The sequence below is a fragment of the Aquarana catesbeiana genome, linkage group LG02, assembly GCF_042186555.1.
Source record: "Aquarana catesbeiana isolate 2022-GZ linkage group LG02, ASM4218655v1, whole genome shotgun sequence".
NCBI classification, from domain to species: Eukaryota; Metazoa; Chordata; class Amphibia; order Anura; family Ranidae; genus Aquarana; species Aquarana catesbeiana.
Window position 1 is genome coordinate 403,348,978 of NC_133325.1, and position 72,089 is coordinate 403,421,066.

Consider the following 72,089-nt stretch of genomic DNA (forward strand, 5'->3'; position numbering starts at 1 on the left):
CGAAGATACCCCTGATACATACACTGACCCAGCACACAGTCAGAGGAGGAAGCGAGCAGCTCTCTCCGGAAGCTTTGACCCTCATGTATACATAGATGTCATAGGGGTTCCAAGGGGGGTCCCTGATGAGTTTAAAGCCAGGGACCAGGTAAAAGCTGGTTTTGAGTCTTTGATCCCCATAACAACTGTCAGCAAGAATGTAGATTGGATTAACTACATGTCATGGTTATGCAATAGAGTTTGTCGATCAGCATACCTGTCTCCATGTGTTCATCTCTAGAGACCAGTTGACCCTCACCCGACTGCTTTTGTAACCTCTCCTCTAAGCATGGCCCCACCCCAGGCCCTATCAGGGAACCCTATATTAACCTGTGCACTGCAAGCCAGCAGTGCTGATCAACCACTGTGTGTTAGCCTCTGTGTGTACTTGCTGTGTTTCCTACATCTGATTCCTGTTACCGACCTTGGCTTGTCCCTTACTTTCCTTGTTGTTCCAGCCTGCTGCCTCCTTCCTCTTCTCCTGTAGTCTACCGTGAGCAGTGAGACCCTGGGGGCCGCGGCCGCAGTGCAGTCCATCCTTACCATTAAAGGCTCTGGTGAACACCTGCTGGCTCTTAGACTCCGCGCCCTGGGGAATCTATGCTCTAGCTCCCTCTGGGATCTGAAAGGAGATGTTTTGTAAAATCATAGGAAAAAACGGGAGCCTGTTGTACATACATTCCTGATAATACTGGCCCAAATGGTAAGGTTACTTTAGCTATAAAGAAATTAGAAGATCTGTCATTGGAGTTGAAGAAGAACTCAGGTATCACAGACCCATGGGATCAATACTTTAGCTGGATGAGTGGGTGGCAGAAGGTGCTCGCCCAGATAGGGGTAACGGTATTAATAATCCTGGTTCTTTTAGCCCTGATTGTATGCTGTATTCTACCTTTCGTAAAAAGTTAATGAGCAAAGCTGTAGACAATAGCACACCTACATTTCTCCACCAAGAAGAAGAGGACCCCCTTATGATGGAAGATGACAAACCCTTCACTCCTCTACAGTCACTCCCTGTCCATAACCTCACAATCCTATAGGGTTTTAGGGATAGATAGCACCTGACTGCACCTCTCCAGCTGTATCGAGGAGGGAAGTGAACAGTTGCTGCCCAATTCTATATACAGCCTAAAAGAGTTGCTGAGGAGAAGGGCCAGGCCAAAGTAGGACCTTTAGTATTAGGGACAGAAAAGAGAAAATAGTCATTTTAGGGGGGATTGTGAAGGAATGTGATGTAAATAATAATAATAATCTGAAAATGTCTATTTTCTTATGTGCATACATATTTTTCTCCTTACTCATTATATAAGTATACAGGTTTACTCTGTTCCTATATTTTCTCAAGATGGCGGGTACCCCCTACATCCCACACATCAGAAGAATGTGGAAATGAAGATAAAACCAAGGACAGCCAAACCTCGTTATGAAGATTCTCCATCTTCTTTTCTATCTTAACCAATGAGATGTACCTATTAGACTAACATAGCAATGACGTATTTTTGTGTATAAAACATTAGCACCGCCTTGAATAAATTAGAAGTGTAAAAAGTAACGGTGCTGAGCGTGTCTCAGAGTGTTTACTTTTATATGCATGCATAGCCACACTTTCCAATTAGAGACAGCAGCAGATAACCTTGGGCTCGATTGGAGCTCTTAATCATTTCCATAACAATATTAATTGGTCTAGTGCCTGAAACAGAGATTGTCTTTTCTCTGGATCTTTGGGAACGCTTGACCTCAGGAAACGAGACGGTGGAAAGTTCCGAAGTTCCAGCTTGTACCCCAGCGTTACAGTGGAGATGACCCAACTGTCCTGAATTTCCTCTTGCCAGACTTATGAAAACTGCAGAAGTCTTCCCCCCACCTTGGTGAGGGGGGTTGCCTCTTCATGATGAGGCTGTAGGATTCTGCTTTGCAGGTTTCCGGCCCCAGGACTTCTTTTGAGTCTGGGTCTGACCCTGAGGTTTTTCCCTAGAGTCTGACGGCAGAGACCGTCGCCACTGCGTGGAGGCGGAAGCCCCTGGCACAGGGGAAAGAGCCCGTTAAAATGAAGAGCGTTTATACTTTCTTTTGACTGGCAAAAGAGTATTTTTCCCACTAGAAAAATTGTTTGGCTATATTTGTCCAAATCTTCCCCAAATAGCCGCTCCCCATGAAAAGGGAACCCTGTTAGGAGGTTTTTACATGGTGTTTTTCAGCTGACCAATTTTTTAACCACAGGATTCTACGCATATGTACTAGCATAAGCGTAAGGCGGGAAGCCTGGTGAACTGAATCTTTAATGGCATCTATGGCAAAGCATAATGCTTTTGGTAGTTCAGCCAATTCATGGGCTTGTTGTGCAGGAACCTCTTTAAGGACCTGTTTAAATTGGTCCTTTAGGGATTGACAGATGCCTATTGCAGCGACTGCAGGCTGAGTAATGGGCACCTGCAAAGGAAAAAGTAGATTTTAACAGGAATTCCAATTCTTTTATCTGTTGGATCCTTAAAGCGGGGGTCCACCTATCTATCGTTTTTTTTTTTTTGAGTTAATTCACAAACTTTTCTTCTCAGCATTACATACTCACATATTGTGTGTAATATGTCCGCCTGTGTCAGATTTCGTCGGAAAGAATAACTTATATTATTCACTGCAGGCGGTTTCCATCTTCATTGTGGGCATTTGAAGCCCACAAGCATCTATTTCCTGGATGTGGTGAATGCTGTGCTCCCAGCATTCACTGCTCATTCCCGCACATGCTCAGTGGCATCCTGGGAAGCCTGAGACTAGCTCCCAGGAGTCTGGGAGAGGCTAGAAACACGCCTACTCCCACGGGAGGAGAACCAGGAAGTGCAAAGAAGAATAGAAAAATAAAAGGTAATTACGGCGATTTAAATTTTTTTAAACGGCATGTCAGCATCTAGGCAAGGAAGAGAATACATACAGATATTGTTCAAAATGTGGGTGGAACCCCGCTTTAAGCATTTGTGCATTGTCTACTGGACAGGGCTTTTATTCACTCTGGAAATCGCATCAATTGCTGGTACTTTCCATTTCTTGGTGAATTTCTCCTCAATGGGATAGAGAACTGAAAATCTCTTTGAAGGGAGAAAATGCTTATCTGGGTGATCCCATTCAGAAAAAATAAGCTGTTCTAGTAATGAATGCAAAGGCTGTGAGGGTTTTAAGGAACCCAAGGAAGAAACTGAGCTTTCAGGAGACTCCATTAGGGGTAGCATGAAAGTAGAACAAACCATCTCCGTAAGAGATTGTATCAGCAATTTCTCAGATTGAGAGGCTGAAAAAGATTCATCTACCGTTGTTTCCTCCGCAGAGTTTGTCTTTCCTCCTGATTGCCTGGAGGGCAACACCTCATCCTGTGTCCACTGTTCCCCTTGCAAAGGGTCTGAAGTGGGGAAGGGGGATCTGCACACTTCCTATCCATTTGAATGGAGGATGCGATTAAAGCCGCTAATTTTCCTTCCAGACCCTGCAGGGTGGAGGAAAGGAAATCTTCAGTCAAGTATACAGGGGCTGAGATGTGATAAGCAGTTGCACCATCAACTTTTTCCAATGGCTCTCCCTGGCTTGCCATAATTGATAATTCAGGCAAGGATGACAGTGTGGAAATGCGACTCGAGATCCTAGCCCCGGGGGGTGAAACCTTTGGTACCTTTTTGGTGTCTTTTTTTTTGGTAGGCATAGCCCTAAGCACAAAAACAGAGGCACTACAACTGCAGAGGCAAAATACAACTGCACTTATTCGCTGAACATAGTCATGACAGTAAAGCCTCTTTAGGTTCAGCCTAGTGCTCTTCCTGTTTTAGGAAAGCTAGTTGCAACCCTCACGTGCCCCACAGCTCCTGTGTCCCTGTGTGCAGACTGCTTGTTTCCTCCTCGTCAGCCGAGGAGAGACTGTCCCAGCTGTGTTTTTTATTATCATTGCCTGCCGTGCGTCCTCGTGGACGTTGCGCAGCGCTGCGCGTAGGCTCTGCCCCCTCCGAAAACCTACCCACCTGTTTCATTTGTTTTTTTAAATGTTTCCGTGCTCGTGCGCGGGCTCGGTCGGGTCTACAGACCCAATACGAGGGGGGGGGGGGTGGGGGGAGGGAGAACCCTGTTAACAGGAAAAAGAAAAAAACAACAGTAACCACGGGACCTCTGGGGGGTGGGTAATGTAAGGGGGGTACACCGCTGATGTTCCCCTAACCCTCCAGTCCCTTCGGGGGGGGGGGAGATTTCGGCAGATTTTTTTTACCTGAAAAAAATCCCCCTGCACAAGCTGCTGCGGCCACACAGAGACTGACTGAGCTTTACAGTGAAGATTAACAGATTAAGGTATATTCTTCCCTTACCTTATCCCCGCCGCAGGAGTTGCAGAATTAACAGACAATCCAACCTTCACCCATCACAGCGGGCTGCATTTAGCAAACCCTCAAAGGACCAGGTCCCTTAATAACGGGGTTCCACTCCCTTGGACCCGTAAAAGCACCCCACCAGGAAAGCGTTAGGTAATGTAGCATGACCTAAGCCCTGGGTCCAGCCCTACAAAGAGAGGCGTTACAGGCAAAATCTTATGCTTCGTATACTAAGCCCAGGTACCATCCACTTTGGCCTCGGTGGCGCTTTGGATGGATCTGGTTTATGGAGGCTATTTAAATCCAGCATGGATCCCTCCTGGAGCACATCTTCACTCGTGACCAACACCTTAGACACTGGCGAAAAAACTGATGTGCTCCTGGAAGAAGGAGGGGTTATATAGGGAGTGAACTTCCTGGATTGGGTATACCAGTGTCCATCACCTGAAGGTGGCTTATAACCCATTAAGTTATGACTTAAGGCTCTGTGTCCCATGATGTACGATAAAGACCTGCAACACTTCTGCTGATATTCGGACCCATTTTGTTTTCAAGATCATTCATTTTATTAATAAAAAACATTTGACTTTTGTTTTAAGGGAATGCACACCTTGTTTTTAACGGATTTACCACATACACCATATCACGTATTCTTCCTTCCAAGACCAAAATTCAAGTCATATCTAATAAAACGACATTTCTCCCTTAGTTATGCTGATCTGTTTTTAGTAATGTAATAGAGGAGCTACATTTTTAACTACAGTTAAAACAGCTTTCCATGCAGGGTTACTAATCATCTTGAAATTGTTCAGACGCACATACACTGCTCAAACAAATTGTAGGAACACTTTTTAATCAGAGTATAGCATCGAGTCAATTAAACTCCTGGGATATTGATCTGGTCAATTAAGTAGCAGAGGGGGTTTTGTTAATTTAATTAACACCAAAGTAGCTGAAACTGATTAACAACAGGTGCACTAGATGGCCAACAATGAGGAATGTCTTTACAGGTGGAGGCCACTGACATTTTTTTCCCCTACTCATCATTTCTGACTGTTTTTCCACTAGTTTTTGCTAGGGTCAGTGTCACTACTGGTAGCATGTGGCGATACCTGGACCCTATAGCGTTTGCACAGGCAGTCTAACTCCTCCAGGATGGCCCATCAATACACGCCATTGCCAGAAGGTTCGCAGTGTCTCCCAGCATAGTCTGAAGAGCATGGAGGAGATTCCAGGAGACATGCAGTTACTCTAGGAGGGCTGGACAGGGCCGTAGAAGGTCTTTAACTCATCAGCAGGACTGCAAGGAGGAAACAGGATGAAGATTGCCAGAGCCCTACAAAATTACCTCCATTAGGCCACTGGTGTGAATGTCTCTGACCAAACAATCAGAAACAGACTTCATGGGAGGTTGGCCTGAGGGCCCAACCTCTTCTAGTGGACCCAGTGGACCCTGTGCTCGTTTCCCAGCCCTGTGGCATTTGCTATTGAACACCAGAATTGGCAGGTCTGCCATTGGTGCCCTGTGCTTTTCACAGATAAGAGCAGGTTCACCCTGAGCACATGTGACAGACATTAAAAGGTCTGGCGAAGCCGTGAACGTTATGCTACCTGTAACATCGTTCAGCATGACTGGTTTGGTGGTGGGGCAGTGATGGTCTGGGGAGGCATATCTATGCAGGGACGCACAGACCTCTACAGGCACAAATAACACCCTGACTGCCATTAGGTATCGGGATGAAATCCTTGGACCCATTGTCAGATCCTACACTGGTGCAGTGGGTCCTGGGTTCCTCCTGGTGCATGTCAATGCCTTCAAGTGGCGAGAGTATGCAGTCAGTTCCTGAAGGATGAAGAAATTGATACCATTGAATGGCCCCCACGCTCAGCTGACCTAAATCCAATAGAACACCTCTGAGACATTATGTTTTGGTCCATCTGAAGCCACCAGGTTGCACCTCTGTCTGTTCAGGAGCTTTGTGATGCTCTGGTTCAGATCTGGGAGGAAATACCCCAGGACACCATCCATCGTCTCATTAGGAGCATGCATGCATACAAGCACATGGGAGCCATACAAACTATGGAGTACCATTTTGAGTTGCTGCAATTAAATTTCAGCAAAATGGACTAGCCTGCTGCATCATTTTTTCGCTTTGATTTTTGGGGTGTCTTTGAATTCAGGCCCCTGTAGGTTTGATAATTTTAAATTTCCATCAAATCAATGTGGCATCATTTCGTTCCTAACACATTACTCAGTCCATATCAGTATAGATATCCAGCATGCTATTTTTCCCCATTGAGATCACATGTGTTTTTAAAGTGTTCCTTTAATATTTTTGAGCAGTGTATATTTACTACGTTTTGATAGTCATTCATCTCCCCCCCCCAGAAGTCAGCTTTGAATGACTGAGTCTAAATCACGCATTTCCTCCTTTCCACATCCAAAGGCAAATTAATCCATCCTAGTCACACCATCCCTCTCCTCTGGTTTTCCAATATCTGGCATTCCCACACAATGGTGATGATTTCACTACTGCATGCATCGCTTTTTGTTCAGTTTTCTTGCCTTTTCTCCAGCAACGAATTATTCGCTTTCAAATAAAATTAACAGAAAAAAAAAAAAAAGCGCAAGGTAATAAGCAACAGACATTTGCAATCCATCAGTAGCTCCCGCTACCACCAATGAATACTCCATAAACCTCAAAGTAAGTGATCCAAAGCCATCACAAAGTACCAAACTCGGCATATAAAAAAGGGAGATGGGACATAAAGCACACACGCCTTGGGTAGTAATTAACCACTTCAGTGCAGGGAACTTTCACCCCCTTCCTGCCCAGGCCAAATTTTCAGCTTTCACCTCTGTCGCATTTTGAATGACAACTGCGTGGTCATGCAATGCTGTACCCACACAAAATTTTCACCATTTTTTGAGACAGATAGTGGTTATTTAAATGCCACCAAAATAAAGCACAGTTTTTTTTTTCCCCCCCAAAATTTCAGTCTTTTTTCTTCATTTTTTTTTTTTTGCTAAACAAAAGTTTTTTTTTGTTTCTGTTATAAAATGTTGTAAATAAGTAAGTTTTCCCCTTCACTGACAATTACTGCCCTGGTTATCATGGCAAATCCCCCCCCCCCCCCTCGTCAGGAGAGCCGCTTATCAGTTCTCCTCTACTCACGCCCCGTCAGCGTGAATACAGGAATGCCAATATGGCCACTTCCTAGTTACGCTGTGATTGAACACAGCTGATCACATGTTAAAGAGCCTACGTCATAGAGATCAGAGATGCGGTGCGTCGGAGTGATACATCATGCTGCGCACCCCTGGGGGCCTGCCCGAGTAGCTTGTTCTGAAGGACGTGTATATATATATATATATATATATATATATATATATATATATATATATATATATATATATATATATATATATATATATATATATATATATATATATATATATATATATATATATATATATATATATATATATATATATATATATATATATATATATATATATATATTCGCCAGCACAACAAGGATCTACAATCACCATCCAAAAGGTTTTTATTGCAGCAAGATCACATCGTAAAGACAAGTGCAGCGTTTTGGAATCACGCAAGACCCCTTCGTCAGGCATGTGATGAAGGGGTCCTGTGCGACTCTGAAACGTTGCACTTGTCTTTGCGATGTGATCTCTCTGCAATAGAAACCTTTGACGGTGGCTGTAGATCCTTGGTGTGCTGGCAAATATATACACTTTCTTGCTGTCTCTAGGATCCAGTTGCTTATTGCTACAGCACTCACCATTGGTGAGCCTGTTTTCCAGGAATGTGTGCAATAGGAAAATGTGGGATATAATATACATCATTATGGCAACCATTTGTTACAATTATAAGAAATGTAGAAGGTATGGAAATTGTATCTAGGTTCAAGGAAATACTGGAATTTATCATCCATTCTTGGTAGGACTAGAAAACAGGAGTTTATTTTTGCCTGTATAACCCAGTTAGCCTAAAAGCAAATCTTAAACTGCTTTCTGACAACACACTTTACAAATTTTGTGAAATGATCATTTAATAGCTAAAAAAAAAAACAAAGAAAAATCTAATTGTTTATAAATATTTTTTTCTACTGTCATGCAGCAAGCATCAGAAATATCATAACCATTCCTCAGGATACAATGTATTAGATTACATTTTACAAGAATCTGACAGCAGATGTTGATTTTAAAGGTTCATCATAACAATATGTGGTCTTTTTTTTTTTTTTTTTTTTTTAGATTTAATAGCAATTCTTCCTTAATTACAAAAATGTTCATCAATCACAAAATGTCCAGACTATTGTTCCTTTACAACCGTTGTGAAATTACATGCAGGAGGTAGAAGTGATGTTAATGAGCAATGGCCCTTGTACTGCATGAGGTCCTGAGATTTGGCTTGAAAGTCTAGAAGTAGTACTATATGAAACTCTTGTCCAGATTATAAATAAGTATTAGGAAAGTAGGTAAAAATAGTAAGGGAGAAATCTGTAAACATTGCCTCTCATGATTCAGTGCTAAACCCAGTTGGATTGAAGGACTGCCACCGCCACAAATCTTCACCTGTTAAAAAAAAAAAAAAAAAAAAAAAAAAAATGATTAGCTCTTGGAAGATTAACATTCAGTTCCAAATTTGATTAGTCACAATTATGTTCTCTACAGTTGAATATGACCAACTACTACTGAATAAACCATATCTTGGATAGATAAGAACCTCCACAGACATTCATTTACAAAAGCAGTACCAAACAGTGAGTGCTAGTTAAAAAGATGCAGCTGGCACTTAAAAGGTGAACATACAACCCTCAAACAAGCAATTTAGACAAAAAAGTGCAGCGCTGAAAACAAAAAATACATATCAAAAGTCCATATATGCACAGTCCCAGGTTAATCAAACTAACGAAGAGGACTCTGTAGGGTTTCCAAACTTCCGTGAAGACAATAGTGTGCCAATACACTCACCAGAAAGCGAAAATATATGTGCCTTGTATTCCAATATAATATACACAGTGTTCCTTAGTGATTGATACCCTGCACCATTAGTCACACTCGCCAAACCAAGCCCTATGAAAGCCTTGTAACAATCAGTGTCCTGACTGTTGGCAAGATTTCATCCGGAGTAGAGAAAGGAAAAAAGGAGGGCATCAAGGGGAACCAGTGTTAGGGAAAAATAGCTCAAACACAGGAGCCCAAAGGAGCTGACACCTTTACACCTTTTGCTGCAGCCAATTTATAATAAATACTACACTATATAAGCTCCTTTGGGCTCCCGTGCGTGAACTATTTTTACCCAACACTAGTTCCCCTTGATGCCCTCCCTATCCTTTCTCCACTCCGGATGAAATCTTGCCAACTGTCAGGACACTGATACAAGGCTTTCATAGGGCTTATTTCTGGTGAGCATGACTAATGTTGAAGGGTATCGATCACTAGGGAACACTGTGGATTATATTGGAATACAAGGCAACTTGACAGGGCAGTAATCCAATAAGTCATAGGGACAGTCTAGTCAATGTACCAAGTAAATTGTTGTCACGTCGCAACTTTCACCTGTAGCCTGCTTGAGATGAAATCTGAAGTTGGGCAGAGAAATACACCAGATGGTTTTGGCCATCGGTAAATATTTAGTAATCATTTGCCCAATTCCATAACACCATATCAACTAGAGGCAAGTATAGTCACTGCTAAATCAGAGATCAGTTTCCTCTAAATGAGGAGCAACTGACATACTATAGGGACAAATTTTCTCAGTCGGGGTGCTGCATCATCCTGGGATTCGTTCTGGGTTCCTTGGCAAAATGCCTAAAAATTGCCCCAAAATTGTCAAGCTGGAAGGTGGATCAACCTTGCCTTTGTTACACAAACCTAAAGTTTTTTTTTTTTTTTTATAGAGATATAGATAAGCATTACAACCGTGGGCACTATGTGGGCCAGCTGCTGATGCCCAACAACCAGTTGAAATGGAGCCTATCGGGTGCTTGGGGTCACTATAGCTGCATGAGGAAGATAAACTGTGGGAGAAGAGAAAACACCTGAACACCAGTCTCTAAAGTTTGGGGGTCCTACATGTGTGGATGCTGCATTATGTAAAGACATTTGTTTAGTTTTACATAAAAATTTCTGAATTGGGTGCCTAGAGATTGTGCATAATTTAAAGGGTGCCTTGATAAAAAAAAAAAAAAAAAAAAAGGGTTGAGACACATTGCTATAAGACAGTTGCCTTTCCCATGGTCTATGGAGTTTCTCTAAAAAGTACCAGCCATTAAATACTAATGCTGGTTCAATACCTTGGTATATCAAAAAAAGAAAGAGAGCCAAGTTCATATTGCAAAATGTTTAAGCCTAAAGGAAATGTCTCCCCCCCCCCCCCCCCCCCCAATTATCACTGCAGAAAATTTTGTACCAATAAACAGCATTTTATATTCATTTGCAGATTTTTTTTGTATTACTTTTCACTTACACATTCTGTCCAAGCCAAATTCTGCCTTCCAGCCAAGGTCATCTTTAGCCAGGGTTGGATCTGCATAGCATGTTGCAACGTCTCCGTCCCTTCTTGGTGCAATTTTATATGGAATCTTAGACACAAGAACACATTGCATCACTTCTCTTATAAATGTTGTTTATGTAATACAATTTCTGCCCCCCCCCCCCCCCCACTTTATATAAATAGTTGGCCAAAAATTATAAAAAAAATAAAAGTGCAGCTTGTGCTGCAATACTCCGTTGGGGTATATATATTATATATATAACCCCCCAATAAAACCACAGTGCCCTCTCGCTCTCTGCTTCATTGAGGTGCGCCACTGCCAAGAAGACAGAGGACCATGCATCTTACACAATTTGCTCAATTTGTGTATGGATACAATTATATATTTCTATACAGTGTCAAGGTTTATCAGTCAACTTGAACAGATCAAGGTTTAAAGTGGGAGTCCGGCGACCATTTTTTTTTCTTTTTTAGGTCATTGAGACACTTTGCTAATCCCAAGATAATACTCAGTTTGGGTGTAATATTCTGCCTCTGTCTGTTTTCGTACTGAAGAATAACTTAAAAAAATGTGATGCTGGCTGTTTCCATCTTGCTTGTGGGCATGTGAAGCCCACAAGCATTGATTTCCTGGATGCGGTGAATGCTGTTCATTCACAGCTTGTTCACATGCATGATCATTGTTTCCAGACTGAATCTTGGGAAGCCTGACACTAAGCTCCCAGGAGACAGTGCGGCGCCGGGCAATAAAGGCAATAAACACGGCTACTCCCATGGGGAGGAGAGACAGGAAGTGCCATAATAAAAGTACAATATAAAAGGTAATTACAGCGATAAAAAAAAAAAATTTCGTGTGGCATTTGAACATCTATGCAATTAACTGAAGGAGGCAAGATCAAGTTAAAAATTTGAGTGGAACTCCGCTTTAAACTGTCTGAGTTATGATAATAAAGTTGTAAAAAAAAAAAAAAAAAAAAAAAAAAAAAAAAAAAAACACCACACCAAAAAAATTAAATATAGCATGTTAGGCTACATAGAGACCAACCTTTTTGCCCGATGCACTTTCCATGGCCACCACCATCTGCAGTACAGAGTATCCTACTCCAGTTCCCAGATTATATATCTGCAAAGCATAAACCGTATTTATAAAATAATCATATGCAGTCTTCCAATTTAAAGGATGCTTTGCTGTGGTTTCAAAATGAACAACTGTTTTAAGGCAGTGGAATAGGCACATTTTGGTTTATTTCGGGGAGCAATTCTATATAGGTCTATAGCCCTCCCTTTCACTGTTGGACCAATTTTTACATATACACACACACTTTTTTTTTTTTTAAAACACACACCCCATGTGCCAAAATGGCCTAATGACTTAAACCCTTTAAAATAACAAATGGTGGCTGAAACCTTTGCACAGTATTAGCTCAACTGTATAGCTACAAGTGCATTAAAAAAGTAATTTGGAAAAATAGAGCTACAGCAGATTATTAAAACAAGATGATAACTGCCATATGCTTGTTTTGACCCATTAACACAATTAGGACACATTATTAGCCATCAAAGGGGATTAAGTTTAAACCAGCCTCTTTTACAGGTGGACTAGTATGCAAGAATTGTGCCTCTACAATTACACTTCCGTTTTTTTCTTCTTTTGTATGTTGCTGTTCACACTCAAATAGTTATCTGGGTGTAGCCTGGGACAAAGCTCAGGTAACCCATAGAAATCAACATGGTTTCTAGACATTCTAAATACCCAAGAGGTCATTTGCACTGTAAAATTGTTCTGTACATTTCCTGCATTTAGTCATGGTTTGCTCACAGCAAACCCTTGCTGGGTAACAGTGTCTAAACTAGTGTCCTGAATGAAAGTCTCTTGTAATCCCTGTAGCATCCTGCTTTGGAATACCCATTACATACTGCTTGTGGCACCTGTACCAACATTTTTTTTTTTTTTTTTTTGTAAATATATCCATAGTTTGCAATTCGTACTTCCCCTATCCAAAATGATCTTTTAAAAATCGAATAAATTAAAAAAAAAAAAAAAAAAATTTGTAAAAGAAATGCAGCATGGAAAATGGAGACTCACCTTACAGCTACTACTGGTCTGCAGCTTATTGAGAGCAGCAATGTGACCCTTAGCCAGATCTACTATGTGAATATAATCTCGGACCCCTGAAAAAACACATCCAAAATACAATAAATCTTCATTACTACATTTTCTATTTCAATCGTTTATTGTTTTCCCAATAAAAAAAAAAAATTATATATAATTACTGCATTTTAACTCTAAGTGGACTACATGTGAAATGCATACATACTGTGCTTTTGGCAAAAAAAAAAAAAAATCTATTTCTTTCCATCCACCCCTGTGATTTACACACCTCTGCCACACAGTATAGTTCTTCCTGACAGGGAAGGGGAACTGATTTTTCTACTGTAGTTCCATTTTCACTTACCAACTCTGACTGGGTAGTGAAAGGAGAAGAGACAAACTGACATGTATATCTCTGTTGCTCTGCTCTCTCATCCCATCAGCATGTTCTTTGTACTGCAACACAATTGACTGGGTCCTTTGTGCTGCTTATCCCTCTCCCAGTCTGAGGTCTGCTGTCCAAAGGATTGCATAGGGCTAATTCCAAGCCAAATTCAGGTGCTTACAGGGTTTCTTGAAATTAATGTATTTAAAATATATATTAAATGGATTACAGAGCTGCATTCATTTGTGCCTTTTATATCTGTCCAAAGTTCAACTTTAACTAATGTTACGCTATTTATTACATTATAGCCAATCCAGTATTTCATTTTATTTTATAGTTATAAACTAGGAAGAATTGAGGGAAATGTGATTTATTGAAAAAGGCGAGTGAAGGAACACTGTGGTTAGGTTGCCTCAGGAGGATCCATGACCCTGCACTCACATATCTGCTCAGTCTTCCTAACAAAATCGGAGCTAGGAGTCAAACTGAAAGACTGAGGACATCTTATGGTGAAAAAAGGTATAACTGCAGGGACAGGACTTCCTGTTACAGGGTGATAGTCTACTAGTTGTGCTACTGAATCATCCTATCCGTATCCTATTCCTGGTAAATAATGCAAGCGATCATTTTGACACACATTGCACAGACATGATCCACTTATCACCTTTAGGAGGCCCATCAATGAAGTGCAGCAGTCAAAGTTGAAGTGAGTGCAAGCAGACAGGAAGTGGCTGAATGATACTAGAGGAGATCAGTACAAGGGGAGAAAAAAAAAAAAAAAAAGAAGGAAGGAGAAGAAGAAGGAGGAGAAGGGGGAGGTAGCAGAAACCATATTTCATTACAAAAGGCAATTCATTTTAGACAAAGAAATCCTGGACAGCCACACTCCAAAAATATTTGCCTTTATTCAATAAAGTGTCATCCAAAATATAGGTCACAGCAGAGTGGAACAAAGCACTTTTGCTTTTTTGCACACGATATCCTTTATTTGTACTTTTTCAATAATTTTTTCATTGATCTCGTTTTTGTTCTTTTTCACTGCACTTGTTGAAACCACAGGTGACCCATGATGCCCAATTGGTATATTCATTGATTAATTGGTATCTGCTAATTATGTGGTCACATGATTTGTAACTTTTATTTCACTTTGATTTTTATGATTGTTAGCTATGACTAAGCACTCTGTAGTGCGAAACGCATAAGCTTTGTTCCACTCTGCTATGACCTGTATTTTGGATGACACTTTATTGAATAAAGGCAAATATTTTTGGAGTGCGGCTGTCCAGGATTTCTTTGATGTCTAACTGCTACAGCATTGCCAGCACCTGGACTTCTAGACTGAAGGAGATGCCTTTTACCTTGACCAGACCCACCTGGAGCAGTGATTCTCTCTCTCAAAGGCAATTCATGATGCACCATGCTTTAGCAAACTAAAAACATCACATTTAGGATGTAATCTAACCCATACTGCTTACCTGTCCCATCTGGTGTATTGTAGTCATTTCCAAAGACATTCAGGTGCTCCCGTCTTCCAACAGCAACCTGAAAAACAAGCAAAATGTGGGTTATGCCCATGTTACTCCAGCTTTCTTGCAGATTTCAAAGCCTAAGATTTTTCACCCACATACATATTTCTTTCAACTTTGTGTGCTGAACAGACAAGGATGGAGCCTTTCGACTTCCAAAAGTCCAGAGTGTAAATATTACCGTATTTATCCACTTATAACACGCACAGGTGTATAACACGCACCATAACTTTAAGAGGGAAGTTTTAGGGGAAGAAAAAAAAAAAAAGAGCTTTCCACAGCCCCCTGCATAGTACACAGACCCCCCCCTCCCCCTGCACTCCCAGTCTACTGGGACAGAGCTGCCAGCATACTCTAAAGTTAAGAAAACATCACTGCCAGCCCCTTCCCCACGGCTCCTCCTGTGTCAATCATTGTAAATCAAGGCTTCTAAATACCTCAATTAACGCCACTCTTTCATGGACCCAATCATGTGACTGCTCTCCCCCTCCAAATAAAAAAAAAAAAAAAAAAAAAAAAAAACTACACTCGGAGGAGAGCGACGTTAATTGAGGGATTTAGAGGAGAAAGAAAAAGAAAAAAGAAAAAAGAAAAAAAAAAAAAAGAAAAAGAAAAAGAAAAAGAAAAAGAAAAGAAAAAAAAAAAAAAAAAAAAAAGAAAGAAATTGTCATTTTTAACAGTTTTTTAGTGAAATGGTAGGGGTACTTTTGTACCCCCTTACCATTTCACACAGGGGGGAGGGCCAGGATCTTCCAGATTCTGATAAGCCCCCGCCCACAGAGCCCCACAACTACCGGCCAGGGTTGTGGGGATGAGGCCCTTTGTCCTCATCAACATGGGGACAAGGTGTTTTGGGGGGCAACCCCAAAGCACTCTCCCAATGTTGAGGGCATGTGGCCTGGTACGGTTCAGGAGGGGGGGCGCCTCTCTTGTCCCCCCCCCCCCCTCTTTTCCTGCGGCCTGCCAGGTTGCGTGCTCGGATAAGGGTCTGGTATAGAATTTGAGGGGGAGCCCACGCCCATTTTTTTTTTTTTTTTTTTTTTTTTAATTTTGGCTGGGGTTCCCCTTAATATCCATACCAGACCTGAAGGGCCTGGTATGGAATTTAGGGGGACCCCCACGTCATTTTTTTTTTTTTTTTTTAATTTTGGTTCGGGGTTCCCATGCCGTTTTTATCAATGAACTTCTATGTGTATTGTCGGACCCGCAATGCATTAATAGCCGCGAGTAGTTTTAAATTATTTTTTTCCTTTGAAATGTCATTTTGCTGTCAGACTGTTCTAAACACGGGAAACATGCGCCCCTTTACAGGCATACTATAGACAACCCCCCCCCCCCCCCCCCCCCCGGTACAAAATTTAAAGGGATATTACACTTTTGTTTCACTTTAAGCATTATTAAAATCACTGTTCCCGAAAAAACGTCCATTTTTAAAACTTTTTTTTTGCATTGATCCATGTCCCCTGGGGCAGGACCCAGGTCCCCAAACACTTTTTATGACAATACCATGAATATAAGCCTTTAAAATGAGCACTTTTGATTTCTCCCATAGACTTTTAAAGGGTATTCCACAGCATTCGAATTTGCCGAACACCCCAAATTGTTCACTGTTCGGCAAACTTGCGAACAGCCGATGTTCGAGTCGAACATGAGTGCGACTTGAACTCGAAGCTCATCCCTAGCTGGCAGTAATATTTTCTTAACTTTAAAGTATGCTGGCAGCGCTGTCCCAGGGCCAGGAGAGGCAGGGAGAGGGCCTGACACCCCCCCAATTGGTGGCACCCAGGGGCAGACAGCGCGATCCCCGCCCCCCATTGTAAAAAAAAAAAAAAAAACAAAAAAAAAAAAAAAAAAAAAAAAAAAACACACAGGCACAGTTTATCCTCCATTTTCAAGGAAATTAAAAAAAGAAAAAAAAAAAAAAAAAAAAAAAAAAAAAAAAATGTTATTTGCCGATAAATGATAGAGGGAAAGGTCCACCAGCTCTTCTGCATTTCACACCAGCAGGAGCTTAGACATGATGGTTAATAAGTGGGATATAGAACTGATGATATTTAATATCGTAAAAAAAAAAAAAAAAAAAAAAAAAAAAAAAAAAAAAAGGGGAAGTATAAAATTGCTGCCATGTAGAAAACATTGAAAAATATTATAATTTTCATGTGTCAGACAGTCGTTTATTGAACATATCATATCTATTAGTTTTTTGTACACAGCCGTTGCTGAAATCACAGGAACATGTGTTTGGCCGGTCCAACAACTCACACTGTATTTGTTTCCATTACGTACAAACCTGCGAGACATATGGCATCAGATTATTTGGAATTCCCTGAGGATCTTCTCCAATACGACCAGATACGTGGGCTCCGATGGGGTTAAAATAACGCAGGAGAATGGCACTCCATTCCTAAAAGACATAGATCATATTGTTTGACCCAGTGAAAATTAACCACACAATTTGTTCACTGAAGCCAACTTTGATTATATTCTCAATTATAATTGAGTAGATCGATACTCGATATAAAATCGATTAAAATGTCAAAAAGGAGACGTTAGGCATGGTGAGCTTTGTATATTCTCAGTACAGGTTTCCATTAAAGCAGAAAACACACATTAATGTAGATGTATTCCCCAATAGCTAAAAAGGATATAAATCCACTGTGCCTTTGCAAACCAATTGTTACCTTGTAAAAAAAAAAAAAAAAAAAATAATAATATACATCTCTCTCTCATAGCAGGTCCCACCCACTACAGACTGCCTACAGAAGACTAGGGGAGGGGGGGATAAAAGACCAGTTACTTGATTTAATGAGAGAGCAGCAGTAGTGACTGGTCTTTATCACAGGAATCTCCTGCACAAGGGAGAAAACACAGAAATGCTGTCCAAATTTGGAAGAAATACACAAATCCCACCAGGATTTAACTAAAAAAGGCACCACATGACTTTTGTATTTAGACAATAGTTGATAATCTGAGTTCAGTTGTAAAGGTTTATCACTCACCGCATCAGCTTTGCACTGATCCTGGATTATTTCCTCAATGAAATATTTTGTTTTTCCATATGGATTTGTGCATCCACCGACTGGGTGCTTTTCATCTAACGGAAGGTACTTGGGGTCACCATAGACTGTCGCAGAGCTGCTGAACACTATTTTCTTTACACCATGAGCATTCATTATCTGGAAGCAGAATTCAAAACAATTCAATGATCTATTGTATCCTAAGAACTTAAACACTGGTCATTTTGCAACACGTAGGTATTCAAAGACATGGTGTTTGTCCTACCAAGGGGCAGTGTACAATATGGGGGGGGAAAAAAAAAAAAAAAAAAAAAGAAGAAGATTGCCTTTAGATATACTTTAAAAAAGGTGGATATATTTGGCTTTTTTTTAGAATCATTAAGCTCTTTCTATAGGATCAATAGATGCAAGTGAGATGTAACAAAAAAAAAAAAAAATCCAAAATGGCCACAGTAGGTGTGCAGACCCCAAAAAGCTAAGCTCAGAGCCCTGGCCATTAGACTCTGAGAGCTATAAGAAAGGGTCAGTTGAAGTAAACCTCTAACATCCTGGTGCCCAACCTATGAACCAGGGGCCTGCAGACGTCTGTCTCTTTTCTCTTTCCCTCTGCAGACACAAATCTGCATTTTCCTATTACCTGGTTATTGCATCGATTTCTAGCAGACTATATAGCAGACTCTTGTAATAGGTCTCCAGTCTATGACTGTCTTCTGAATTCTCCCGTCTGCAACAACTCATCTAGCATGTTCACAGTCTCTGACCATCTCCCATCTCTTGTCATGCCCGCAGTATGCCTATATCCTCTTGTGTGTCTGCTGTCCACTGAATTTTTATGTGCGCCACTTTGATTAGGTTGAGGGCCTCAAAAAAAAAAAAAAAAAAAAAAAAAAAAAAAAAAGGGGAGGAAGAAGGGGGGAGGACCACCACTGCTCTAACATCTGAATTTTTTTTTTTTTTTTTTTTTTTTTTTTTTGAGGGTGGACTAACCCTTTAAAATACTACAGCGCTTGTGATTCAGTATTACGCATCATAAAAGAACAACTCTTAATTACTAAATCAGCAAGACCCTACATTTTATATCAGATTTTGGAACAAAGATAAAATAAATCATCTTCAATGTTTACTTGACATAAATGTTAAATAGCATACAACATTTAAATTACATCTTTACTCTAACAGACACACTTACGACTGCAAAACACTCACCTCCAAGAGTTGGATTGTGCCAGTAAGATTCACCTTATAATACATCAATGGTTTCTCCACAGACTCTCCAACTGCTTTCAGGCCAGCAAAATGCATAACAGCAGAGAACTTGTGCTGGAGAGAGGATAAAGCACACATTACATTACCAAAAAGATTGTAAGCTCTCAAAAGCAGGGCTCTCCTAACCCTCTAGCATTCAATTGTATTGTAACTGCACATTGTAATATAAAGCAGCCTCTCTCAACCAGTGTGCCACCAGAGGTCCTCAGGTGTGCTGTGGGATCATGGTAGAGAAGGGCTGTCAGATGAGCCGATCCCCTGCCAAACTGTACAACGGCACTGTTAGGGAGCTCAGTCAGCCTCAACAAAGTGAAAGTAAAGGCAGGGTGAGTGTTTGTCTGGCCATCCATGTGGGTGCACATGTGTGCGAACACACGTGTACGTGTGTGTGTGTGTACGTGTGTATTTTTTTCAGGGCTCATTTGATAGCAGCAAGGACTGCTGCTACTCTGAAAAGCAATTCATGCTCAAATTGCTTTTTTAGAGGCATTTGGCAGGTGGTAAAGAGGCAATATGTTGCCTCCTCACCTCCTGTTTTAAGCCCGTAAATGCAGCACCACCCCACCTGCAACCGTGCAATGCACACAGTTGGGGGGTGGTTGTGGTGCAGCCCCATTCACCCTTGCTATACCTCCAGCTGCAGCCATAGCATGTGTACACATCCAGCTGCTGCCTCTGCAGCTAAAGAGGGAGCAGCTGGGGTGATAAGTCAGCTCAACCGTGTTGTTTTACCACCCCTCTGCCCTGACATGTAAAAACAAGCCCTTGGTTCACATCTGTGCTACACATAGGGCAGCCCATTCATTTCAATGGGCTTCCCTACCCGCAGAAATGCAGGGAAAGAAGTCCAACCCTTTTTTCAAATTTCACTGCACCACGTTTTCCAATGTGTGGGGTACCATTAAGACTTAATGGCAACCCTAAAGAGCAGAGCATTTGTCGGTGTCTGGAACGAGTGTGGTTTTGCGCGTGTTCCGCGACACACAATAACGTGAACCAAGCCTTGGACATGGGTGCCTCAAGACTGAAAATAATTTTCAAGGGCGTCCCAACTGGAAAAAGGTTGAGAAAACACCGATATAAAAGTGCTGCGCAAACTGTTGATGCTAAGTAAGTCCTGTATTTCAAGGTAATCCCAAAGAAATGCTCACATTTAAAAAAAAAAAAAAAACACACCACACACACCTATTTATAGAAACTAAAGTGGGGTACACGCTATAAGAAAAATCAGGTGAATGATTGTCTGATTTTCCTCGTTGTTTCACAGTAATTTTGGAAACCGATGAGCGAAAATTCGGAAATCAGGTGTCGAAAGTTGCGTACACACTATATCAAAATTCTTTGGCTGAAAATGTTCGCCCCATTTTCTCATAGTGTGTACAAGCGTTAACAGAATCTAGCACATCTGCACTTATAGTAGCAAATAAGCATCTAACTTCAGCTTGCTTAGTTAGGCTTTGAAAATGCTAGAAGCGGTTTGCCGTGCACAACTGCTCCAGTAAATTATCATCACAGTGCTTTACATACTACATGTACCTCCAGTAAGGGTTTTGATCTACCGTAAACACTGATGAATAAAAAATGTACCTTGTCAAACAAACTGTTCAGGGCAGCCCGGTCTAGCATATCCACCTCTTCAAACTCAATCTTCTTGTTGCCTACAATTTCTTGCACTCTTTGCAGACTTTCAGGAAGACCATTGACCCCTTGCAGGAATTAAGAGAGAGAGTGATTATTCCAGATAGTCATTTATTACAGCCTGGATAAAACTTCCAAGCTAGCTTCAATAGCAAATGAAAAACTGTAATACACATTGGAAAGACAAACAGAATACGTCTACACAGTAGACATCAATAAGATTGATGAAAAACATACATACATATCTAGGATAAGGTTCAGCTTACCTTAAAAAAATAAAATAAATAATAAAAATTATATGTATTGTCATGCATCCCAAAGATGCTCTATAGGGTTGACTTCTGGACTCTGTGCAAGCCAGTCAAAGTTCCCCCACCCTAAACTCTCTCATCCATGTCTTTGTGCACCAGTGCACAAAGCAAGGTCCACAGTCATGTTGTAACAGGAAGGTGCCATCCCCAAACTGTTCCCACAAAGTTGGGAGCATAAAATTGTCCAAAATGTCTTGATATGCTGACGCCTTAAGGGTTTCCTTCACTGGAACTAAGGGGCCAAGCCCAACCCCTGAAAAACAATCCATACCATAATCCCCCCCCCCCTCCACCAAATGATTAGGACCCATGCACAAACAAGGTCCATAAAGACATGGATGAGCGAATTTGGGGTGGAGGAACTTGACTGGCCTGCACAGAGTCCTGACCTCAACCTGACAGAACACGTTTGGGATGAATTCGAGCAGAGACTGCGAGCCAGGTCTTTTCGTCCACATCAGTTCCTGACCTCACAAATGCGCATCTGGAAGAATGGTCAAACATTCCGATAGACATGCTCCTAAACCTTGTGGACAGAAGAGTTGAAGCTGTTATAGCTGCAAAGGGTTGGCCAACTCAATATTGAAGGGTTCATGTGAAGGTAGGTGTCCAAATACTTTTGAATAATAATATATATATTTTTTTTTTATTTTAAGTAATGGGTTTTTGTAGTTTTTTTTATTTACATCAAATAAAAGGGAAGAAGAGCTAAAATGCCAGAACGGTTGTCCACCAAAACTACCTCACATATCACAAATTCACAGTGCCCTCCTTAATCTAAATAAAAAGGTTAGGCATACGCCTGTTAAATCTATTATCCCCAATTACAATGGCTCTGCTGCCAGCCACTTTTACACTGCTATATCCACTTACAGTATTGTAATTATTAGAAAAAAAACCTCCAGTTCCTGCTCTTTCGCTACAGGAAATTTAGGCCTAGCCTTGCCCATTAAAAAAGGTCTTGCTGCTTGTCAATTGTACGCCACTGTATTAACCATTGTCTCTTAATTCTTGTAGTAAAAACCTGCCTATACTCTGTCTTGAACACATTTGGCCTAATATTGAAAAAACTACCCTGCTACCGGTTGATTTTTCACTGCTGTATCCTCTGCACCATCTTCGTTCTTGTAGTAAAGCCCTAGCCTGTGTTACTTATTAGCTCTAGTAAATTTAGGCCTAGCTTTGCAATTTAAAAATTGTTCTGCTGCTGTCAACCTTTACACTATGGTGTTATCTTCGGTCTTAATTCATATAGTAAAACACTAGCCCCTCTTTACTGTTCTCTAGTACATTTGTGCCAGTTCTTGCTCATTAAAAATGTCCTGCTGCTGGCAAATTTTACACTGCTGTATCATCTGCAGTCTCCTAATTTTTACTGAGTGCATAACAGAAGTTAGCCAGTGGCAGGATGGTTTTACATCAGTGAGGACAGGTTGAGCCACTGCAAACTACTAGCCAATTTTTATCCTCCAGTGAAAAAAGTCTTCAACATTTTGATAAAAAAGGAATCAGTTCGGGATGCTGCTGTATGTAACCCAAGCTAAATAGTACTAGAAAATAAACAAACATTCTACAGCTAAATATGCACTGCAAGTGTATGCTGTTGCTGAGACTGCCTGCAAAAATTTTACTGTTGTGTATTTGCAGTTTTACCCTTCAAAGCCACATGACAGACCCTCTCTGCCTTTTTTGCCCTCAAAAAAGTCCAGAATTTAACAAGGTTTATCCTTATAGACTTCAATAGGATTTGCCTTTAAGGTCAGGTTCACTGAATTTTGAACAAGATTTGTTGGAACACTTGGCAAATTGATCCCAGGCAGGATCTACTGGGCCACCCTTGGAAAATCTCACGATTGAAAATTACATATATTATGCAAAAATAAAACATTAAATTAAAAAAAAAAATAAATAAATAAATAGTTTGCTATGGTCTGGCTTACCTCGAATAGCATTGTGGAAATTATCAAGGACTACTGGTTCATATCCAGCTTCAAGCAGTTCCAGGACACAGTGACTACCAATATAACCAGCACCTCCAGTCACCAACACCTTCCCAGCCATTGTACTACCTATTTAGAAAACACAAGAGAAAAATGTTTTATAAAAAAGGGAGAAACTCACTGAATAGATTAACTGGCTCAAGATGCAGCAGAACCTTAATTAAAAACATGAATCTAGCCGTTGACTCCTGCACAGCCAATAAAAAGCACAAAGAAGTAGTGTTCCTTGAAGAAACTTTTACAGAGATGGTTGACCAAATGAAAATCATGCCACATGGAGGATTAAAAAAAAAAACTTGGCTTACTGAAACAGCACGTACACCCTGGCTAAGTTACTTCTGAAATGAATCACCTACTGTATTGCATTACATCCAGCTATTAAACCAGTGCTTCCAGAATATCAATTATAAATAAAAGATAATTAAAGATTCATTAAGAGAACCTATCTGATTGAACAGCAAAAGAGCCAATATGGAGGGGTGCAATCCTCATTTATAAGTACTCTTAAGATAATGATTTGGGGGGGGGGGGGGGGGGGCATATCCCTTCTTTGCTGGAAGGAACAATGCAATGCTAAATTAATGGTATTACAATATGTTTAAAAAAAAAGCACAACCAAAAACATGGATATTAGCAATTTGATTGTAGAGCTAAAGAATCAACTATGTAGTGCAAGGGCCTGCCTGCATTAAATGGCTTGTTTAGGTGTGTCCTCTTATTACAAAGCTTTGATCAATCTAAAAAGGTGATTGTACAATCAGGTTGTATAGAGCATGGCCACCTACAAACACCTTGCCAGCATTAGCCCAGATGAGGAAACAGGCAGCACAGTGGTGTTCAAATCCCGACCACGACACTATCTGCCTGGAGTTTGCATGTTCTCCCTGTGCCTGCGTGGGTTTCCTCCGGGTACTCCGGTTTCTTCCCACACTCCATGCTGGTAGGTTAATTCAATCCTGTCGAAAAAAAAAATTGGCTAAAACATGTGTGTGTGTGTTTGTAAGCATGTCGGAACCCCATGGGGTAAAGGACCGCGCTATACCGCAGATGGACACCAGTGGCAAAAAGCGCCCTGAGGCGATTCAGTTCACATAGGTAGCGCTATACAAGTCACTCATTCATTCATGATATACGGGTTATACTGGTAGAAGACTAACATCATTAACAAATATAACCATGGTATGGTTGTGAATGTGTGGTACGCAATTTTTTTTCTCTCTTTTTTTTTTTTTTTTAAATTAAAAAAGGGGGAATTTTAACCACTTACCGACCGCCGCGCGATGTACGTCCAAACTTTGGCGGCAGATATCGTTGTTATGGCAGCAGCTAGCTGCCATAACCCCGGTATCCTTGTTTGCGTGCGGCGGCCGGCTTTCAGATTAAAGTGGTCCCTGCGGCGGATTCGCCGCGAGATCACTTTTAATCGGTGGCGGGAGAGGGGCCTCCCGCCACGATCCGGTGCCCTCCGCCGCTACCGACGATCGCATCCATCTCCATCCTGTGTCTTGAGACGATTGAGGCTAAGATGGCGCCCACTCGTCTCCATGACACTGCTGGGCAGAAGCGACGTCAAAACGTCATTTCTGTCCACGCCTCTTAAAGGCACATTTTTTTCAAATGTCATTTTTTTTTTTATTGCATTTTAGTGTAAATATGAGATATGAGATCTGGGGTCAAAAAGACCTCAGATCTCATATTTAAGAGGTCCTGTCATGCTTTTTTCTATTACAAGGGATGTTTACATTCCTTGTAATAGGAATAAAAGTGACACCATTTTTTTTTAAACAGTGTAAAAAAATAAATAAAATATTGTAAAATAAATAAAAATGTAAAAAAAATTTTAAACCCCCCCGTCCCGACAAGTTCGCGCGCAGAAGCGAATGCATACGCGAGTAGCACCCGCATATGAAAATGGTGGTCAAACCACATATGTGAGGTATCGCAGTGACCGGTAGAGTGAGAGCCATAATTCTAGCCCTGGACCTCCTCTGTACTGCAAAATATGCAACCTGTAGAATTTTTTAAACGTCGCCTATGGAGATTTTTGAGGGTAAAAGTTTGACGCCATTCGACGAGCGGGCACATCTTTCAAGCGTGACATGTTGGGTATCAATTTACTTGGCGTAACATTATATTTCACAATATAAAAAAAAAAAAAAAAAAAAAAAATTGGGCTAACTTTATTGTGGTCTTATTTTTTTATTCAAAAAAGTGAATTTTTTCCAAAAAAAGTGCGCTTTTAGGACCGCTGTGCAAAAAAAAGTATTGCAACGACCGCCATTTTATTCTCTAGGGTGTTAGAAGAAAAACCATATATAATAATGTTTGGGGGTTCTAAGTAATTTTCTAGCAAAAAAAACTGTTTTAAACATGTAAACACCTAAAATCCAAAACAAGGCTGGTCCTTAAGTGGTTAAATAAATATAATTTAGTGTTTGGAGAATGGTAAATGAAAGGGTAGTGTCTGAATATAGGTACAGTGGATTTACAGTGCCTCCAGCCATTTACGGGAAAAAAAAAAAATTATGAATTTTGTTCAGACAAATCAGTAAACCACAACAATTTTCTGAGTTTGTTAATCTATGAGGAATTCTTATATCTCCCAATTAAATTAATAAGTAAATAGTTTAATATACAAGTATAATTATACAACTTCATACAAAACCGGAATTTCTGGTAAATAATATTTCATACACATAATTAAAGACATCAAATAAAACATTTTTTCTTAATATTTGAAAAATAACCCCGGGGCAGCCCCAACCAACTATGTAAAAGGGCGTAGTTAAACCGTGTCTTAAACTAAAAAAAAAAAAAAAATAATCTCTTGTTGCTGGTAAGACAATTTTCTAACTTTCTCCGGCTGGAAGAAAAGGCGGAAAATATATCTTGAGGAGCCAACAGATAGATATTAATTTAAAAGAAGTCCTAACTTAAAAAAAAAAAAAGACTATCAAATTGGAGTGGACAATTGACAATTTCCCTGGGACCACAATAGCCAATTTAGTTCCAATACACGTTTATACTTTATTTCACCCAGCATAGACAAATAATGTGGGAAAATTATTAAATACTAAACTACCCTAAACGCTGTATTTGATATGGTTAAAATATAAACGGCAACAGGCAATCCCTAAAATTTTTGGAGGAAAAAGTTGATTAATATTTGTATTGTCAGTATCTCACCACTGTTTAAAAAGGGGGAAGATGTCCAAAGGTCTACCAATATATTGAATTGTCCTAGCAGCATAGTCCAACTATCACCAAGCTTCGTGTTCGTCCAGAAAGTGTATTAGCCTGTGGGTGCGTGTGGTCTCCCTCGAATCATGTGCGTTTCTGCTTTTATGGGGTGCAATCCTATTGTTGAATTGTTACCCCCATATTAGGGACCAACCAATCAATAGATGGTAAACATGGGGTGGAGGGGTAACTGTCCTAATTCTCACCCGCCCATTTGTGAACACGGTAAATGTGTAATCAGAATAATGGTGTCTAGTACTATTATGAAATGTATTTTAATATGGTTCATATTCCTGTAATATGGCGATTGCTTGCCTTTATGACCTTTTTATTCGCTGTCCTAATCTCGGGCACTGGCTATAAGAAATTTAGACCCAATCAAATATACTGAGATTGTCAGAGATTTATGGGATCAAACACAACCTTTCAACAATACTGGTGTCAAGTCCTTGTATAATATGTGGATGACTCCAGTATTATTGATCTTTTTGTATATCCAAGATAATACATATATTCTTGGTTCTGTTTCGACTGACTGTTTTGGTATATAATTTACTGTCTTCTGTGCTTTTGTTCTATACGTCAGCTGTGTCAACACTAGGTTGTTATTGGTGGTGCAACCTTGTTCTTGAAAGGATGGGGAGATTTACATGGGTCTTCCTTGATATCTTCTAGATTGTAAGCTCTAACGAGCAGGGCCCTCTGATCCCTCCTGTATTAATTTGTATTGCAAGTGTACTGTCTGCCCCATGTTGTAAAGCGCTGCGCAAACTGTTGGCGCTATATAAATCCTGAAGAATAATAATAATAATAATAATAATAATAATAATAATAATAATAAATAACCTGATCTCAAAACACCAGGTCACAGCATTGTCCGTTGGGGTTGTGTAAAGTGGCACCATTGTTCAGGTCTCTTCTATATACACATAAGAGCTTACATTACAATTTCCACCTTCCACTTGAGAGCATAAATTCAATCAACCTTTCCTCTGGTCTGGGATCTCCTTGACTGTGTAGATTGTATGAATTATAAAAATTGTTATGTGTCTACGCCATGACAGTATAGACCCACCCACTCAATAGACAATTTGTATAATCCATACTGAAACATTATCTCAAAGTTCACAGGGTGGAGCAGGTGCTACTGATGATTAAATGTATTTCCCGAAGATCCCACTTATTTCCTGCACGTTAATGGTGTTCAGCAATGAAGAGTCAGCCAACCATTCCTATACGAACAGTTTTTAGCACAATTTTGTGAATCTTTCAGTTGTCTGTTACGATCACATTTATGCATTACATAGCTCAATTAGACAGTATGTTAATTATATAGCAGAATTTTGTGGACAGTGTAAAAGCTCATAGTAAGAAAAAAAAAAAAAAAACAGAAGTTCTGCTTGTAGGAACCACTTAGTTATTTGCTCTAATTTTTAGCCCTCAGTAGCAAAATATAAAATAGCTAAGCTTTGAACGGCAATATACATACCAGTATATTTCTCCCAAATACCAATCCCTGTATAAAATAAACTGGTCAGCATCAACCATGCTTTACAAATGGGGCAGCACAGTGGCTAAGTGGTTAGCACTTCCTCCTAGCAACACTAGGGTCACCGGTGATGTGGAAATATTGAAATTCATATTTATAAATCAAGGAACTTCAAGGGAACCATTGTGAGGACTCTATTTGTTCCCGAAAGGAGGAATGTAAGAAATTACCATGTCAAATATATATATTTTATGGTATTATGAGATATGGGCCTGGTTTGTGCTTACAAGAGTACAGAAGCATCTGCTGGGGCCTTCAATATTCAAGTGATATGCATTGCACTACAGGTTATCCTTTTGTTATTAGGGTTAATGGCCAGACAGTGTGTCTTCATTTGGTTATAGGTCCTTGACATGCTAATGTGGGAACTGGTTACACTAGGGTCAAGGATGGGGGCAGACTTAGCAACCATAAACATGCGGAAGACTTTGCGTCATCAAAGAACCTAATTCTTGTGTGAGAAGCATGGTAGCCCAGTAGGATTGAATTTCAGCCAGTCAGGATTCACTGCCACTTCTGAACCAAGGAAAGTATTCCAAGGGGGGGGCGACTGGTGGGGATGGGTAGAGAGGGAACATAAAATCAAAGCTCCCATTGATGCTCTCTCTCTGTGTGGCTCACTGCAAGCATGATAAAGTAAGGTCTGTGTATTGTAATGCCATTACTGTATGTTGTTTTATGTAACTTCTTCTGTCCGGTAATAGGCCTTAAAGTGAAAATCCAGTCAAAGATGAACATTTATTCTATTAGTTATATGTAAAATATCTTTATCTTTGACATTATTCATTTTCTGTATAGCCGACTGCCAAGCTTAGAAAGTCTAATCAAAGCCAGACAATCAGCTTCTTCCTGTTCTTCAGGGACAACCTCACTTCCTTATTTCTGAATTCTGCATGCTGCCTCTCAGTTCCTGAAAACATTGTCCTTCTCTTCTACATAGGCATGACTACTGTTCATTCTAACCGTCCCCGCTTTGCCCAGCCCCACCCCTATCCTTTTTAGACAGACATGCCTAGACCTGCCCAGCCCCACCTCCATCCCTTCTTAGATCTCCTCTTGTCTTCATAGCCTCATTTTGGATAGCAGTTTCTCCTGAGAGAGGGCAAGAGGGGGAGAGGAGGGGGCAGGCTTTGGAAGCATGTTCTGTTTGTTAGATAACAATGCAACATGCTGCAGATTTTCTACAGTGTACAACCACATAGTTGTTTCTGCATGGTGTGGCACTGTGATGGCACAGTGTGCATGGTGTGGCACACGCCCAGCTGAGGGAGCATGTGAGTAATGAGTTTAAGGCTCCGTTTCCACTAGTGCGACTTTGGACACAGCCCATTGATTTCAAAGGCAAACGTTGCCATCTATGCGCCTTTCAAAGTTGCACTCTAAATCGCACAGCTTTGGAGTCGCACTAGTGGAATTGTAGCCTAAGGCTAGAGTGCGACTTTGATGCGACTTAGTGCAGCTTTGATCCAACTTTACACTCTCTGGATCAAAGTCGCATCAAAGCATTGCAGGTACCTTTTCAAAGTCGCTGATTTTCAAAGTCGCATAGATGGGAACGGGTACCATTAAAATCAATGGGCTGTGACTTGTCATGCGACTGTGTTCAAAGTCGCATGACAAGTTGTACTATTGGAAACGGAGCCTTAGTGTGGTTGCCTATACTATGATCATTGTAGAATGTGAGCTGAGACCCCAGAGTGCTTCCAGCCCCCCCGTCCAGCTACCTTTTTCTGTGCACAGCTATACTGTATGTGTGCACTGCACCTCCCCCCGGGGTCCTGTGTGGATGGGTCTTTTTATTTATTCATTTTCTCGTGAATTAGGATGTACAATGCATCCTCATTGAGGAGAGAACACTGGACGGGAACCTATGATTGGCTCCTCCCAGGAACAGTGTTCCTTCCAGGAAGTGATGTCACTAGCTTTCAGGAACCACCCCCACTGGCTGATTTTAGTCTCAGAAGGAAGTAGAATTCAAGTCATGTGACGGAACTGAATGCTGCAAAATAAAAAGGTAGAAACTGGGATTTTTTTTTATTTTGAGACAAAAGGCTGAGCTTCGCTCACATTAATGATTGCAGGGTGAGAATTTAAGTGTTAAGCCCCGTACACACGATCGGACTTTCCGCCAACAAAACCTTGGAATTTTGTCTGAAGGGAGTTGGCTCAAATTTGTCTTGCATACACATGGTCACACAAATGTTGGCCAACAATTACAAACATAGTGATGTACTAGACATACTACATGTTTTTTCAGCTCTTTTGCGCCACCTTCTGGCCTCCTGCTAATTTTATTTTAGTAGAAGTTTGGCGAGTGTTGATTCGCACTTTTCATTTTGTGCTTTTCAGTTCATTTCTGAACGGCCATTCGTCAACCAGACATGTTGCGGAATCGGAGGAGATAACGTGTTATTTGACATTTTTTTGGTTGAATGATTTGATATATTTTCTATATTTTTGGATGCATAGAAAGCACTTTTTGGTTAAGTTCTATTGGCAGATAGCATGTCTAATTTTTTTTTTTATTTTTTAATGCACAATAAAAAAAAAAAAAAATAAATAAATAGTGTAGACTACTTGGCTATGTGTTTTACTTCAAATTGCTTGCGAGTAGGCAGTTACATTTAAAAAAAAAAAAAAAAAAAAAAAAAAAATACAATGTAAAATTGACAAGGAACACCAATATCGTATCTTTGATCTTAAAAACTACAGGATAATGGTGTTTGACCAAATAAAAAAAAAAAAAAAAAAAATTATATTCTTGATATCACTAGAAAAAAAAAAAAAAAAAAAAAGCCTTTGAATATTTGTTTGCAATAACTCCATCAGTATCACCAGCAAAGCAGCTTCATTATTATCCCATTAAAGAAGAGAATTGTGCGCTGCATTTGGAGATTTCATAATTTGCCACGTCAAGAATGTTAATTCACCATTACAAACGCTAGTTTATAAGACCGACCGCTTCTGCTTCCGAGCATGCGTGTTTGTACTTTGGACTTTTGTACACACGATCGGAAAATCCGACAAACATTTGTTGGTGGAGAATTTGAAAACATGCTAGCCAACATTTGTTGGCGGAAAGTCCGACAATTGTACACACGGTCGGATTGTCTGCCAACAGCCTGACATCAAACATTTCCCATCAGAAAGTCCGATCATGTGTACGGGGCTTTAGGGTGGGCTTCCACTTTAATATACTAATAGCATTTATATATCCATTGTAACAATATTCCTTTTTGTATTAGTACTTTGTATATCATTGGTAACATCTTTGTTTTTAAGGTTTTACCAGGCCACATTATATTTGGTTATAAATGATTATTCTAACGTTTCTTTTCTGTATAAATAAATGAGATCTTTGTATTTTAGCACGGTTATCATCTCCTTATTGTTTTCATTGGTTATACCTGCAATGCACTGGCTAGACTCTATAGACACAAGGTTGATCACACTTTTGGTATATATCGAAACAAATAAGTGAGCTAGGTTAAACAATCGCCATGACACCGGTTCAAATCCCAACCATGACACTACCTGCCTGGAGTTTGCTTGTCCTTCCTGTGCCTGTATAGGTTTCCTCCGGGTACTCCGGTTTCCTCCCACTCTCCAAAGACAAGCTGGAAGGTTAATTGGCTCCTGTCTAACTTGACCCTAGTATGTGTATATATTAACGTGAGTTAGGGAGCTTAGATTGTAATCTCCTTGAGGGTAGGGAATGATGTGAATGTACAATATATATGTGTAGCGCTGCATAAACTGATGGCGCTATATAACTACCTATAATAAATAAGATGAACAGATGGATTTCTTATCTTACACTACGCAAAGGTCCTAGGTAATTATAGGAGTTCACCATCATATGATTGTCTTATAACCCAAATGGAATGCAACACACCCAACAAATGACCTGGAGAAGATTTATTTTTAATACGGCATCCTTGTGTTAACACCATCAGCCCTCATGCATACAGTCGTTGAGGCCATACAACGTAAATTGCAGGCATGGCTTGGGTGCATCCAGGGATATACATGTGCCTGCAAATTTAAGCAAGTATGGCGTACGCCCATGTACAGCCATGTCTCTTGGGTGAAGAAATGTAACTTGTATGGACTCGTGACCGTGTGTATGAAGCCTTAGCAAGCATTTAACAACTTTTAGGCTGGGTTCATATATATTATATATATATATATATATATATATATATATATATATATATATATATATATATATATATATATATATGTGAATTGGATGTGAGTTTCCCGCATCCAATTCGCATGACAGGAGACTGTCACCAGCTCTCAAACGAGCCGGTTCACACAGGTCCGGGGTGGCCGCAGTCCACATTTGGAAAGGGTCCTGTGTGTCTTCTGGTCCCATTCAGGTCAAAAGTCGGACCCGATTTGCACCTGAATTGGTGAACAGGGACGCACCGGACCCCCCTGCTGTGAGCCGTGACCACAGCATGTGTAAACGGAGCTTTAAGTAGCTGTGAAACTGCAAATTTCTTAGTGTCGTTAAACCCACGTGTGCATGATTTAATGAATAATCGACTGTATAGTACACGGCATCATTAAAATCAGGGCATGTCCATTGATGAATTAGATGGCTTGTAAATACCTTTTTTTGGGTGTTTTTAAGATAGTCACATGATTACTCTCCATATCTTCAGTAAGTCCATGTGCAACATGTGGGAGGAACCCTGTTGGTCACATGAGTGACTCAAAACTAAATGCAAATACCAATATTTAAAGGGCAAGTTCACCTTTACAGAAAAATCTGTAAGGTGAACTTACACAGGACCCCCTCCTCACCCCCCCCCCCCCGCTGACCTGCAGCGCAGCGATCTCCCGTTCTGAGCCCTGCTATCGCCGCCTCACCAGATCAGAGTTTAGACCCCCCTAGGCATGTTTCGGAGCATTCTAATTGGTCGGCGCTAAGCAATCATATCCTGTCAGCGGGGAAGAAGTAGAGAGAATGCCGAGGGGATTTCTAAGTCCCGATCCGGTGAGGCGGTGATAGCAGGGCTCAGAACGGGAGATCCCCGTGCTGCAAGTCAGTGGGACTGGGGGGGGGTGAGGAGGGGGTCCTGTGTAAGTTCACCTTACACATTTTTCTGTAAAGGTGAACTTACACTTTAAAATGGAAACATATGAAGGCAATGCTTACTTTCCATTTATGCACATGGACAATCAATTGTCACGTAAAAAAAAACAAAAAAAAAAAAAAAAAAAAAAAAAAAAAACACACACCTGTTCTTCTCAGCCGCCCCACATAACACTCCATCCACATGCAGGAGAGGCTCAGATTTTGAGCAACAGGACAGTGGAGAATTTCCTCCTTGCCCTGCGGTTTATCATTGCATGCGAATGTGTGGACACAGCTTGCTTTTTATGGGTTTGTTTCATATAATGTTATATACAGTGGGGAAAATAATTTGATCCCCTGCACATTTACAAAGAAATTAAGGGTCTATAATTTTTATAAAGGGCCTCCATTTGTATTTCTGTGTGCAATATGCGCGGTCATTTCCCAATTTTTACTATCATTTTTATCATAGATGTAATTTAAATGAGACAGAAAATCAACCAAAAATCCAGAAAAACAAAACAAAAACACCACATGATACAAATGTTATAAATGGAGTTGCAGTTTAGTGAGTAAAATAAGTATTTGGTCCCCTACCAACCAACAATAATTCTGGCTCCCACAGACTGGCTACAGTATGTGCTCATGTGGTACACAGATTGGTCCTGTCAATTTAGGAAGATGCTCCCAAACGGCGACTTGTTATGTGTATAAGGCTTCATGCACACGAGACGCCGGTGCAAACTCTGCTGAACACATGTTTTTAAAAGCTGAAACCGGCATTTAGAAACGCCCGTTTTGCATGCCGCATTTAGCCGTGTTTTAGTCTAAAAGCATCTGCAGAGTAGAGAATGACATTTTGCGACCCAAATTTGGGGCCCCATATCTCGAGGCCACTTGGTGCTAGGAACCCCAAATTTGGATATGTTGTAGTGCTAGTTCCACTGTGTTAGCACACCAAATTTGGGGTTCCTAGCACCAACACAGTGGAACACTACAACATATCCAAATTTGGGGTTCCTAGCACCAAGATTTGGATATGTTATAGTGTTAGTCCAACTGTGTTAGCACACTAAATTTGGGGTTCCTGTCCAACTGCCTCTGAACACGAGTTTAACAGCGTCTCGTGTGCATGAGGCCTAAAAGACACCTGTCCACAGAATCTTTCTTCCATTCAAACCTTACCATCAAGGGCAAGACCAAAGAGCTGTCAAAGGATGCCAGGGACAAGATTGTAGACCTGCACAAGGCTGGAAGGGGCTAGAAGACCATCAGCAAGAAGCTTGGTGAGAAGGAGACAACTGTTGGAGCGATTATTCGCAAAAGAAAGAAATACAATATAACCATCAATCACCCTTGGTCTGGAGCTCCATTCAAGATTTCGCCTCATGTGAGAAGGATAATCATGAGAAAAGTGAGGGATCAGCCAGAACTACACTAGAGGAGCTTGCAAATGATCTCAAAGCAGTTGGGACCACAGTCACCAAAGTAACCATTGATAACACAATACACTGCAATGGATTGAAATCCTGCAGTGCCCGCAAGGTCTCCATCCTGAAGAAGGCACATGTACAGGCCCATCTGAAGTTTGCCAATGAAGAAGAGGACAAAAAAAAAAAAAAAAGTGAAGGATTTAAGATACACTCACAAAGGTGTGATAAAAATAGGCATGTACTGTGTTATCATCCGCTCTGAATTCAGGGTGCAGGGAGACGTCCAATCCAGTTGTACTAGACGTGTGTCCGCGATCCTAACAATCCTCCGGCCACAAAGTGGGTACACAATGCTTCCGTGGTGTGGGCTGTGATCAGCAGCGTACACAGGCAGACGTCACTTCCGGGTCCGGTCAGCGGGCGGTGCTTCGCGTTTGAGGCATGCGTGTCCCTTCCTGTTTGTGTGTCCTCTTCTGTATTTCAGAGTTTCTTTGCCTTCTAGACTACTGAACTGGTAGCCCTCCATGGACAGTTAATCATTAATTGATTTTACTCTTACCCCCCACACGGACTAATTTTTCCCCCTTAAATGAACTGATTGATCCACTCCCCCACGTCCCAGCCCAATCTGGTTTTATGTTTTTATGATATTGTTATATCCATAGTGCCCCGAATTACCCAATTGTATGTATGAAGTTTGCCAATGAACATCTAATTGATTCAGAGAAGGATTGGGAGAAAGTGCTGTGGTCAGATGAGACCAAAAATGAGCTCTTTGGCATTAACTCGACTCGCCATGTTTGGAGGAAGAAAAATGCTGACTATGACCCTAAGAACACCATCCCTATAGTCAAGCACGGAGGTGGAAACAATATGCTTTGGGGCTGCTTCTCTGCTAAAGGTACAGGCCAATTTTGCCGCATTGAGGGGCCAATGGTCAGGGCCACGTATTGTAAAATCTTGGATGAGAACCTTCTTCCCTCAGCCAGGACACTGAAGATGGGTTGTGGATGGGTCTTCCAGCATGACAATGACCCAAAACATACTGCCAAGGCAACAAAGAGTGGCTCAAGAAGAAGCACATTGAGGTCATGGAGTGGCCTAGCCAGTCTCCAGAATGTAATCCTATAGAAAATGTATGGAGGGAGCTGAAGCTTTGAGTTGCCAAGCGACAGCCAAAAAACCTTAAGGATTTAGAGAAGATCTGTAAAGAAGAGTGGACCAAAATCCCTCCTGAGATGTGTGTAAACCTGGTCACCAACTACAAGAAATGTCTGACCTCTGTACTTGCCAATAAGGGTTTCTCCATCAAGTACTAAGTTATGCTTTGCTTGGGGATCAAATACTTATTTTACTCACTGAACTGCAACTCAATTTATAACATTTGTATTATGTATTTTTTATGAATTTTTGGTTGATATTCTATTTATCTAAATTAAATTTATAGATCCTCAATTTCTTTGTAAGTGGGCAAACTTACAAAATCTGCAGGGGATCAAATAATTAATTTTCCCCACTGTACATATAGGGGGGAGATTTACTAAAACTGGTGCGTGCAACATTTTGGTGCAGCTTTGAATAGAAACCAATACGTTTCCAGGTTTTATTGTCAAAGCTTCCACCCCAACACTAAAATCTCTGCATCTACAGACATCCACGATCTAACACTAACCTATCTAGCCCTATAAAGAAGAAATCAATATACATACCTTTTCTGAAGACGGTCCAGTCTTCAGTGGCAGAAGCTCTGCAGAGGAGACAGCCAACATCGGCTGTAAAATGAATGGGAAGTGACGTCACTCAGACTTACTATGGGGCTTCTATTATCGGCTGCCTTCCATGCACCCACCTCCACAGCGAAGCCGCACCTGACGGCTCAGCGTAGGATCGGGTCAGTTTGGTTTCAGAAAAGGTATGTATACTGATTTCTTCTTTACAGGGCTAGATAAGTTAGTGTTAGATCGTGGATGTCTGTAGATGCAGGGATTTTAGTGTTGGGTGGACTTCTACTTTAAGGCCCCTTTCACACATACGGACCATTTGTCCATTTTTCATCCACTGGCAGATAAAAAAAAAAAAAAAAACAGACATCAGTGTATCTCTATGGAAAAATCGGATGTAAATGAACAATCATCCGTTTACATGCGCATCTGTCAACACCTGTTTTTTTTTTTTTTTTTTTTTAATGGATCAAAGCCCTATTTTTCTTTCGGACGAAAAACGGATGTAAAACTGACAAACGCTTCGTTTTTGCATTTGTAGTGGGGTAAAAAAAAAACAACAAAAAAAAAAAAAACACACAAACACACACAACACTGATGAGAAATGAATGAGCAGCTGATGAAAAACGTCATCCGTTTTGATGTGACGGAACTGATTAAATGAATGGTCTGCATGTGTGAAAGGGACCCAACTGAATAAGCTGAAGTTAGAAGCTCATTGGTTACAATGCACAGCTGCACCAGATTATCAGGGCTCCAGTAAATCAAACCCACTGATCTCTTTTTTGAGGTCTCGTTCACACCATATGTGCATGAAAACTGACATCAGTTTCACATCAGTTTTCATGCACATCAGTTGTGTGCCCTATTCACACCAATGTTAAGGTCATGTCAGTCCCCCGTCCCCCCCCATGCAGAAAAAAATCTGCACCTGATACCAGTGTTGTGGTGTGAACAGGGCACATAGCAAACAAATGTTTGTGGGGTTTTTTTTTTGTGGCCGTGCAGAAAAACTGACGTCTGCACTATGGTGTGAATGAGCCCTAAATAATCACATGTCCGCTGGAGCCCCACCCATTCCCATATACTGCAATGATACACAGCGGAGCAAGGAGCAAATGCTCTGCTGTCAATCAAGATCCCTGAGCCACCCTGAATCTGTCATGTAGGAGTGTCATGTGGTGAGGATCTCTGAAGGAAAGAGAACATTCACGGCTTTCCTCTGAAAGAATCCAGAGCATGCCCAGAACAAGTGACAACACACAAGTGGGCAAATCGTCCTCATTAGTGTTGCCACCATAGGTGTGCACCCCAAAGCTCAAACACACGTTTGTCCATGGACATTTAAGGGCAGAAAAAAACTGCCTGTAAATTTAAAGATAGTTTGGGAACACAAGGCTGGGGTGTACACATGCTGCCACTGTGATGCTTTGTTTTGTAACGGTGGCGGGAATTATAACCTCTTCCTTTCTGTGGGCACAGCGCCTGCTGAACATGACCCATTCAAGCAATTGGAGCTGCTCTGCAAGCACCCCACAACTGTGTGCAATGCAGGTGGTTGTATTATACTCATGCACAGTTCTAGGGGTTAAGGCAGGTGGTGTGGAGGTGATACAATGCCTCCTCACTGCCAGGGCAAATGCTCTCTTAAGAGCATTCTGAACGCAGATTGCTTTTCAAAGACCAAAGTACATGTGAACAAGTCCCTATAGCAGGGGTCTTCAAACTACGGCCCTCCAGTTGTTCAGGAACTACAATTCCCATCATGCCGAGTCATGTCTGAATGTCAGAGCTTTACAATGCCTCGTGAGACGTGTAGTTCTGCAACAGCTGGAGGGCCGTAGTTTGAGGATCCCTGCCCTATAGGGATGCTGGGGCTGGGCAGGAAGGGGTTAAAACAGAATCACCCTCTTGTGAACAAAAACCCCATCAGTTTATCCAACTAGCAGATTTTTAGCCATCCCCCAATAGTACTAAATGGGTGACTAGGGTGTGCCCAGGCACACCTGGTACACGCCTATGGTTGCCACTCTGAAAAGGGAACTGACTGGATCACAAGGTATTTACAGGAAAAAAAAAAACCCACACACACCCCTAAACAATCCATGTATGAAGTCAGGCATTACATAGCTTATGGTAGATCTAAAGGAGATTAAAAGGGTTGTAAAGGTTCAGGGTTTTTTGGGTGGACCTCCACTTTTAAAAGGTGAAAAGCCTTTGAGGGTTTACAACCCCTTTAATTGTAGGGTCAGTATAGTGTGCAGCATCCAATGTTAGGCACAACTCTAGAAGTTGTATCTTCACAGGTGTACCAAGCATCTGGATAAGATTGTCAGCTCTTTGTCTCAGTGATGTATATGACTCAGAGGGGGTTTAGCTAGGTGCTGCATTGTAACCCCAGGGGCCCATCTGTGTGCCCTGCTATGACACTTCTGGGTCCCTTCAGTACATTTATTAGAGAATAAATATTTCGGTGCAGCCTGATTGGTTCAGAATCGGTTCCCCTGTGTACTATAGGACTAATCAATGGAAGTTGCCTTCCACAGTAATCAGCTCCCCATACTCATTACAATTCAATCAGACATCCACTAACTATGGCTTGGATTATGATCACCCTGGGTACCAGGAGCACAATGTCCGCTCTTACCCTCCCCCGTGTGTGGATGGTCGGCTCACCTGGTGTCAGGTCTACAGATCAACCTCCAGTCTGTCACTCGCTGGACTCTGAAGGCTCAGTGCAGTCTCTTTAACTTCCCAGAGAGGCAGAGCGCGGATTGGCTGCTTTTAAGACAGTGGGCGGAGATATGCATATATTATGAATAAGAACAAAACGATCGTTCTCAGAGCGAGTCCTGGATATAAATCCCCGCCTACTCACCGATTACCACGCCTCCCATTCATTCCGCCCGTCTACGTGGAGGTTACACGTTCCTATGTATCGTCATCCTTCTGCGTCCTTCTATATCCTGATAGAGGATTGTACAGCGGAGGGACAGTCAGCTATCTGAGCCACGCCTTTCCTTGTCATGTGACCCAAAGCTCTGTACTACACTGTACACCAGAGGTGGTCTGCTCTTCACAATGGAGAGTACACATAATATATAGGGAATATATTGCTACAGTAGGTGACATGTGACAGGAGAATGACAAACATTGCAGGCATGTTACACAAGATGGTCAGATGCAATAGGCATGCAATAGTTGCTGGAGACAGTCATACACTATACAATCTGATTGTACATCCTCCTTTAGATTTATCATCAACTATGTAGTATAAGAATCTTCCTGATTAGAGACAATTGTTTACATTTGTCTTCATATAGTTTTGGTAATGCCAAATGAGATTGTACAATCAGATTGTATAGTGTATGACCAGCTTAGATCTACTTTCAACGGAGTTATCCATTTTCACTCTGGAAGATATACAGTGCCTTGAAAAAGTATTCATACCCCTTGAAATTTTCCACATTTTATCATGGCACAACCAAAAACGTAAATGTATTTTATTGGGATTTTATGTGATTGACCAACACAAAGTGGCACATAATTGTGAAGTGGAAGGAAAATGATACATGTTTTTTAAAATTGTTTACAAATAATTATATGAAAAGTGTGGTGTGCATTTGTATTCAGCCCCCCTGAGTCAATACTTTGTAGAACCACCTTTTCCTGCAATTACAGCTGCAAGTCTTTTTGGGGATGTCTCTACCAGCTTTGCACATCTAGAGAGTGACATTTTTCCCATTCTTCTTTGCAAAATAGCTCAAGCTCTGTCAGATTGGATGGTCTGTGAACAGCAATTTTCAAGTCTTACCACAGATTCTCAATTGGATTTAGGTCTGGACTTTGACTGGGCCATTCTAACACATAAATATGCTTTGATCTAAACCATTCCATTGTAGCTCTGGCTGTATGTTTAGGGTCATTGTCCTGCTGGAAGGTGAAACTCCTCCCCAGTCTCAAGTCTTTTGCAGACTCTAATGCCGTGTACACACGAGCGGACTTTTTGACCGGACTGGTCCGACGGACCGAGTCCGGCGGACAATTCGATCGTGTGTGGGCTTCATCGGACCTTCAGCTGACTTTTCCAGTCGAAAATCTGACAGACTTTAGATTTGAAATAGATTTGCTCTGTATTTGGCTCCATCCATCTTCCCATCAACTCTGACCAGCTTCCCTGTCCCTGCTGAAGAAAAGCATCCCCACAACATGAGGGCTGCCACCACCATGTTTCACGATGGGGATGTTGTGTTCAGGGTGATGTGCAGTTTTAGTTTTCCACCACACATAGCGTCTTGCTTTCAGGCCAAAAAGTTTCATTTGGTCTCATTTGACATCCATGTGTTTGCTGTGTCTCCTACATGGCTTCTCGCAAACCGCAAACGGGACTTCTTATGGCTTTTTTTCAACAATGGCTTTCTTCTTGCCACTCTTCCATAAAGGCCAGATTTGTGGCGTTCACGACTAAGCGTTGTCCTGTGGACAGATTCCCCCACCTGAGCTGTGGATCTCTGCAGATCCTCCAGAGTTACCATGGGCCTCTTGGCTGCTTCTCTGATTAATGCCCTCCCTGCCCAGCCTGTCAGTTTAGGTGGACGGCCATGTCTTGGTAGGTTTGCGGTTGTACCATACTCTTTCCATTTTCTGATGATGGATTGAACAGTGCTCCGTGAGATGTTCAAAGCTTGGGATATTTTTTTATAACCTAACCCTGCTTTAAACTTCTCCACAACTTTATTCCTGACCTGTCTGGTGTGTTCCTTGGTCTTCATGATGCTGTTTGTTCACTAAGGTTCTCTAACAAACCTCTGAGGGCTTCACAGAACAGCTGTATTTGTGTTGAGATTAAATTACACACAGGTGGGCTATTTACTAATTAGGTGACTTCTGAAGGCAATTGGTTCCACTAGATTTTAGTTAGACCCTTTCACACTTATGCAACTTTTCCGGCAACTTTGAACATCAGAGTCGCATGACAACTCATACCCTATGTTTCCCATTAATAATTATTCATATCTCTGCGTCTTCAAGCCGCACTGACTTCAAAGTAGAGCCTGTACTACTTTGGTCCGACTTTGATGCGAGTTGAGGTCCATAGATCTCAAGTTTACACATGCATTCCCTAAAATTGCAGCTGCAAAATCGCACAACTTTCGAGTCACAGCAGTGTGAAAGGGGCCTCAGGAGTATCAGAGTAAAGGGGGCTGAATACAAATGCAGGCCACACTTTTCAGATATTTATGTGTAAAAAATGTTGACAACCATTTATCATTTTTCTTCCATGTCACAATTATGTGCCACTTTGTGATGGTCTACCACATAAAATCCCAATAAAATACATTTACATTTTTGGTTGTAACATGACAAAATGTGGAAAATTTCAAGGGGTATGAATACTTGTCAAGGCACTGTACCCGCCTTCATGACCAGACCATTTTTTGCTATGTGGTGCTGCACTACTTTAACTGACAATTCCGCAGTCATGCAACTCTGTACCCAAACCAAATGTATATCTTTTTTTTTTACGCAAATAGAGCTCTCTTTTGGTGGTATTTGATCACCTCTGGATTTTTTATTATATAAAAGAAAAAAAATGTCAATTTTGAAAAAATATTTTTTACTTTTTGCTATAAAACTTATGCCATTTAAAAAAAAAAAAAAACTATTTTGGCCAAAATGTATTCTGATACTTGTCTGATAAAAAAAAATCCTGATAAGTGTATATTGATTAATTTGTGTGAAAGTTATAGCGTCTACAAATTATGGGATATATACTGGAATGTTTATTTGTTTTAATACAAGTAAGAGCTGCGATAACTGGACTGCGATAGTGTGGCGGAAATCTGACACTAACTGACACGGGGGGAACTAACTAACTGCCACTGACATCACCATTGACATCATTGCAGTGATCAGTGCTAATAATATGCACTATCACTGTACTAATGACATTGGGCAGGAAGGGGATAACATCTAGGGTGATCAAGGGGTTAAATATGTGCCTAATTAGTGTTTGTGTGTACTGTGTGCTGCTTTTGCTGGGGATCTAGTGGTTCTTATTCCTTGCTTAGCAGGGAATGCAAAAACCAACTAGATCCCCTGTCACTGAACACAGCTCTGTGCTGCTTACACTCACAGAGACTCCGAGTCGATCGCCGGGTGCCAGCGGTCAATCGTTGGCCCAGACCCGGTGATCGGCATGTGCTGTGACGAAGCACAGCAATGCCCTGCGGCTGTTGTACTTACAGCGCCCCATATGAGGATTTGCATCACATTTGCTATTGTTTCCAGCAAGGTCCAGTTTACTATTAGATCCCTGCCTAAAGAACATTTTTCCTTTACCACCCTGAGTATAATCCTAGGTTTTCAGACTATTGTCTGCAGAGGGGCATGAGGGTCCCACAGTAAGTGCCAATTTGCCACATGCAGGCTCCAGGCCACAGTTTGGGCACCAATCTATGTGCACAGTCCCTATGTGCAGCTCTCCCAGCACAGCCACAGCAGCAGGACACTGACACAGCCATAATCCTTCAGGCCATAGAACAAAGTAGGTCTTCCCTACTTGTTCGAATAGACCATCTTACAGAGGAATGCAATCTGATCAGAAATGATCTTGATAAAATCAGAGGCAGGCTGGAGGAGACTAAATCCCGCATCTCTGTCACGGAGGACACCACCTTGCAACATTCCAAAATCCTGTGGTCTCTTCAGCAAACTATCCGCATGCTGGTTGCAAAATCGGATAATGCAGAAAATAGAATGCGCCGCAATAATGTACGAGTTCTGGGCCTACCAGAAGGTGATCATCCTGCTGAATTTGCGGAGGCTTTCTTCCAAGAACTACTCGGTCTTACTGAAAACGCTCCAACCTATGTAGTGGAACGCGCCCACAGAGTACCAACTGGACGGCGTATCCCTGGTGCCCCAGCCAGGTCTTTTCTAGTTCGCTTCCTGAATTACAGAGACAGGGACAGGATGCTTAGTGAAGTACCCTGATCTACCCTATCAAGGTTCCATGGTGCACCCATTCCAGGATTTCTCAGCGGAGCTCCAAAAAAAGAGGAAATCTTTCACAGAAGTTCTTAAAAAGGTCTGGACCAACGGCATCCAATATAGTATGCTTTATCCTAGCTGCCTTCGTGTCCCCCATGAAGGCATAGTGAGATTCTTTGAAACACCTGAAGACACCGACAACTGCCTTCTCACGCTTCGTGAAATAGGTCGCCAAGCCTGAATTATACCCTGTATTTGGAGAGCATTGCCAAGTTTTCCTCTTTTGTTCATTCACCATAGGTATTACAGATCTGTTATCAGGGCCCATTTAGGTTGGAGGCCCAGCGGGAGTACCTATTGGGTTTCTGCTACTGTTTTGTCATCAGCCCTGAACTTATCAGCAGTTGCACATAACAAGAGGTTGGTGGTTTCTCTTAATCCAAGCTCTTTTCTCTCCTGTCCATCCTGCCTAAATATTATTTTTTTATTGGATCATTATTGGCAATCTGCCAGATGTTGGTCACATAATTATTTGTAGTTTTTATTATATTTTTGTAGTTTATTTATATATTTTGTATTAATAAAATTATATTTTAAACTATTTTGTTTCCCTGTGCTTACTTCAGTGGCAACGTCACATCCTTTAAAGTCCTCTTGTACTTATGGGAAAGTGTTCTTCTCCCATTCTTTTGTATAAGAGGTTGTTTATTTCTCTTAATTCAAGCTCTTTTTCCCCTCTCCATCCTGCCTAATTATCCTAAATATCAGTCCATAACAGGTCCAATTTTTTCTCAGATCCTATGGTGGGGGACTGAGAGACACGCTATGCTCCTTGTTTTGCGGAACCCACTAGTTTCTCTGAGTCAACTGAGTTTTTCCAATTTTTGACACCCCCCTTTTCAAGACTGCTACCTCATGAGGACACTTTGGACAGACATAGAGACACCCCTTCCTAGGGAACTTATGCTTTACAGGTTATCTTGAGCTGCAGATTTTGATGATGTTTTTGTGTCTAAACTGCTCAGCTGAGTTATGTTTGGATTAAGGCTCAGGGAGTTTTGGGCTAATTTTTTGTTCATTTTTTTTACCTGCTCACTTGCTCTACTGGTATTATTTGTAAATCTTCCAGCATTTGGTCAACTCGTATGTCATTATATGGGAGATGACTGTGCACTAGTTTCTGGTCCTGGGTTGCATTTTACTGTGTGCCCCATCTAATAATATTAATTTGAATTGAATTGGAGGTCCATTGGTGGTGGCAGGTATTTATTAACAAAAGCCCACAGTACTGCATGTAGCTCAAGAATCTGTACCAGATATCTGCATCCAGGTCTGTGAAAACATCTTGATTATCCTCAAGACTTTTGTGGACTGATGAGACAAAAATTGAACTTTTTGGAAGGTGTGCATCCCCTTACATCTGGCAAAAAATAACACAGCATTTTATAAAAAGAACATCATACCAACAGTCAAACATGTGGTGGTAGTGTGATGCTTTCTGGCTGCTTTGCAGCTTCAGGACCTGGACAACTTGCCATAATTGATAGAACCATTAATTCTGCGCTCTACCAAAAAATCCTGTAGGAGAATGTCCATTCATCAGTTCATGACCTCAAGTTCAAGCGCAGTTGGGTTATGTAGCATGACAATGATCCGGAACACATCAGCAAGTCCACCTCTGAATTATATGCCTCCTATCAAGATATGTGTGGTTTGTTTGTCATATATAGTATATTTATCTCTGGACTCAAAAATTTTGCCTGCTAACAATTTAACATCGGTCGGTGTAAGAGTAGTGTAATGGAGATTCAAATCCCTTCTGGCCTGTGCCAGATGAAGCTAGGCTTCCTGTGTGGGGTGCCCTGCAAAGGACTCGGCCGCGTCGACCTCAGCACTCTTTAGCTGAGTAGTGAGTAAAGCATACTCAGTTCTAACTGCCTTGACAGCGCATATATAATGCCACCTGGTAGTCGCTTTGAAGGCATCCCACACCATTTTGGGGGAGGCCGTGTTGACATTAGTTGACCAATAAGAATCTTGGAGTGGGGAAACAACTTCATCGACTTTGTCATGACCCAAGTGAGGAGCTAATCTCCAAGTACCTGGAACTCTCTGCTTCCCGACCGGGAGGCGTATCTCCAGCAGAGAATCATCAGAGAGTCCAGCAGGAAGATGTGAAGCCCCTGACAATTTAGAGATAACTGGGGCACTGCTAAATCTATAAGCAAGTTCGATTTTTGAGTCGCTGATAAATGAGAAAAGGCTTTGTTCACATTATGTTTCCATCTCCACATTTCTGCCTTTTAATAAAAATGGTGAGCACTATTAGCCCCCTTCTTTTTTATGTCCTGAATGCGGTGGTACTTACCTTTGATGAGCTGGATAAAAGCTATTTAGAGAGCAATGCAAGGAGGTGGATCTTACAGGGGACACGTACTTATTGTGGCAAAGAAAGATTAATGCTTTATTTGAACGAGAGGGGATAAGAGGTCAAATTATAAGTTGAGCCGTGAGCAGATTGTATAACCACGCGGTGGTGAGAACGAGTGTTTCAGTGATACTTACTGAAAAGATCTGAAACAGCACATATTTTATCCTGCTATTGGGGGTCACACTTGGCACGTTGGACTTTTATTCTTTAAGATTTTTTTATTGTGCATGTTGAAGTTTTTGATGGTATACATTATATTGTGTATGTGATTATCTGCGCACAAGTGTGTGAATAAATAAAGCTGCAAGCATAAAGTGAAAGAATTACTTTAATGCGTGGCCTACGCCTGGCTTCACGACACTGTGAGAGAGAGCTTGCTGATAAAACAAGCGTAAACTGAAGTATCCAATCTATTGCCATCCAAAATTTTTTAAAGCTTTACTGTATATGCTCAGCTCTGGTGTTAATACATGTGAGTGTTTTTCTATTTTTATGCTTATTTTAACCACTTCAGCCCCGGAAAGAATTGCCCCTTAATGACCAGAGCATTTTTTTGCGATATGGCACTGCATCGCTTTAACTGACAATTGCGCAGTCGTGCTGTACCCAAACAAAATTGATGCCCTTTTCTTTCCACAAATAGCGCTTTCTTTTGGAGGTATTTAAAGTGTATAGTGACAATCAGCACCAAAATAAACCCCCTGAAGTGCAATGTGCATAAAAACTGTTAAATCCCCACAGCTGCTGTAACATTCTCAGTGATTCAATCACCACACCAAAATATACAAAACACCCCTTGCAAAACCATTATATATGTGTAAGCTGGTGACGGTGTGCACATATAATAGATCCTAGTGAGGATGGATGAGCACAGCAGTGGATGTTAATACTGTCACATATGAACTGGCTTTATATCAATATAGAAGTTTTACAGCACATGAATATCAACTTTTTTATATACAGTGGGGAAAGAAAGTATTCAGACCCCCTTAAATTTTTCACTCTTTGTTATATTGCAGCCATTTGCTAAAATCATTTAAGTTCATTTTTTTTCCTCATTAATGTGCACACAGCACCCCATATTGACAGAAAAACACAGAATTGTTGACATTTTTGCAGATTTATTAACCGGTTCCCAACCGGCGCACGCCGATGTACGTCGGCAGAATGGCACGGCTGGGCAAATGGGCGTACCTGTACGTCCATTTGAATTCCCCGCTGTGCCATTGCGTGCGCGCCGGCTGGGAGCTCCGTGAGTCGGGTCGCGGCTCCCGCGGACTCGATCACCGCGGGGATACCCGCGATTGCCTCACGGAGAGGATGAACGGGGAGATGCTGATGTAAACAGCATCTCCCCCTTCTGCCTAGTGACAAGTGTCACTGATCACAGCTCCCCGTCATCGGGAGCTGTGATCAGAGTAATGACACTGCTAGCCCATCCCCCTACAGTTAGTAATCACTCCCCTAAGACACACTTAACCCCTCCCCGCCCCCTAGTGGTTAACCCCTTCACTGCCAGTGTCATTTACACAGTAATCAGTGCATTTTTAATCGCACTGATCGCTGTATAAATGACAATGGTCCCAAAAATGTGTCAAAAATGTCCGCCATAACGTCGCAGTCACAATAAAAATCGCTGATCGCCGCCAAAAAAAATTATTAATAAAAATGCCATAAAACTATCCCCTATTTAGTAAACGCTATAACTTTTGCGCAAACCAATCAATAAACGCTTATTGCGATTTTTGTTTTTTTTAACCAAAAATATGTAGAAGAATACGATTGGCCTAAACTAAGGAAAAAAATGTTTTTTTATATATTTTTGGGGGATATTTATTATAGCAAAATGTAAAAAATAATGCGTTTTTTTCAAAATTGTCACTTTTATTTTGTTTATAGCGCAAAAAATAAAAATCGCAGAGGCGATCAAATACCACCAAAAGAAAGCTCTATTTGTGGGAAAAAAAGGATGTCAATTTTGTTTGGGAGCCACGTTGCACGACCGCGCAATTGTCAGTTAAAGCGATGCAGTGCCGAATCGCAAAAAATGCTCTGGTCAGGAAGGGGGTAAAATCCTCCGGGGCTGAAGCGGTTAAAAAAGAAAAACTGAAATATCACATGGTCCTAAGTATTCAGACCCTTTGCTGTGACACTCATATATTTAACTCAGGTGCTGTCCATTTCTTCTGATCATCCTTGAGATGGTTCTACACCTTCATTTGAGTCCAGCTGTGTTTGATTATACTGATTGGACTTGATTAGGAAAGCCACACACCTGTCTATATAAGACCTTACAGCTCACAGTGCACGTCAGAGCAAATGAGAATCATGAGGTCAAAGGAACTGCCTGAAGAGCTCAGAGACAGATTTGTGGCAAGGCACAGATCTGGCCAAGGTTACAAAAAAATTTCTGCTGCACTTAAGGTTCCTAAGAGCACAGTGGCCTCCATAATCCTTAAATGGAAGACGTTTGGGACGACCGGAACCCTTCCTAGAGCTGGCCGTCCTGTCAAACTGAGCTATCGGGGGAGAAGAGCCTTGGTGAGAGAGGTAAAGAAGAACCCAAAGATCACTGTGGCTGAGCTCCAGAGATGCAGTCGGGAGATGGGAGAAAGTTGTAGAAAGTCAACCATCACTGCAGCCCTCCACCAGTCGGGGCTTTATGGCAGAGTGGCCCGAAGGAAGCCTCTCCTCAGTGCAAGACACATGGAAGCCCGCATGGAGTTTGCTAAAAAAACACCTGAAGGACTCCAAGATGGTGAGAAATAAGATTCTCTGGTCTGATGAGACCAAGATAGAACTTTTTGGCCTTAATTCTAAGCGGTATGTATGGAGAACACCAAGCACTGCTCATCACCTGTCCAATACAGTCCCAACAGTGAAGCATGGTGGTGGCAGCATCATGCTGTGGGGGTGTTTTTCAGCTGCAGGGACAGGACGACTGGTTGCAATCGAGGGAAAGATGAATGCGGCCAAGTACAGGGATATCCTGGACGAAAACCTTCTCCAGAGTGCTCAGGACCTCAGACTGGGCCGAAGGTTTACCTTCCAACAAGACAATGACCATAAGCACACAGTTAAAATAACGAAGGAGTGGCTTTACAACAAATCTGTGACTGTTCTTGAATGGCCCAGCCAGAGCCCTGACTTAAACGCAATTGAGAATCTCTGGAGAGACCTAAAAATGGCTGTCCACCAACGTTTACCATCCAACCTGACAGAACTGAAGAGGATCTGCAAGGAGGAATGGCAGAGGATCCCCAAATCCAGGTGTGAAAAACTTGTTGCATCTTTCCCAAAAAGACTCATGGCTGTATTAGATCAAAAGGGTGCTTCTACTAAATACAGAGCAAAGGGTCTGAATACTTAGGACCATGTGATATTTCAGTTTTTCTTTTTTAATAAATCTGCAAAAATGTCAACAATTCTGTGTTTTTCTGTCAATATGGGGTGCTGTGTGTACATTAATGAGGAAAAAAATGAACTTAAATGATTTTAGCAAATGGCTGCAATATAACAGAGTGAAAAATTTAAGGGGGTCTGAATACTTTCCGTCCCCACTGTATATGGACTGACTGCAAATTCACTGTTGAATCATTTACACATATATGATAGTATTGCAAGGGGTGTTTTTTTTGTGGTATTAGATCACCTCTGCGGTTTTTATTTTTGCGCTATAAACAAAAAAAGATTGACAATTTTGAAAAAAAATATATTTTTTTTTACTTTCTGCTATAATACATATCCAAAAAAAAAAATATTAAAAAAAAATAATTTAGGCTGGGTCCACACATGTGCAATGCAGATTGAAACTCTGTTTTCACAGCAAATTGGCAAAGTAGCTGTTCAGCGTTTCAGGTCAGTTTTTGATCAGTATCAGGTCAGGTTTACACCAGGATCAGGTCAGGATTTTATCCTGTTCAAAACTGAATGACATGTGCGATTCACAAGCATCCCCATAGAAGTCAATGAGCCTGAATTCACACCTGAGCCGGACCTTACATCGCTTTCCATTGTGGTCACTAGGGGGCGCACGCAGCGCTGAAGGCACGCGCGTGCCTGCTGCTCGTCGCCGGAGCCGATGCGAGTGCCCGCCGGGCGCGATGACCGCTGGGCACCTGTGATTGCTCGCGACAGAGCGAGAACCAGGATCTGTGTGTGTAAACCCTTCTTTCAGGGGAGAAGAGACTGATTGTGTGTTCATACAAAGTATGAACAACGATCTGTCATCTTCCCTAGTAAGTTCCATCCCCCTTCAGTTAGAACACTGTGAGGGAACACAGTTAGCCCCTTGATCGCCCCCTAGTGTTAACCCTTTCCCTGCCAGTGACATTTTTACAGTAATTGGTGCATTTTTATAGCACTGATCGCTGTATAATTGTTAATGGTTCCAAAAATGTGTCAAAAGTGTCCAATTTGCCCGCCGCAATATCGCAGTTCCAATAAAAATTGCAGATAGCCGCCAATACTAGTAAAAAAATAAATAATAATAAAAATGCAATAAATCTATCCCCTATTTTGTAGACGCTATAACTTTTGCGCAAACCAATCAATATACGCTTATTGCGAATTTTATTTTACCAAAAACATGTAGAAAAATACATATCGGCCTAAACTGAGGAAAAAAATGTGTTTTTTTTTTTTTTAAAGATTGGGATATTTATTATAGCAAAAAGTAAAAGATATAGGGGGTCATTTACTATAACTCCATGAAGTACTGGGCACTATGGCAAATAATAGCGCCCATTTTAGCCAAATGGAAACAAAACCAGCGAATTTGCGCATGAAAATTAGCGATATAAGCGGGGAACAACCGTTAGTAAATTCTAAATCGCTGCTAATTAGCGCTTCCGCGTATATACAAATGCCAATTCTTATCAAGTTGTTATATAGCACTGTACTGTAGCCATAATCCATGTATGTGAAAGAAACATTTTTATCAGAGATGTGCTCTAGTTCCCGTGCATCTATTGATTTATATTGCAATTAGTGTTCCTAGTTTTTTTCCCTTCTTTTGCTAAGAAATGCAGTTCTGAATGATTATTACATAGTAATGTCTGCTATTCTGTAAAGTTACATGTATTAATTATTTAGGTTACCTATTTGTTGTATGTTGTTTTTTTTCATGTTTTTGATTTATTATTTATTAATTTAGTTGACTATAAATGAGTAATTATTTATATTCATTCTTTAATAATACTACACTATTATGCAGGTCTTGTACTTAGCACAATGGCTTAGTGGTCTGCTTGGATATCTCCACACCACTCATGGTATGAGTTCAAACAACAGCCAACCTACTGTCCACCAGCTGTGTTTATTTTTTCAGTGCACAAGTGAATTAAAATAAACAAACAAACAAAGAAATGTAAACTGCCCTTTAGCTAGTGTGTGGTGTTTGGAATGTCACATCATAATATAATTGAATACTTACATACCATTGCATGCATTTAAAGAGTTAATACAATAAAATCATTCACATTAAAGTGCATTGGCTATTTTGCAATCACCTATTTTCAGTGTATATATATATATGTGTTGCTTTGGCTAATTGGCATTCTCCTTTTCCCACCAATGCAATCTTTTAGGATTTTTCTGTGGGATTTGAACCCATGAGTCTTTCAATACCTGAATGTTTGAAGGTAGAGGTGCTAACTGCTAGCCTATTGGGCTGAGCACAATTATACATACAAAATACTTTTACTAGTGTTTGATGTGTTATATACTATACAATAAAGTTTATCAAATGTAAACTGCTTGTTAGCTAGTGTGTGGTGTTTGAAGATTCACACCATAATATTAGTGAATACTTACATACCATTGCAAGCATTTGAAGAGTTAATACAATAATATCAACCACATTAAAGTGTATTGGCTACTTGGCATTTACTGTATGCTGCTTTGGCTAATTGGCTAACAGTAATTCTCCTTTTATCCACCAATAGTAATCTTTTAGGATTCTTCTGTGGGATTTGAACCCATGAGTCTTTCAATACCTGAATTTTTGAAGGTAGAGGTGCTAACTGCTAGCCTATTGGGCTGAGCACAATTATATATACAAAATACTTTTACTAGTGTTTGATGGTTTATATACCATACAATAAAGTTTATCAAATGTAAACTGCTTGTTAGCTAGTGTATGGTGTTTTGGAGATTCACACCATAATATTAGTGAAGACTTATTTATTTTTATTTAAGGTACTTCTATAGTGCCGTCAATTTACGCAGTGCTTTACATATACATTATACACTCACATGGGCCCCTACCCTCAAGGAGCTTACAATCTAAGTTCCCTAACTCACATTCATATACTAGTGCCAATTTAGACAGAAGCCAATTAACCTACCAGCATGTCTTTGGAGTGTGGGAGGAAACCGGAGTACCCAGAGGAAACCCACGCAGGCACAGGGAGAACATGCAAACTCCAGGCAGGTAGTCTTGTGGTGTGGTTGGGAATACGAACCAGCGACCCTTTTTACTGCTAGGTAGGGATGAGCCAAACACCCCCCTGTTCGGTTCGCACCAGAACATGTGCACAGGAAAAAAGTTTGTTCGGGCACGCGAACACCGTTAAAGTCTATGGGGGTCATTTACTATAGCACCAGGAAGTACTGGGCACTATGGCAAATAATAGCTCCCATTTTAGCCAAATAAAATCTCAACAGGCGAATGTGCGATTGAAAAATTAGCGCTATTAGTGAGAAACACATGTTAGTAAATTCTAAGCTTGCGCTAATTAGCGCTTCTGTGTATATGCAAATGCCAATTCCTACCAAGTTGTTATATAGTACTGCACTGTAACCATGTTCCATGTATGTGAAAGAAACATTTTTATGTGAGATGTGCTCTACCTCGTGTGCATCTATTGATGTATGTTGCAATTAGTATTCCTAGTTTTTTCCTTCTTTTGCTAACTAATGCAGTTATGAATGATTATTACATAGTAATGTCTGCTATTCTGTATAGTTACATGTATTAAACATTTAGGTTACCTATTTGTTGTATGTTGTTTTTTATTTTTTTATTTAGGTGACTATAAAGCGGTAATTATTTATATTCATTCTTTAATCATACTACACTATTATGCAGGTCTCATACTTAGCACAATGGCTTAGTAGTCTGCTCAAATGTCTCCACAGCACTCACAGTACAAGTTCAAATACCAGCCAACCTACCATCCCCCAGCTGTGTTTATTTTTTCAGTGCACAAGCGAATTAAAATAAACAAACAAAAAAATGTAATCTGTCCATTAGTTAGTGTGTGGTGTTTGGAATTTCACACCATAATAGTATTGAATACTTACATATCATTGCATGCATTTGAAGAGTTAATATAATAGAATCAGTCAAATTTAAAGTGCATAGGCTAATTGGCATTCACCTATTTTCAGCATATGCTGCTTTGGCTAATTGTCATTTGCTTTTTTTTCACCAATTCAATCTTTTAGTATTTCTCTGTGGGATTTGAACCCATGAGTTCTTCAAGGTAGAAGTGCTGACCGCTAGCCTATTGGGTGTAGCACAGTCATACATAGAAAATACATTCACTAGTATTTGATGTTTCTTCTCCCCGAGCTGTCTCTCCTGCTGCCACCATCTTCTCCCGCTGATGTGTTCTTCAGTGTAGCCAGTTACCCACTAATAAAAAAAAAGCCGCTCTTCTTGTGGCGGTCTTCTGTGGCCATCCAATAATGTCACCCGGAGAGTCCGCTCCATGGCTATGTAAGAGACGACACACAGCGGGTGACAACACAGCGGAGGAAGACCACCATGGAAGAAGAGCAGCTTTTTTTTATTAGTGGGTAACCAGCGGTGCGGAAGAACACAGCAGATGGAGAAGATGGTGGCGGCAGGAGAGACGGCTCTGGGAGAATACAGCTCGGGGAGAAGATGGAGGAGGGAGAGACAGCGTCTGGAGAAGATTGCTCAGGGAAGAAGACAGCTCGGAGCTATTTTACAATAAAGGACTTGTCAAAAACCGGCTATTGATTTTTTTACATTTCACTGCTTTTTTTGGTGAATGGGTAGGGGTAAAATGTACCCCATACTTATTCACATAGGGGGCAGGATCTGGGAGCCCCCTTGTTAAAGGGGGCTTCCAGATTCTGAAAAACCCCCTGCCTACAAACCGACAACCACCGACCAGGGTTGTCGGGAAGAGGCCCTTGTCCCCATCAACATTGGGAAAAGGTGCTTTGGGGCATGTGGCCTGGTAAGGTTCAGAAGGGAGGGTGCTCACTCGTCCCCCCCTATCCTGACCTCCAGGCTGCATGCTCGGATAAGGGTCTGGTATGGATTTTGGGGAGGGCCCCCACATCAATTTTATTTTACATTTTGGTGTGGGGTTCCCCTTAAAGTCCATACCGAAGGGCCTGGTATGTACTGGGGGGACCCTACGACATTTTTTTCCTTGAATTTTGGAATTCCATACCATAATATTATTGAATAAGTACATACCATTGCATGCATTTGAAGAGTTAAAATATGAAATAAAGTAAGCTGATGTGCTTTGGCTAATTATGCTTTTGACTACAATGCACACTTCCAGGAGGTGATGCTGTCAGTGGGATTTGAATTCATGGCTTGAACTTTTGGGGGCAGCAGGGTATACCGCTATGCTATAGAGCCGAGCACTTAACTACAGAGAAAATACATTTACTAATGTTTGATTCTATACAATAATGTTTTGCATTTCAGGCATTAATATTATAGTAACAACCATGCTCATGCCGATGTGGCATTGGCTAATAGGCATTCGCCTCTTTTCAGCATATGCTGCTGAGTACAATGCAAGCTTTCAGTAGGTGATACCATTTGTGTGATTTTCAGCCATTGGAGCACAATTATATTGAGAACATACTAGTTTACTAGTGTTTGATGGTGGGACTACTGTATATTCTCGGTATAAAATAGTACTCAGCACAGTGACTCAGGCACCTTTCACACTTGTGCGACCTGAAAGTTGCGAGATTTTAATGCGACTTTAAGCAATGCCTGTGTAATCTTGAGGTCTATGGATGCAGGAGTCGCAGGGAAAGACACGCAACTTTCCCACGATTTTGCATCAGCAATTTTGCCGCAATTCCAGGGAATGCCTGTGTAAACTTGAGGTCTATGGACCTCAACTCGCATCAAAGTCAGACCAAAGTAGTACAGGGACTACGTTGAAGTCAGTGTTACTTGAAGTCGCACAGATATGAATGGTACACATTGAAAATCATGGAGTATGACTTGTCATGCGACTCTGATGTCCAAAGTTGCACAAGTGTGACTCAGCCCGACTTTGTCAGCGATTTCAGAGACATCAGTGCACTTTCCTGCACAGATGTCTAGTGAAATCACATAGGTCCCAACTGTTCTCCTTTAAGAAGGTGTCCTATGCCTACCTACTTTTGCTAATAGGTGTCCCTTATACCCATCTCAAAAAGTGGGGAGGTAAGAAATCACCCCCTGAAGTAGTGCAGGAACTACTTTTGGGAATCGTTGTGGCGTCGCACCAATTCGGACAATTCCATTGCCATCAATAGGTGCTGATTTGGCCAACAATTTGACATGTCAATTCAGACCTATGTGAACATGGGTGAAGTTGCATAGATATTAGAGCTGCATGGTTCTGGCCAAAATGAGAATCACTATTTTTTTGCTTAGAATAAAAAGATCACGATTCTCGCGACGTAAAATCTTTCACATTATCCCACAAAAAATTGGGCTAACTTTTTTTTTTTTTTAATTAATTAATTAAAGTAATTTAAAAAAAAAAAAAATTGCATTTGAAAGGCGCAAATACAGTGTGACATAAAATATTGTAACAACCACCATTTTATTTTCTAGGGTCTCTACTAAAAATATATATATAATGTTGGGGGGTTTTAAGTAATTTTCTAGCAAAAAAAAAAAAAAAATGATTTTTAACCTGAAACCAACAAATGTCAGAAAAATGTTTAGTGTTTAAGTGGTTAAACTTTCCTCACTTACACAGAAGTCTATTTCATTGACAAATTGTTACAAGGTTTCTAGTTAGGTTCACTGATAAAGAATGTTCTAATTCTTGGCAGACTTCCTGGTTTTTCGGCTGCGGCTTCAGAAGAGCAGAGAGAGTTCTTTGCATAGCAAGAATCGCTTTTTTCAAGATCGTAAAGGGGAAAAAATCGCGATGACGATTAATCGTGCAGCTCTAATAAATATGCATGGAAATCAAGGGGGACAACTTTTCATGTGACTCTGAGGTCCAAAGCTCCATGAAAAGTCACCCAAGTATAAAAGTAACCTAATGCGATTAATTGATAACACCTTTGAATAAGGCTCCATTTGCATTTGTGCGACCTTAAAATTGCACAGCTTTGTCATGACTTGAAGCAATGTCTGTGTAATCTTGTGGTGTATGGACCTCAAATTGCATCAAAGTCAAACCAAGGTAGTGCAGGGACGAATTTGCTACACTTTCAGGATGCACAAGTGACAATAGAGCCAAATTCAAAAGGTGTTATCCTTGAATCTCATTCGCACTGCTGCGACCTGAAAGTCACACTATTTTGCTGCCACTTGGCCGCTGCAACTTGGCCCCAACTTCTGGGAATGCCGGTGTAATATTGTACCCGATATACCTCAAGTCACACCAAAGTAATACAGGGACTACTTTGAAGTTGGTGCGACTTAAAGTAGCACAGATATGAATGGTTATCATTGAGAATCATGGGGTACAACTTGTCATGCAACTCAGAGGTCCAAATTTGCTGGAAAATCGCCCAGCTGTAAAACAAGTCATATATATTTTAATAAAAGGAGCTCTCATTTATACTTGCATAGTCCTTACTGATTTACATCAGCAGAACAAATGCAGGAAGTGATGTGTGCACATGGGACGGAAGCAAATGTGTGGTGATGCCAAACAAATCAATGAACCCCACCCACACCAAATCTAATTATGACATCCACCCCCGCATTGATTAAGTATAAGTACATAACCTACACTTACTCGGCCAATGAGCAGCACCTCCTCTTTGCTAAAGAGACCTCGCCATGTCCACCTAGATGGAGATCCTGACCAGCACAGGAACTTCCGGGTGCATACAATGACTAATTTCCAGGTCAGAAGGTGAAACCACGCTTTTGATTGCAGCTGTGAATATTTGATCTCAACTATGATTAGTATTTTTTATTTTCAGATATGCAAATCTGTATTTCTACATATATTTGAAGGTAAACTTAAGGGAGTTTAATAAGAAATGGTGTCCCTGGGTTAGCAGCAGGTGAATTACAAAGACAAAAGGCCCAGTTTGAGCCCTGGTTCACACTGACAGAGGGAGGAAAGCGTTCAGCTGAACGCACACAATTTCATTCCTGCATGTCAGTCCCGACTGTGGGGGGCAACATCAGTGCAGGTTTCTGCACCAATATCAATACAAATCGCACCAATTAGAACAGTGCAATTGCCACAGATTTGCCATGTCAAATCACACCAATGTGAACCAGAGCTGACACATTCAAACACTGCCTATCCACCAGCTGAATTCATTACCTGCAATTCTCCACAGCTGTTGATAAAGGTGGAATCTTTATATATAACTTGCAGTTGTGCAGAAGCCTAGGTTTACATTGGAGTGATTGGTCATGCGATTTGAGAGATCAAATCGCATGACTATTGGCAATGGCACTGTTCCAATCGATGCAACATTTTTTTGTGGCGCCGTACCAATTTGCTAAAGTAGTTCCTGCACTGCTTTTGCCGATTTCAGGTGCGACTTCCATAGACATTTGTGTATGAAGCCACCTGAAATCACTCTGACCTTGCTACTTTAAAGTCGTGCTACTTCAAGTGAAGTAGCGCAATTTCAAAGTAGCATTAATGTGAACCAGGGCAAAGAGATTCGTTTTTTGGTGCACAAATACATATTGAAATAAAATATAAGAGATATTGCACTTTCCCAAAACCACCACCCACAAAAACTAAAGAGAAAGAAAAAGTAGAAGAAAGAAAAAACACCACAACAAAAGCTCAATAATGTACTTTTATTTTACCAGCAGAAAAAAAAAAAAAAAAAAAAAAAAAAAAAAATTTACATTAATTTACTAGCTTCAAAAAAAAAAAAAAAAAATTTGGACAGGATATATGGTGCTACATTTAGCAATGGGATTTTAGGGGGCCCTGCTCATAGGAGCTTACAATCTAAAATTAGACAAAACCTTAGAGTGGACACAGCTTTTTCAGTGTATAGCGGGCAACACATCAAATTATCTGCAAGATTATAGAAACATACTTAACAGTCATTCTTACAAAGCATTCCCACATAATATTACAAAAGACTTATTCAAAACACCCACCACCAGCCCACAATCCACATATACATACATTGGTGACCATGTTCTGCTGGAAGCTGCATTTCGGTGTACACGATTAAACAACGAGATCAAAAAGAGTAGGTCAGCAGGTGCTTCCAAATGTTTGCATGATCAGACAGGAACAATACACACACAACATTGACAGCATGGCCACATAAACCCACTTTTGATTGAAAACATGCACAAGAATTTCATCACATCTCCCACCACAAATCACAGCAAAAAACCTGACCTTCTCAGGCCAAATGAACCCCCTACTGCAGGCCTTTATATAAGAGAGGTTGTATTGTTAGCACACTGTCACACACCCAATAGAAGTACACGCCCACCAGTATCTTTCAATCTGTCTCTTCATGTATGTCTAAAGTGATTGCACCTGATGAGCAGGAACACATAATACTATTTGCAACTGTGTTAGCCCTTGGCTATGTGCATCAAATCTCCAACTACAGGCCAAAGATCAAAGTCCATTTGCATCCACATAAACAAAGCAACAGTTTTCTAAGCATATGTACCTGTGCAGTGTAAACCCTAAAATTTGAAATGTCCAAGTCCCTGGGCATGATTAGTGCTAATAAACATTAACATCAGTCCCTGGCTGCAATGAGCTTCCAATATAAAGTCCAAAATTAACTTTCTTACATTAGAACCTATTTCAAAAGGAGACAAATAAAATGCCAGCATGTCTTTGGATTGTGGTGAGAAACCCACACAGGGAGAACATATAAACTTCAACACAATCATTAGCATGTTGGGGAATTGAACCAACATCCCAGGTGCTGCTAGACAGAACTGCTACCCGCTTAGCCACCAGGCAGCCTCACACATGTTCTCTGCATCTCTGTGGTGTGAACCAGCCCTAAGTCCATAGCCATGCTCAGTGTCACAAGCAATATACAATATATTGGCCTAAGTATTGGGATGCTTGCCTTTAAATGCACATGAACTGTAATGGCATCCCAGTATTAGTATTGGGTTCAAAACTCATTTGGCCCACCCTTTGCAGCTATAACAGCTTCAACTCTTCTTGTCCACAAGGTTTAGGAGTGTGTCTATGGGAATGTTTGACCATTCTTCCAAGTGCATTTGTGAGGTCAGGCACTGATGTTGGACGAGAAGGCCTGACCTACAGTCTCCTCTCTAATTCATCCCCAAGGTGTTCTGTTGTGTTGAGGTCAGGACTCTGTGCAGGCCAGTCAAGTTCCTCCACCCCAAAATCACTCATCCATTTCTTTATGGACCTTGCTTTGTACACTGGTCCAAATGATTTGGTGGAGGGGGATTATGGTGCGGGGTTGTTTTTCAGGGATTGGGCTTGGCCTCTTAGTTCCAGTTAAGGGAACTCCTTAAGGCGTCAGCATACCAAGACATTTTGGACAATTTAATGCTCCCAACTTTGTGGGAACAGTTTGGGGATGGTCCCTTCCTGTTCCAACATGACTGCACACCAGTGCACAAAGCAAGGTCCATAAAGACATGGATCAGCAAGTTTGGGGTGGAGAAACTTGACTGGCCTGCACAGAGTCCCGGCCTCAACCCGATAGAACACCCTTTGGCTGAATTAGAGTAGAGACTGCGAGCCAGGCCTTCTCATCCAACATCAGTGCCTGGCCTCACAAATGCACTTCTGGAAGAATGATCAAACATTCCCATAGACACACTAAACCTTGTGGACAGCCTTCCCAGAAGCTGTTCTAGCTGCAAAGGGTGGGCCAAATCAAATTTTAACCCTACGGACTAATGCTGGCCATACACTATACAGAAAAACGGCCGAACCCATTTTCGAAAAACGAACGTTCGACCGTGACCGCAAACGATCGTGCCATCATATAATGTCCGATAATCTGTTCAGTGGACATGAATAAATAATTTTGTGTTCGTTTTTTTACATATACCTAATGCAGGCAGTTCGGACGGGAAACACATTAACCTTGCAATTTATCGTACGTTCGGCAGAAATTTTCCAAACATGCCGTTCGTTTTTTTTCCACAAAAACGTCACAAACGATTATCGATTTGTACCCACTAACTTGCCGAAAAACGAACGAAGTGTCTATACGAACGATTTTTCGTATAGTGTATGGCCAGCATTAGACTGGGCTGCCATTAAAGTTCATGTGTGTGTAAAGGCAGGTGTCCCAATACTTTTGGCTAAATAGTGCATCTGGAAAAGACTTACAATGGTGGTGGAACCCTCCTACACATAACTACTACATTTAGACATAGTTATAGGACCTGGGAGATGAGACAACTTCTCTACATGAAGTAACACGGTTGGGATTTGAACCCAGACCCTCAGAGATACTAAGCAGAAGTTCTAACCTCTAAGCCACGGAGCTGCCACATGTGAGACCCTCCTACACATAACTACACCTAAATACACATAAAAACACATAAATACTGCATTTCTATGGACATACAGGTGATGGAATTAGATTACTCAAGAGTTATTCTTCTTGATTTATTCTGTGATATTTGGTGTTTTTTGTGGGTGAGAGTAGAATATTACCCTCAAATTTTTGGGAATTACATTTTGCTTTCTGATGTTGGTACACATATCACATTTTTTGGGCTCAAATTATGAATATTTGGAAATAATAAAAAGCACAAAAAATTGTGATTCATTTTAAATTTGCATCAGCAATGGTATTGTTTGTGGATCGTAAAGACACCTGTGTGAGTTTGGGGTAAAGATTGTTGTGAGATGAAGAGTAACAAGTGAAAGTGACAGAGAAAAAGAGCAGATTTTAACTCCCAAAAAGTGTTCTCTAAATAGCTCTCATTTTGGTATTTACTATAGCTCCGTGTAAAAAAGACACTTGAGTTAAAATGAGAGTTATTTTCAGGTCTGAGCATGCTCAGTTGTGTTGGCACCTAGTTGTCCAAAACGGGGAATTTTTCACTTTTCAGACTTTTAAAGATATTTCAGTGTAGAAATCACCTTTTCACACAGTTTAAAAGCAGATTATCTTTAAATAATATACCGCATATTTCAGTACCATTTAGGCAATTATATCATGCTCTAAACATTATTTCCATGTGCAATTCTCTAGGTTTTAGCAGAGTAAGGGTTTAGGCACTATTTAGTTTAAGGGAGCTATAGTAAATTCGATTTTGGGAGAATTTTCTCACCAGCGCTATAGTGAATACTGTTTTAGCGCAAATTAGCGCTATTAGCGCTAAATTGCCGCGAATTAGCGCTAATTTGCGGCAATTTGCGCGAATTAGCACCGTGGCGCTATAGTAAATGACCACCATTGTGTTTTTTTCTAAATTGTCACTCTTCTTCTGTTTATAGCGCAAACAATAAAAACCGCAGAAGTGATCAAATACCACCAAAAGAAAGCTCTATTTGTGGGAAAAAAAAGGACGTCAATTTTGTTTGGTTACAGCATCGCAATTGTCAGTTAAATCGACGTAGTCCCATATCGCAAAAAATGGCCTGGTCATTGAGAAGCCAAATCTTCCGGGGCTGAAGTGGTTAAACTTACCTTAAAACAAAGCCTTCCAGTGCCTAGATGTCAGCGCTGCAGGTGCTCTCATCTTCACCCGTCTTACTCCCAGGTTCACGTACTCCAGCCCTGTGACTGGCCGGAGCCACAATGACATCACTCCCGCTACGGAACAGAGCTCTGAAGGAATGGCACGGGTGGCCACTCCTTCAGAGCACATGCGCCAGTGATGTCAGCGGGTGGGTGTACAGTAAATATCTCCTAAACGGCACACGTTTAGGAGATATTTACACTACCTATAGGTAAGCCTTATTATAGACTTACCTATAGGTAAATATCAGAGATGGAAGTTTACTTCCAATTTAAATAAAATAACAGTCAGCACTATATGTATGTTCTCATTGTCTTTTAACATTTAAATACACACTGAATCATCCATCTACCCACCTGAGCTGCTTAGTGAGAGTCCTTGCTAATTATGAAGGAAAGGAGTGCATCTGGTATTGGAGCGCATTTTGACCTTTGTTGTGGAGGTCAGTACAGAGAGGTGAGAGTTTTAATTGCATGTGTTTGTGGCACTTACTTGGGAATGATATATATCACCAAGTTGTATGGTACTACTACATTTACATTTATATGGACATTTGCTGTTTTATTGTTTATGACTGGTTGTTTTTTCACGATGTTATTTGATGATTGCTGAAAACACATAGAACACCAGATTGCAGCTCATTGGTTATTACTCATAGATAAATTATTGGTGATAGCACATCATTTACTCTTTTATACGTTGTATTGTAGGTTGCGTTATACTATTTATGTATTTTTGACATAGAGTTTGACCTCAATTGCTCCATCAGCGATTCTTAATTCTGCACTAGTAAGAGTTTTTTTTACTGGATATCTTTTTGCTTTTTTACATATCTCTGGAGCTCCTTCCTCTAGAGATTGGTCACATTGGACTATACTCCAACATGTATAAAGATATGCAGCGCTATGCAGCACTAGAAATACAAATCATGTTCCATGATCCAGTCTGACCCTCGGAACCAGACACCATCTTACCGGCCAAGAATTTCCTCCTTCTTCAGTCAGACCTGATGGCCCAGATTAAAGCTGATGTGCTGGATCACCACCCTTCTCAGGACTTATCTCTTCAGATAAGGGACAGGCTCTATTACCACAACAAACAAATCTTTGTCCCGGAGCAATTTAGAGTGTCCATCCTGAAACGTTGCCACAATCACCCTTTAGCAGGCCATTTAGGGATCCACAAAAGTACAGACCTAATTTCTCATTCTTTTTGGTGGCCTGACTTGATACGGGACTGTAATAAATATGTCAAATCCTGTGTAACATGCCAACGCAGCAAGACTGGTCGAGCCAAGGCTTGGGGTCTACTGGAGTGCCTTCCTATGCCTAAGAAACCGTGGAGCATAATATCCATGGATTTCATTGTTGAGATTCCCCCGTCTGAAAACTATACCACCGTTATTGTCGTGGTCGATCCCCTGACCAAGATGGCACACTTTGTACCCTTGCAAGGAACCCCTTCTGTCGCTGAGACTGCCTCCACATTTATCAGGGAAATTGTGAGACTACATGGTATTCCTGACAATATCATCTCTGATCGAGGGGTGGAATTCACTTCCAAATTTTGGAGAGCCCTTTGTAAAGCCTTAAACATTGAACTCCGTCTGTCCTCTACTTACCACCCTCAAACAAATGGATAGACGGAGAGAACCAACCAAACCTTGGAACAATACTTGTGTTGTTTCTCCTCTTTCTCACAGGATGATTGGTCACATCTTCTCTATGCTAGCAGAATTGGCATACAACAACTCCATCCATTCAGTTACCAAGCAAACACCCTTTTTCGCCAACTACAGATACCACCCTTCTTTCTTGCATGAAGTACCCATAGAATTTTCTGTACCTGCTGTTCAAGACAGATTGAGTTTTTTCAGCTCCAATAATAAATTGCTTCAAGAGGCCATTTCTAAAGCCCAGGCAAACAACAAAAGATTTTTTGACAGGAAGAAGAGGGGTAACTTGAGTCTGAAACCAGGAAACAAGGTCTGGCTAGCTTCCGCAAACCTAAATGTCCTTCTAAGAAACTTGGTCTGAAATACATGGGGCGTTTTCCTGTAAGGAGAAAGATCAATTCTGTGGCTTTCGAACTAATATGGCCAAAAAATCTGAAAATTTACCCTGTTTTTCATATCTCTTTATTAAAGACAACAGTACCGAACCCCTTTGCCAACCGGGATCTGGAAAATCCTCCTCCACTGCTCATCGAGGGCAGTGAAGAATTTGAAGTAGAATCTATTCTGGATTGTAGAACCAGGAGAGGCCAAACACAGTTCCTGATCCAGTGGAAAGGCTATGGTCCTGAGGGCAATTCATGGGAACCGGCTTCTAATGTGCATGCCCCACAAAAAGTGCGAGCCTTTTTTCAGCGTTATCCAGAGAAGAAACCTCTGAAGGGCATCCAGAGGCTGCCCATAAGGAGGGGGCAATGTAAGAGAACTATTATTGCGCTCCGGGCGCACTCGCGCACCCATGCGCGCATAAGAAACTCTGCTGATTGCAGATGCGCCAATGCACCTGCGCAAAGGAGTATGCGTGTCCGTAGGAGCTCGTCCGTGCTTCCCTTTGGCGCCAGATGGCCTATTTAAGGGGCGCACTGACTTATAACGAATGCTGACTGATCTTAAGCTGTTCTTGTGCTTGTATCCTGTTGTATCTTGTTATTACCTGCCTGATATCCGTTGCTGAACCTTGGCTTTCTTTGACTTTGCTGCTGGACTCTCCTACACTCCTGACTACTGGTTCCTGATCCCGGCTTCCTATTTTGACCCTGCTCCTGCCTGATGACTTGGTACCTTGCTGCCCGCCTGCTACCGAACCCGGCTTCCCTTGTGACATCACTTCTGTCTCCTGTTTGGCTCTACACTGCCTCCCGGGTATCCATAATGACGTTCCTGCGACCTGCTGTGACTTCCTGCCTTCCTAGAGTCGCATCTTCTGCTTCAAGCTTCCGGGGCTACATCTGCAGGCACTCGTGTTCCTCCTATCCCTTGGTTCCTTCTGTCTCCACTCTCAGCGAGACCTGAGCTGGAGATCCAAGAGAGGCTGATCTCGTCACTTCAGACTCCGACCAGGTACGTGACAGGTGGAGGATTTCATAGTTCACCTCATCGTGTCATTTTGACACTGTGGGTGATGCCATTTTATTGAACATGGACTCTTTACGTTCAATGACTGCGGACTTTTATTTACATAGTTTATGTTTGTATTTCTAGAGCTGCATATCTTTCTTTGTACATTTTTTTTATATTGTTACCTATATTTTATGCTAGCTGCTGAATAGACATTAGCGCAGTGATCAATTTTATTTATCATACTCCAACATGATGGGATGCTTGTTGTGCCATTTCGTGTCAATCAATTTCTCAGCTTATTTTTTTCTCCCTTTCCTTATTTCTTTTCTTCTCTTTCTCCCCCCTCCCTTTTTTATAAATCTTTCCCCTTGGATGGAGGGCTCACAGACCCCCTCATGTTTTGCTTTTATTATTTGATGTAACACTTCTACAATGTTAAAAGAATTTAGTTAATTCTTATGCCCCGTACACACGATCGGACATTGATCGGACATTCCGACAACAAAATCCATGGATTTTTTCCGACGGATGTTGGCTAAAACTTGTTTTGCGTACACATGGTCGCACAAAGTTGTCAGAATTTCTGATTGTCAAGAACGCAGTGACGTACACCACGTACGATGAGACTAGAAAAGGGCAGGTCCGAACCAAGCACGGGCTCCTTTTGCTAATCTCGTGTTAGTAAAAGTTTGGTGAGAGACGATTCGCGCTTTTTCAGACTCGTGGTTTTCAGATCGTTTTCTGCTGTTCAGTTTCTGCTTGTGGGTTTGTATCTGGTCTTCAGTGCATACAGCGAGTTACGCGTGACTCTTGTCATTGTGTTCTTGTTCGTTCGTTACTGTTTTTCAGGTCGCTCTTCACAGGCCTTGCTGTTCTTCAGTGCGTTCTGTTACTTTGTTCTGAGCAGCCGACTGTTTTCTAGCCATGTTGCGTATACGTACTCCTCGTAGAGTTCGTGCTGTGCGGGGGCTTGGTGTTGGGGTCCTGACCTTGACACAAGTCCAGTCCATGAACAGGGTGGGGAGGAGTTCATGGACCAAGAATTGGTTGCTTCAGCGTGACCAGTTCTGTCATATGCCTTTGCTCCGTGAGATCCCTGAGAATAATCCTGATGATTTTAGGAACTTTCTCCGGATGACGGACCCCGTATTTCAACTTCACTTGAAGTTCTTGACAGGCATCTCCCCCCAGGCTCTGGGGATCATTATCCCGGAGACCTGTTCTGCCATCATTCAGGTCCTGCAGAAGGAGTATATGAAGGTAAGATTTTTATCCTTTAACATCACATTTTATTGTATTTAATGTTTCATAATATATTGTATTTCTTTCCTCATTCCCTAATTACCATGATTGGAATATGCTGTGAATGTCCCCTTTGTCCTCATGCATGCTGGATTTTTATGTACTTATTTTTTTTGTCCTTCATACATATTTGCCTTCACTTACCTCCCCAGCATGGTCTCCTGGCCCTATATTCTCCTCATGTAGTCACTTAACAATGTATTTTATCAGCTCCATAGTAGTGCTTTACCCTAAATACCCCCTAAAATGTTTTAAAATGTGATTTGTGCTTTAAATTCAGGCAGAGTGGCAGAGGCTTTTTTTGGGGGGTCCCCAAATCATTTAGAACCCTCCCTCCCCCCAACTGCTAAGTCAGATGATACCAATTCTCTATCTATCCTCAATCATCTATCTGCTGACTTTGCCAAACCCATACACACTATACCCATCTCTTTTGTGCTCAGATGTATGGATGAATTCCCCAAAGCATGTAGTGCAAGTGCCTGCCTGTATACTTTCAAATTGTACTGTTTAAAGTTTTTGTATCCTATTATTATCTTGATAGGTAATAGCAGAATTTCCAAATGTGCTCAAATGTGTACAGTGTGTATTTATATCTTTGTATTATGTCACTTCTTACCTGTCCAGTGGGCTGTCAATAGTGTAAAGTAAGGAGGGGCTGGCCAAAGTAATACCCATTATTTAGGCATTCATCTCTCAATGAAGTGGAGAGGGTTACCTGTCCAAGAGCTCCCCCCCTAAAATGTTAGAAATGGCCCATGAGAGGGGGAGGGGGATCTGATAGGTGTACCTTATACTTTGGTCTTTAAAAACTCCCTCAAATAAATGTTATCTTGATGTTGGCCAAGAATGTTTGTGTCTAATCTGCTTTCCCTGTTTATGTGCAAAATGACTAATTTTTTGTTGTTGTTTGACTCCACAGTTTCCTTCCACGCCACAGGAATGGCAGACTGTGGCCTCCCACTTTGCCCAGCAGTGGGATTTTCCTAACTGCGGAGGGGCAATTGATGGGACACACGTCCATATCGTCCCACCACCCAACTCGGGGTCATACTATTTCAACTATAAGGGGTTCAATAGTATTGTCATGTTGGCGGTGGTGTCGGCTACTTACGAGTTCCTGTATGTGGACGTGGGGAAGAATGGCTGGATGTCCGATGGTGGAGTCATCGCCCAGACGGAGTTCTACAGGCGTCTCCAGAATGGCAGCTTGGACTTGCCACCTCCAGAAGACAATGTGGAAGGACTCCCATTCGTCTTCATTGCGGATGAAGCATTTGCGCTGGGGGACCATCTTATGTGGCCATTCCCAATGAGGACCCTCACCCCAGACCAGAAGGTTATTAATTACCGGCTGGCCAGAGCCAGAAGTGTGGTGGAGAACACATTTGGAAACATGGCCAGGCGGTTCCGCCTATTTCTTACACCCATACACATGAGTACAAACTGAATCATATCATCCTGGCGTGCTGTGTTCTACACAACTTTTTAGGGCAACATTCTGCCAACTATGCTGGCTCAGTTGGGCCTGAGGCTAGAATTCAAAATGAACCAACCCTGATGGAGCTTGAAAGTGGCCGTCCTGGCTTGCCCACCCTGAGTGCCCGTGATGTCCGGCTAAGATACCTTGAATACTTTGCGGGTAGGGGGGCTATCAATATGCCAGACAATGTCTGAAACCTTTTTCAAATAAAAAAAAAATGTAACTACTAAAATCTTTGGTGACATTTACTGCTTGTGTTTCTTTTAGCTGATCCTGACAGAAATGTGGTGAGTCCTGAAAATGGCGTGATTGTGTAACATTACAAAGCATTGTTGGGTGTTATTTACTAAAGGGAAAGACAATTTGCACTACAAGTGCACTTGAAACTGCACTTGTAGTGCAAAGTGGATTTGCCCTTAGGAAATAACCCCCATTGTCACAGAAAACACCAATTAGAGCACATTAAAAGTTTTGGAGCGTTAAAACAATATTCCACACATTCTTGATTAACAGTCTTTTTAATACCAGCACAATCACATGTGCATTTAGAAAAGGTTTTTAAAACAAACCAACATGTTTGTTGTATAACAATTTTTGTGGTCACATTAGAAAAAGTAAAAATGTCCATTTAAGATAAAACAGGCATATTTAAAACCAACAAGAAAGACACAAATCTTGAACTTACAAAGTTCACATTTGGTAGAACTTGAAGGCAATATCAAACATGAGTATTTACAAACTGTGTTTGATATTGCATTCAGATGGGGTGAAGTCACCCCTAGAAAAGCCAAATTTTGAAGATGCACACCAATTGCCGAATGTCAACATGTGCTAGCTGCCATCATGGGGGATCAAGAGACGTGTTTTGTGGGTGCAACCCCTTCCTCACAGCTACTTTATTATTGAGGAAGGGGTTGCATCCCCAAAACGCATACATTGATCTCCCATGATGGCAGATAGCACATGTTGACACACTGTGTGCATCTTCAAAATGTGGCTTTTCGCAAATATGTCAAAAAATGGGAAAATTTTTTAGCTCACAAAAAGCCCCAAAAAAAGGGATTTTGAGGGGTTTTAAACTCTCCCTAAAACATCAATGATGTTCTTCATTTTTTTTTAACATCATTGATGCTTTTCTGGATTTTTTCTAAGTCCCTATTATACCCCATGATCTCCACGATCAGGATCTGTGCACTTTCTGAGGTGAAATGATCTGGAGCCACAACATCACGATCATCTAAAAAGATAGAAACAAAAACACACCATGTATTATAAATATGCTGGCATCCATCTCTTAACTGAGCCTGTGGTCGCAGACACTCACCTGTTGTGGTGACTATTTCCACCACATCTCCTTCCTCCTCCTCCTCCTGTTGGCTTTGGTGGGTCTCCACTTCTTCATGAGGTGGGGGGTCTCTGGTCTCCTCGGATGAGGGGTGTCCTCCGAGTCTTTTCTCCCCTATGTAAAAAAAAATAGGTATACTTAGCACACAGATATTTGATGGCAGAAATAGGAATATAAAACATTGCTTGGAAGTGGGGTACAATTGTCTGTTTTGGCAGAGTTCCAGGATGTAGAATTTTTAGTGTCCTTTGTCAAGCTTCAATACTTTACCTGTTTTGTACAAGCTTCACAAATGGAGACACCCCTATAGTATACACCGGAGCACCTGTGTGGGACCCCATAATAAAAAGTGTGTTCTTGTGTCCCGCACTAGTGCCCCAGCGTCCAGATGTGAAAACTGCTGAGTGTCCTCTCCTTACACAGAATCTAGTTTGCATTTCATTCTAGTTACAAACCCATCTACACAACCAAATTATTTTCTAACAAGTAGGCCATAAAAAATGTTGGAAAATGCATATGGCCAAAACAATGCTGTTTTCTAGGTCGACCGAACAATATTTTATATGAACGAATAATTTGCCCATGAACATGAAAGTTGACATTTTAAACTGGACAACAGTTTAAAAAAGCACATGGAGCAGCATGAACATAATAAACATAAAGAATAGGAACACAGGACAACTACTTACTTTTTTGCAGCATTCTCCGGATCCTTCTGTACTGCTCATGCTCTCTTAATTTGAGGTCCGACCATCGCTTCCTGAGCTGATCTTTCGATCGTCGTACCCCGAAATTCCGGTGCAGACTCTTGACCACTTTCGCCATGATCTTGGCCTTTTGGACATTGGGGTAAGGTCCATACTTCCCGTCATAGTCGGCCTTCTTCAGGATGTCCACCATCTCCAACATCTCCCCAAAGAACATATTTGATGCCTTAAATCGTCTCCTTCTGGATCGGGACATTTCAGGCTCCGGGCTTTCCTCCTCCTCGTTGCTGTAATTAACAGACATCTGCTCTGTCTCCGCCATGTGCTCTTCCCCCACTGCGCTGAATGAGAAGGGGCGGGGAATAGACTAGAAAGAATATCAGGGGCGGGCGGAGTTTCACGCATGCGCAGTGTCTATAAAGCGTAACACGCGTGCGTAGTACGTATGATCGAAAAAACACACAATAAAAGCCCAGCACCACTGATGAACTATCTGGAGAGCTCTAAACAGGACATGTGGTATATGACTCGTATATATTTACCATACCATGTGCTCAGACATTTTGTATACATAAACCATATCTATACAAAAAAGTGGAGGGAAGAAAAAAAAGGACCACCCGTGCTGCTGGACCAACCGTAGCTGGTAGATACAGATCATCACAAAGAAACAAATAAAGCCCAGCGCTCAGGGTATATTAAGAGCAAACTGCAACAGACATAAATCAATAAAATGAAGTAGTTTAATAAACCAATAATAATTGACAGTAATGACTACTGAATTATAAAACCAAAATATAGAAAAATGTTGCAGGAAGCACCACAATAACACAAGATTAAAAAACCACAATGACAAAATCTTTAAAAAGTTAAATGATATAGCATCAAGTTTCAATATGTAAAAGGCACTTGCACTGATGGACAGGCAGCCTTCGAGCAACAGGAGACCAGCAAAGGAGATCAGTCCAAAAAAATCCCCTACCGAAAACAATGGGTGAAATGGTGGAAGCGGAGTACAGTACTTACAACAGGAGGCAATGGATGAAATGATGGGAGCAGAAAACCGTGGAGAGGAGAACGTTCACGACTGCCCCGTGGTATGGGGAGTCTAGCATCGTACAGGGGAGCTTGCTGGCTCCAGTATGCTGTTGAGTGGCTGTGGCATGCGCTGAGCCGAAGCTCCGCCGTGAGGAGAACAGCCTGGCTGGAGCTCCGTGGCGATGGATGATGACGTCAGCACAGGGGAGCCGCCGGGATGTCAGCGGGTGAAAAACAAGCCGCTGAGTCTCCAGATGGTGTCTCCACAGGGGTAAAAGCTCCTCAATGGGACATGGTGACACTGCCCAAAGACCAGCACTGGACCTGAGAGGCTAATACAGGGGAAAATAAAAATGCCAACAGGCTAAACGGAGCTCACATCTGTCTAGACATAGACACTCTGGGGCTCTTAGGAAAAACATAAAGTCAATAAAAATAGATAAAAGTTGATGGGAATCAATGAAAAAAATGAATGAAATGAAGCAAACAGGGAGTAGGCAACTTGCAACGTTTAAATAGGTAAATGTGAATTGGGGGAGGGAACACAAGGGGAGGGAAAAAAAAAAAAAATAATTAACCCATTGTGGGGGAAAAAGGGGGGGAATGGGGACAGAATCTCCAATACTAACCCCCTGTTGTTCAAACCACCCAACAATGGAAAAAACATACAATAAAATATACATATATAAAAAACATATATATAAAAAAATACATATATATATATATATATATATATATATATATATATATATGAAAAAGAACATATATAAAAATCTATATTCAGGGTACAAAACCTAGAGACACATAATTTATAGTCATACAGAACATTTTCGTAAATTATCACTCGATACTTTTTTTAAAAAAATTCTCTTAAAAATCTCTAAAAAATCTCTTCAAAAATATTGAATAATACCAAAAATTCTTAATGAACATTTCTTTTTGGTTTCCTTTCATAACTTCAGTATTATTCTAAACAACCTCCAGCCTTTTACCAACTCTACACAAAACTGCATGTTTCCAGTTCTTCATTTAACCCCTTAGGGGCAAGCGAGTCGAACATGTAGATCCAAAAAACCTCACGCTTACATAGCAAGGAAAATCTCTCATTGTTGGTTAGTGTACCTTTGGGGATCGTTTCAATCACAAAGACCTCTAGGAGTCTAACGTCCTTGTCATGGAAACGTAAAAAATGCCGGGGCACACTGTGTTCATCATTCCCTTTAGAGATGAGTCTACGGTGGTCACCCACTCTGGCCCGTAATGCCCGAATGGTCCGACCAACGTAGACTAACCCACACGGGCAATGCAAAACATATATACAACTAAATCAGTGGAACAAGTGATGAATTGCCTAATCTCGTATTTTTTGCCTGTGTTGGTTTTGATAGTTTTAGTGCCATGGGCAATAAATTGGCACGTAAGACATCCCCTCTTTTTACACTGAAATATGCCCTTTCTATCATGAAAATAGGATCTAATATCAAGGAGGGATTTAGAGGATTTGTTTATTATTTTGCTAGGTGCTAACAGTGCGGCTTTTCGGAACGTTACCTGTGGGAACTCAGGTAATACCGGAGCAAGACGTTGGTCCAGATGTAAAATACCAAAATGTTTTCTAACAATTTTGGATGTCGACTTATAATTCTCATTAAAAGTAGAAA

The 72,089-nt window shown here is 41.2% G+C and overlaps 1 protein-coding gene across 2 annotated transcripts; it reads right to left on the reverse strand.

The window, feature by feature from the left end:
• Positions 1-8,637: 8,637 nt before the first annotated feature.
• Positions 8,638-39,002, reverse strand: GALE (UDP-galactose-4-epimerase). 2 transcript variants are annotated; one of them, XM_073615303.1, is made up of 11 exons: positions 38,850-39,002; positions 23,082-23,210; positions 20,780-20,898; positions 19,133-19,246; positions 17,909-18,085; positions 17,200-17,313; positions 14,859-14,925; positions 12,993-13,078; positions 11,952-12,029; positions 10,880-10,994; positions 8,638-8,982 (listed from the first exon to the last, which is right to left on the reverse strand). In XM_073615303.1, the coding sequence occupies exons 2-11, from the start codon at positions 23,200-23,202 to the stop codon at positions 8,924-8,926; spliced, it is 1,050 nt and encodes a 349-aa protein (XP_073471404.1). In that variant the 5' UTR covers positions 23,203-23,210; positions 38,850-39,002; the 3' UTR covers positions 8,638-8,923. The 2 variants fall into 2 exon arrangements, with proteins under 2 accessions (XP_073471404.1, XP_073471405.1); XM_073615304.1 differs by having other exon boundaries at positions 38,821-38,941.
• Positions 39,003-72,089: the final 33,087 nt, after the last annotated feature.

Coding starts and splice junctions, on each gene's coding strand:
- GALE (XM_073615303.1), bottom strand. CDS start 23,202: ATGGCTGGGAAGGTGTTGGTGACTGGAGGTGCTGGTTATATTGGTAGT. Junction 20,899..23,081: donor TTTCCACAATGCTATTCGAG/GTAAGCCAGACC, acceptor AATTCCTGCAAG/GGGTCAATGGTCTTCCTGAA. Junction 17,314..17,908: donor ATCAGTGCAAAGCTGATGCG/GTGAGTGATAAA, acceptor TATGTCTTTTAG/GAATGGAGTGCCATTCTCCT.